We start from the raw sequence: 72089 nt of genomic DNA, 5'->3' as shown, positions 1-72089 counted from the left end.
AGGATAACAATGGAAATTATCAGCTAATATCTGAGTAATTTATGTTCAAGCACTGTAAATTTTTCTCTGGAGAAAATACTGAAATTAATCATCTATTTAGATGGTAAATTTACTTAAGACACGTACGGGATTGTATTATTTTGCATTCGGCCTAACGACTGCTAGTCTAAATGTTAACTGTGGCCACATGACAACAAACAGATAAACCTAGCTGCCGAGCCGCGTGTCCGTTGATGTGGAGACTTGAGCAATTCTTCGTCCTCCAGCTGCTGCTTGAAAGGCGTTAACTTTGGAATTGCAGATATGCTAGTCTGGGACAGGCTATTATGCCAATAACGTGGCACCGCTCAACTGATCGTGGGAGCAAAATAAGTAGGTCAAAACGTAGCTCTGCTACACGCTGTCAATGGTGTCCGAGTCGTGCTCTCTCGTTCTCTCGTCTCTAGTGACGCTCTCCCGTCTTCCTCCTCTTCCTTATTGTGCATGCGTGGCTCTCGATAGACATCTCGAGCATAAATGGATATGTATATATTGCAATTGACTAAGCAAGGAAGAGGTAATGACGAATATTAATATCACATTAAATTCTTCTGTGATAAAATAGAATTTCTCGTAACATAAATTGACTTATTAAAGTTGTGCAGCCAATCGAGAAAATTAGAGTAAAATCATTTACATCAAAGTAATTTCCTCTAAAATGTTTAATATCAACTAAATAAGGGAGTTCCAGTAAGTAGTAGTATACTACGAAATTAAACTGATTAGTAAGTAACTATTTCTAGTAAATGAAATGATAAACTGGACTCTTGTTATATAAATCCAACTAAATGTGGAGAGAATTCATGTTACTGCCTGTCGTTCCTCACTTCGTCACTCTGACTAGGAAGAATCTGGCAGTATGTCTAAATAAATCATGATAATGATCAAATCTACAAGTTAGTGATTATAGTAACTACTTGTGGTTAATACAAAGGTTGCATAAAATACAAAGATGTATAAAACTGTTGGTTATTTCCAACAACATGCTAGTATGATTCGCTGCTCTGCTACCGGAGGGCGCTGACGTTCGGCCCGGGCTGTCAGTGTTGACCTGTACCTGCTGCGTGGTGGTCGTCTTGTTGACGGTGTGGTGCGGCCATTGGCCGGGGCCTGGCGGGTGTCATGGCGTCGACTAGTGGTGGCCGTGTTCGCCGGGTCGACACCGCCCATCTTGATTTCTCGGCCCCCATTGACTGGCCCTTGGTGGAGGTTGCCCTTATGGACGTCATGCGTGTGGAGTACCAAGATCTCTACGGTGTTGAGAAACTTTCCCCTACCCGGGTGGCGGTGACGTTCTCCTCGGCGCAGGTGTATCAGCTGTTTGTGCGTCGATGGGGTACACGGACGCATGTACTTCCAGGTTCTGCTGTGACGGTGGAGGTCACAGCAGGTGAATCCGTGGGGCCCCCTGACGTATGTGAGCGTTCATGGTGCGCCGGTGCAGTTTCCTGAGGATGAGCTGTCCGCCGCGTTCCGTCGGTATGGTGAGGTGGTGGGGCAGCGTCATGCCTGTCTGCTTAGTGGGCGCCTGAAGGGGCTCCGTATGGGTGCCCGTACTTTGCGCATGCGGCTCTCTGGGGCTATTCCCTCTCGGGTGGCTGTGTGTGGGTTTTATGTGCGTGTGTTCTACCAGGGGCAGACTCGCTCCTGTTTCCGGTGTGGTGAGGTAGGCCATTTCGCTGCAGCTTGCCGTGCCCCTCGCCCGGAGGACCCATCGGTTTTCCATGCGGATGATTTTCCACTTCTGCCGGAGGCTGGGGCGCCCCCAGTGGGCCCGGGCTCTGTGGGTGTGCCTCTGGAGGCGTCGTCCCCAGCTGTCCCTACCTCTCCGTCTGCTGCTGAGTCCTCTGCTCTGTCTGTTGACTCTGATGCTCTCGCGGCTCCTGCTTCGGGTGCGCCTATGCTGGTGGCGGCGGAGGTGCATCGCGACCCGAGTGTCTCTTTGGAATCCGACGTGTGTGGTGTGGTGCCGGAGGGCGACCCGTGTGCAGTGGCCAGTGTGCTTCCCGAGGCCAGGGGCGGTGTTGATACTGTGTCTCCTGACGGCCAGCCTAGCGGTGTTCCTGATGCTGGTGCCGTGGCGCAGCCGCCTGCTGTCGCTTGTGCTGTGCCTCCTGTGGTTGCATTGGGCTCTTCTGTTCCTCGACGAAAGCGCGCTCCGAGGGATCGGTCGCACAGCAGGGGCCCCCCTGGGAAGAGGATCGAGGCTTCGGGTGGTGTGCCTTTGGCTGGTGCTCCTCCCTCCGCTTCTCCAGTGGTTCCTCCTCCCCCTTCGGAAGCGGGATCTGGGGATGAGCGGGGCATTGAGCGTGGTGTCGGGCTCGGGGCGGCGGAGGCAGTGGAAAAACTGTGGATGGTGTCCTCGACGCCTGGGGCGCCCTCTTCGCATGGTGTGTCTCCTGTGATTTTGAAGGCGGTTCCTGGCCGGTCGTCTTCCAGGGTGCGACAGGGGGTTGAGCCTGGTGGTGTGGATGTGGCTCCCGCTGCGGGTGCGGTTGTGTCCCCTGGGGGACGCGTTGGGTTGGGGGTGTCCTGAGGTTCTCCCGATGGCGCCCTCTGTTGTCTGTGCGTCTTTGAATGTTCGTGGTTTGAATGATCTTGGGGTCCAGTTGGGCCTGTTGGATGTTCTGCAGGAGCAGCGTGTGGATGTGGCTCTGATCCAGGAGCATAATGTTCGTGAGGTGTCTGTGCTGCAGTGTTTAAGTGTGCATTTTCATGTTGTGCTCAACCCGCCGAGGACGTCCTTCGGTGGGACGCTTATGTTGTTTTCTAGGAGGGCTTCCTTCTCCGTGCTTCACACGGAGATGGATGAAGATGGGCGGGTTTTGTTTGTGAGGGTTGAGTTTTTGGGGGTCGTTCTTCCGTTCCTGACGGTGTACGCCCCCTCGGGGGTGGCTCGCCGTCGGGAACGGGAGGAGTTTTTTCGGGTGGGGCTTCTCCCTTTCCTGCGTCATGATACGCGGAGTATGGTTTTTGGTGGTGATTTTAACTGTGTGACGAGTGCGCGGGACTGTAGTAGCGCCCGCCCGCAGAATGTCTCGGGTGCGCTGCTGGAGGTGGTGCGTTCTTGCGGTTTCAAGGATGCTGCTGTGCTCTATGGGGGCGAGTTGTCCTTTACTTTTGCTGCGCATGGGGCGCGTTCGCGGATTGATCGCGTGTATGTTACTGGCGGGGGGTGTTCTGTGTTTGCTTTCCACACTGTCCCGGTTGCTTTCTAGGACCATAGTCTCGTGGTGGTTCGGGTTGGTGTGCCCAGTCAGGTACGGGTCGGCGCGGGGTGGTGGAAGCTGAATTGTGGGTTGTTGCGTTCTCCGAGGGTTTGTGGGCAGTTTCGGGTTTGGTGGGTCGGGGTTCTCGCCCGGCGGTGTGATTTTCCTTCTGTTTTAGATTGGTGGGAGTGGTGTAAGGAGCAATGTCGGTTGTTTTTTCGGGTGGCTGCCAAACGTGAGGCTGCTGGAAGGTTTGGGTTGCTGCGGTTGTTACAGGCGAGGCTTTCGCGGTTGTATGTGCGGTACAATGCTGGGATTGACTGTTTTGGGGAGATTGCGGAGTGTAAGGAGCGTATTTGTGGTTTGCGGAATGAGTGGGCCGAGGGTGTTCGTGTGCGTGCTCGTGTGAGTGAACGTGTTGACGGGGAACGGCTCTCTCCTTATCTTTTAGGGAAGGTGAAGGCTGCGCGGGACGGTGTTCTTTTTACGGCCGGATGGGTCTGTTGTTTCGGACACCGGTGGTGTGTTGCATTATGTGCGGCAAGAGTTGGTTGCGCTCTATGGGGAGGTGGTAGGGGACGACGCGATTGCGGAAGGTTTTTTGGGTGGTTGTGCTCCGGGGTTGTCTGCTGCTGATTGTGTTGGTTTGGAGGAAGATGTTTCGTTGGGGGAGCTTTTCGGTGTGGTGAGGTCGTTTCGTTCCGGGCTCGGATGGTCTTCCTGTCGAGTTTTATGTTGCCTTTTGGGATGTGTTGGGTGATGTTCTTTTGGAGGTGGTCCGGACTTGCCTCCGGGGGTGCGTTCTGCCTGTGTCTCAGTGCGTTGGGATTGTGCGGCTGCTCCCGAAGCCGGGCGATTTGCGGTTCTTCTCGAACTGGAGACCCATTACTTTGTTGGATGTGGACTATAAGATCCTGTCCAAGATTTTAGCTGGTCGGTGTCGCCGTGTGGTTGCGTCTGTGGTTTCCGTGGAACAGTTTTGTGGTGTTCCAGGTCGCTCGTTACTGCAGTGCAATGCATTATTTCGGGATGTGCTTCTGTACATGTCGGGCTCTCGCTTGTCAGCAGCGATGCTTTTCCTGGATTGGTCTAAGGCTTTTGACCGTGTTTCGTTAGCTTTTGTTTTTCGTGTGTTAGAGAGGGGCTTGGTTTTCCGCCTTTGTTTGTTCGTTGGGTGCGTATGTTGTACGCTCAGTGTTGCAGTCGGGTTTGCATCAATGGGTTCTTGAGTGCTCCTTTCCCTGTCCGCCGTTCGGTGAGGCAGGGTTGTCCGCTTTCCATGCTCCTTTATGTGCTCTTTCAGGAGCCTTTTTTTCGGACGGTCAAGGCTTGTGCGTTGATCCGTCCCCCCCGGCTGCCTTCTGATCTTCGGTTACCCATCTGCGGTTATGAGGATGATACCATCCTGTTCGTGGCCCCTGCTGGTTCTGTTCGGGCTGTCCAGGTCGTGGTTGAGAGGTTTGAGTTGGCCACTGGGGCCCAGGTCAATCGTGCCAAATCTGGTCTTATGGGTATCGGTGGGTGGTCCTCTCGCCTTGTGTGGGAGGGGTCTTGGTTTCCGGTGGTCTCCTCTGCGTGTTCTGGGGATCACCTGGTTCGCTTCTTACGAGAGATCTTTGGAATTTAATTGGGGTGCGGTTTCTCGTAGTGTTGGTGTTGTGGTTGGGTTGTTGGCTGCGCGCCCGTTAACAATTTATCAGCGGGCGTTGCTTGTTACTTGTAAAGTTCTGTCACGTGTCTGGTTCGTGGCTCGGTGTTTCCCCCTAGATCGCCGGCTGGCTCTGGGGTTGGAACGTCAGGTTTATAGGTACGTGTGGTGTGGTCGTTACCACCCGGTTCGTCGCTCGACGTTGGTGTTAGCGGTGCGGGAAGGTGGGGTTGGTATTCCTGATGTGTTTACCAGGGCTCGGGCGCTGTTCTGGGTCTCGTTGCGTCAGGGTTTAGCGTTGGGTGGGGGCTCAATGCTTTGTGTATTTTTTATTGTTCGGTCCGGTTTAGTTTTTTGGTGGATTGCGGTGTTTGTCGGGAGGTGGCCTTTTGTACCCCTCCTGTCTACTCCTGGGCGGTAGACATTCTTCGGGCTGTCTGTCGTTGTCCGGGTTATATGTCTCTCTCAGTGAAGGCGATTTATGGGGTTCTATTTTGTCGTGTTCAGCCGCGGGTGGAGTCTTTATTCCCGTGTTGGGATTGGGGGGAGGTGTGGGCGGCGTTAGGGGCGCGGTTTTTGGCACCGCAGCAGCGGGAGTTGTTGTTTCACATGTTGCATTTGTCGTTGGCGACAAATGACCGGTTGTGCATGCTGGGTTTGCGTGCCTCTGACGCATGTGTCCACTGTGGTTTGCCTGAAACTCAGTTACATGTTTTCTATTTTTGTGAGAGGCTGAGTGGTTTGCTTGATTAGTTTCGTGCTGTGTTGGCCGTGGTTTGTGGGCCGGGATGTCGGGGTGGTTTTTTGCCGTTTTTTGTTTTTGTCTTTTCCGCGGGGCTCTCGACGGGTGCGTAATACGCTCTGTCTTCTTGTCGCTGACTATGTGTATTGTGTGTGGGTTGGCCGGAGGGAGGGTTATGGGGTTGATAGGGTTTTGGGGTTTTTGAGAGGGCGCTTACGGTTCACCTGGTGGTGGCTGCAGCGTGCTTTTCCGGATGATTTTTGTGGTTGGTTTACTGGTGCGTATGTTCGTGGGGCTGCTTTTGAGTGATTGGTCGTGGGTTGGGCTCGTGGATGTTGGCTGTGGGTTGGTTGGGTGGGTCTTGTTCCGGTTTGTTTTCGGTCCCCGGTCCTCCGATGGGCCTCCTCGGCGGGGGTTGGGCGGGGTGTGTGTGTGTGTGTGTGTGTGTGTGTGTGGTTGTTTTGTTTCTGTTGTGGTTGCTCCTGTGGGTGTGTGTTTCGTTTGGGTGTGCTTGTGTGTGGGTGTGGTTTTTATGTTTTCCCTGGCTCCTGCGTGGGCCTTTTTGTTTGCCTTGTATGGGTTTTATGTTTTGTGCATTTTTGTTCTTTATGGTATGTGTGCTTGTATGCTCCTATGTCTTTGGAGCGTGCCTCTTCTGTATTTTGTGATTTTCTGTGTGGGGGGTTGGGGTGCCCGGGTTGTGTTTTGTCCTCCCCCCCCCCCTTTCATGTACTACTGTTCCTGTGTTATGAGTGTTTTTTTGCCATTACTGATTGTTATTTCTCTTTTTATGTGCCTTGTACTTTGCCTTGTGCTATTTATGTATTATTTATCTGTTCTTTCTTGATTTGTGTTTTGTGTTCTGCCTTTGTATTATGTCTTTTTAATTATGCATGAGGAAACGGAGTAAGACAAACGAAATGTACTCAGTTATTTCTGTTTGACTTTCAATGTATGTATTTCCATGTTTTTTGTTTAATATAGTTTTGTAATTTTGCCTCTTAGGGGTTTCGGAGGCCTGTTGTTCTGTACTTTTATGCACCTGTGTTTGGGTTGTTGGGCTGGGCTTGTATGTGCGTTCTCCTTTTGTATTTCTGTACTTAAGGTTGTGTGGATGTGCCTATGTTTTATGTTATTTCTATTGTGTGCTATTTATGTCATGTTCTGTTTTTTGTGGTAAATACTGTGCCCGTTTCTGGGTTCTCTTTTTTTTGTGCCTTGTGTCATGTGTTTTCTTTCTTGGTTTTTGTTGAGTATGTTTAGTGTATCCGTGTTTACTTCCTTTGTTATATTGTCCTGTGTATGTTCATGACTTGTTCTTTCGGCGGGTGTCTGTTTTGTACATTGTGTATTCTTTTATAAAAAAAAAAAAAAAAAAAAAAAAACATGCTAGTACGTGCTGGGACCAACACCTAACATGGCAGTACGTGCTAGGACCAACACCTAACATGGCAGTACGTGCTAGGACCAACACCTAACATGGCAGTACGTGCTGGGACCAACACCTAACATGGCAGTACGTGCTGGGACCAACACCTAACATGTCAGTACGTGCTGGGACCAACACCTAACATGGCAGTACGTGCTGGGACCAACACCTAACATGGCAGTACGTGCTAGGACCAACACCTAACATGGCAGTACGTGCTGGGACCAACACCTAACATGGCAGTACGTGCTGGGACCAACACCTAACATGGCAGTACGTGCTAGGACCAACACCTAACATGGCAGTACGTGCTGGGACCAACACCTAACATGGCAGTACGTGCTGGGACCAACACCTAACATGGCAGTACGTGCTAGGACCAACACCTAACATGGCAGTACGTGCTGGGACCAACACCTAACATGGCAGTACGTGCTGGGACCAACACCTAACATGGCAGTACGTGCTGGGACCAACACCTAACATGTCAGTACGTGCTGGGACCAACACCTAACATGGCAGTACGTGCTGGGACCAACACCTGACATGGCAGTACGTGCTGGGACCAACACCTAACATGGCAGTACGTGCTGGGACCAACACCTAACATGGCAGTACGTGCTGGGACCAACACCTAACATGGCAGTACGTGCTGGGACCAACACCTGACATGCTAGTACGTGCTGGGACCAACACCTAACATGCTAGTACGTGCTGGGACCAACACCTAACATGCTAGTACGTGCTGGGACCAACACCTAACATGCTAGTACGTGCTGGGACCAACACCTAACATGCTAGTACGTGCTGGGACCAACACCTAACATGCTAGTACGTGCTGGGACCAACACCTAACATGCTAGTACGTGCTGGGACCAACACCTAACATGCTAGTACGTGCTGGGACCAACACCTAACATGCTAGTACGTGCTGGGACCAACACCTAACAAGGGAATAAGGTAATGTGTTTGTCTCTGATGCAATAATCCGTGTCTAAATTCCTTACCCAATTGCCAGTGTAGGATAGGGACTTCGTAAATTTCCGTGAATAAGCACTTAGAATCATTGGTGAATTGCATAATTTTGACTTTTAAACTCTTATTAAATTTATATTCATATGTGTCTATTTGTTTGCCCCTCTGTCATCTCCCATGTGTGTCATCAAGGTCACTGAACCTCCCAATCTCTCCAGAACCAGATTGTTGTAACATCACTGTTAGTCCGGGGTTACATCAAAAGGAGGTACTTCTCATTTTAGCATTGGTTCCTGTTACAGTGTTGCTGTATATGTTTTACGACCGGATTAAGACAGGATGGTCGCGGCATTAGCATAAGTTCTCTATCTATCCCTATATTCTTCAACTCCTCATCCTTTCTCCTTCCCTGATCCCCTTCCCGCCCGATAGATAACCTTCCCGGTTATCTATCCACTTCCCTCACTCGCCCCTCTTTCGTCCTTGCTTTTACTCCTCCTTCATTGACTTCTCACCACGAAGGAGTAGACAATCAAATCTTGTTTTCCTTTAAATTAAGAGTAAGCCGTTCCGGGAAGAGGTACCATTGGTTCTGTGTCGCTTACAATAATTAAGTCAAAATTACCATTAATACATATTTTAAGGTGATAATACAATAAGGTGGTGTTACAATGGCTTGTTTAACCTAGTGCAATACCTGGTCCGGCTTCAGTGGAAGCCTCGTGAACTCTAGAGGATTCAGCTGAATCCCAAGTTAAAATTCTATTGACCATGTTGTGGTGCAGTTATCTAAGACGTTTGTTTGGGAGTACGCAGAGCAGAGGTTCGAATCCTCCTCACGATTAATAATAGAACCTGCTAGTATCCAAAACTAACATGTAATCGCTGGGACCCAAAACTAACATGTAATCTCTGGGACCCAAAACTAACATGTAATCTCTGGGACCCAAAACTAACATGTAATCTGTGGGACCCAAAACTAACATGTAATCTGTGGGACCCAAAACTAACATGTAATCTGTGGGACCCAAAACTAACATGTAATCTCTGGGACCCAAAACTAACATGTAATCTGTGGGACCCAAAACTAACATGTACTCGCTGGGACCCAAAACTAACATGTAATCTCTGGGAACCAAAACTAACATGTACTCGCTGGGAACCAAAACTAACATGTACTCGCTGGGAACCAAAACTAACATGTAATCTCTGGGACCCAAAACTAACATGTAATCTCCGGTACCCAAAACGTAATTGTGTAATTGTGAGTATGGTGTCAAGTGTTGTGTGGGAGTAAGTATTGTGTCAAGAGTCTGGTGTTGTGTGGTAGGGAGTATTGTGTCAAGAGTCTGGTGTTGTGTGGTAGGGAGTATTGTGTCAAGTGTCTGGTATCGTGTGGGAGTGAGTATGGTGTCAAGTGTTGATTGGGAGTGAGTATGGTGTCAAGTGTCTGGTATCGTGTGGAAGTGAGTATGGTGTCAAGTGTCTGGTATCGTGTGGAAGTGAGTATGGTGTCAAGTGTCAAGTGTTGTGTGGGAGTGAGTATGGTGTCAACTGGCTCGTGTTGTGTGGGAGTGAGTATGGTGTCAAGTGTCTCGTGGTGTGCAGGAGTGAGTATGGTGTCAAGTGTTGTGTGGGGGTGAGTATGGTGTCAAATGTCTGGTGTTGTGTGGTAGTGAGTATGGTGTCAAGTGTCAATTGTTGTGTGGGAGTGAGTATAGTGTCAAGTGTCTCATGGTGTGCAGGAGTGAGTATGGTGTCAAGTGTCTCGTGGTGTGCAGGAGTGAGTATGGTGGCAAGTGTCTCGTGGTGTGCAGGAGTGAGTATGGTGTCAAGTGTCTCGTGGTGTGCAGGAGTGAGTATGGTGTCAAGTGTCTCGTGGTGTGCAGGAGTGAGTATGGTGTCAAGTGTCTCGTGGTGTGCAGGAGTGAGTATGGTGGCAAGTGTCTCGTGGTGTGCAGGAGTGAGTATGGTGGCAAGTGTCTCGTGGTGTGCAGGAGTGAGTATGGTGTCAGCATACTAGATCTTGTGCTAACATCAGAAGAGTGTGTGAGTGATCCAATTCAGGAATGGGAAAAGCTCACCCCGTAATTTGTTCACCATATTTTAAGATGGACAACAAATACGGAAACCCACATAAAGGTTCATGGTGATGAATTTCTAGATTGCCAAAGAGGTGACTATCAAGGAATGAGAGAGGAACCGCAAAATATCTCCTGGAGGGAGCTATGAGGCGATCATGACGTGGAAGCATCATGGCAAATCTTTAAGAAGGTCATCACGGAACTCGTTCAAAAATATGTGCCGAAAAGGAGGAATAAAAGAAAAGAAACAAGATGGATGACTCAGGCAGTAAAACAACCATTGATAATTAAGCGGAACTTCTGGAGAACGTATAAATCCACGACGGACATCACTGATTATGAGATATATAAGAGGGCACTAAATTCAGCCAACCAGAAAATCGGATCAGCCAAAAGAAACTAGGACAAAAAACTTGCCCAAAACATAAAGATCCAAAATCGTTTTATGCCTATATAAGAAGTAAAACCAAAACAAAAGACTCGGTAGGCCTCTAAAAGATGAAACTAACCAAGTTATAATGGACGATAAACATGCACCAAACACTCTCAATGAATATTTTACATCAGTGTTCACATTAAAAATGTTACATGACATCCCATCACCCACACGAATATTTGAAAGAGGTGAAAAGAATAAATTTTAGAATATACCCATAACATGCGATATAATCAGGAAGAGCATCGACAAACTAAAAGACGCAAAAGCCCCATATGTAAGTGGAAACTAATCCAAAGTTATAAAGGTACTGGCAGAAGAACTATGCCTACCACTGAGATTACTTTTCACCAAATCTCTGGACTAAGGGATAGCCTCCTAGATTGCAAATATGCAAATGTTACCCCTTTTCTCAAAAAAAGGCAGAAAGAGGTCAGCGGAGAACAACCGTCTGATTAGCTTGACATCACACATCTGTGAGCTCATGGAGAGAGTCCCAAGGGATTTATTTATTGAATCATTTATCATTTTTCAGTGAACAATATTGTAAAATCGGCACATATAATTCTTTAAAAAATTGATCCTGCCTTACAAACCGGCTCACATTTTTGGAAACGGTAATCAACTACTCAGACAAAGGCCTTCCCGTTGATCTAGTATACATGGATTTTGCTAAAGTCTTTGATAAGGTACTACATGAAAGACTGGCAAGGAAATTACAGGGACATGGAATAAATGGAAGAATACTAGACTAGTTATAACGAAGAAAACAAAGAGTGGTGCTAAACAGGAATGAATCTGACTGGAGAAATGTGGTAAGTGGGGTACCACAGGGGTCCAATTTGGGGCCAACCCTTTTAGTCATATACATCAATGACATAGATGAGAATGTTTCAACCTACAACATAAAATTTGCAGATGACACAAAGATTTACGATAAAGTTGGAAATGATAATGATATTGAAGCCTTAGAAAGAGATCTACATGAAATCCACAAATGGTCAGAAGACTGACAAATGCTTTTTAATATCGACAAATGCAAGATCTTGTATGTGGGGCATAGCAACCCGCGCCACAACTACCAAATTAATAACATTACATTGCAGCAGCTTGATGAAGAAAAGTACCTTGGAGTCAAAATCCATCACTCACTCAGTTGCCCAGCAGATAGGAGCAGCAGTCAAAGATACTAACCAAACACTTGGAATAATCAAGCGTACATTTGACTTCAAGGAAAAGAAGGTATTGAATCAATTGCATAAATCACTGTGCGCCCCCATCTACCTGTGGGGAAATTGATTATTAATTCAAGAAATTGTTTTAAATTGTGTTTATAACTTATGAGCGGACTGTATTTTATAATTTATTATCACCAGTAAACTTCCCTTCACGCAATTTGGGGGTTTCATATTTTTATCTATCACACCAATTAGGAAAGTTTGATATATTATATCTACTGAAGTCAAATAGTTAGTAGTACTACTACAATGGATTAATTATGAATTGATTGGCTTCGGCTTTGGTGTAGTGTTGGTTGGTCATCCAACATCAGATTTCCCAGACCCGTGTGCGACGTACTGGACAGGTATTAATGGCCTTCGTGTGGTCTTGGGAGGTACCAGCTCAACTGATTCCTGGTGTGCTCAAAATATACTTGAGGAAACGTTATAAAGTAGCATCTAGCAAGAACAGATATACCTCAATTGTAGCTCAATAATGTAAATTAATTAGAGACTTGCCCATGTGAGTGGTGTTATCATGCCTTGTAACAATTAATCCTAGACACAAAAAATATTTACCCAATAAATCTATGCTAATAGAAAAATCGAACTCTGATCTTCCCTTACTCTGCAAGCTGTGGCAACAAATAGTGACTATGTTCAGTCACGTTGCATTCTGGGACTTGCTGGTAGAGTTTTTGTGTTGTGGGAGTCCCGTTCTGGTCGGACTCAAGGTTACTCAACAATTACAACAACAATAACAACAACACATCCTTTGCCCTTGATTAACATCACGGCTGCCTCCTCCCCTCCTCCTCCCCTCTCCCTCCGCTCCTCACTCTCAAGTGCTAAATTTATCGACATGAGTCAGGAGGGTTTTATGTAATCTCATAATGCTATTGAATGTATAATTAAATGAGATTAGACTAGATGATGTTTAGTGTAACATTAGTTAGATGAATTTTGTGATGAAAGCTGATCGTAACAAATTCAATTCTCGATAAATTTTTTGTGACTAATGTATTTATTAGTTACTTGACGTAATATAAATTATGAGCATTTCATAGCTGTTACATTAGACTTGTTATATTTGATGTGGGAATTTCCCACATCGGGATTACTGAATGGAGACCACATGTTTAGAAGGACATAGCAACTCTGGAGGAAGTGCAACACCGTGCAACAAAAACCATTCCAGAGATTTGTCAAAACAAGTATGAGGAACGGTTGAGGGCCACAGGGCTAACAACACTGCAAACCAGGCATGACAGGCACGATCTCATTGAAACTTTTAAAATAATGAACAATTTGGAGGATGCTGATCTGGACAATTTCTTCAGAAGGTCAGACGTAACTCGAACGAGGAAAAACGGTGTCAAACTCAACAAGCTACAATGTAGGACTGAGAACAGGAGATGCTTTTTCACCCACAGGGTGAACCCATGGAAATGCCTACCCGCCAAAGACCTAAATGCCAAAACTCTGTTAAATTTTGAAGACCAACTGGAAAAGATTATCAAGGCAAATGGGGGGACCTTCGACAAGCCGCCGGTTTCCTGTCTTCGTCGAGGATACTAGTGTTAGTGGCTCTCAGGTAAAGTCAGGTAAGTATCTCCTGTTGTGTAGGAGTGAGTATTGTCATGTGTCTTCTTGTGTGTCGGTGGGTGGCTATGGTGTCAAGTGTCTCCTGGTGTGTGGGAGTCATTATGGTCAAGTGTCTTCTGTTATGCGGGCGAGAATATGGTGTCATGTGTCTCCTGGTATAGTGGACACTATTGGTATCAGTTCTCCTGGTGTGTTGGAGTGAGTATGGTGTCAAGTGTCTCCTGGTGTGTGGGAGTGGGTATGGTGTCAAGTGTCTCCTGGTGTGTGGGAGTGGGTATGGTGTCAAGTGTCTCCTGGTGTGTGGGAGTGGGTATGGTGTGAAGTGCCGATGGTAGAGACATAGCATACCGCAGGGGATGAGCCAGCGTGTGACTGGTCACGGGGGGCGTGTATCGCGGCACTAGACAGGAGTCCGCTATGTAATCATCTGGAACAAGAGACGGTGTTGCCCGGTGACGGAAAAATTCAGACATCGTGTGATGCCACATGGGGGACACTGTCTCCCCTCGGTGATGACACAAACGACTGGGAAGTCGAGGCTTGCGATGTAAATCACCAACATCGACTCCCCATATGGCGTATGCTTCAGCCTGAGCTCTGGCCTCTATGTCCACGGAGGTGTAGATGCTGCCTCGAATATAAGGGAGTAGGTATAGGGGGTTAATGCACCCAGCATGCAGGGCTATCCTGGCAGCAAGTAGCCCCAGATCAAGCAGGTATAATGTTGGAGATGTTTCAACATTTGCATAGCTGGATGTATCTCGGTCATCAGAGTGGCTGACAGCAGAGTGGTTCTCACTGAAGTCGTCCAGCACAGCATAACCCATGTCTTCCATTACACTGATCTCCGCTCTCAAGGTGACAATGTTGTATTCTGCATCACGATGCTGTAGGAGGAAAACATAATGAACACACTGCCCAAAAAAATAAAACTATATATAAAAATATATATATATATTAGTTTTTAGATGAGTTGATAGGACAAAAATCAATTGGTCAAGACAATTTTACATAATCTGTTAATTTTTTGGGGTGAAGTGATAAAACATGAGTCAATGGGTACATTGCGTGTTTTATCTTCTTGCTTCTGTGTTGGTTCGTGGTCTTGAGGTGGCGGGGTCTTCGGGGTCAGCAGTCACTCCAAGACCACGAACCAACCCAGAAGCAAGAAGATAAAACACGCAATGTACCCATTGAATCGTGTTGCTTTGCAAGGCCCGATTTGCCTAATAAGCCAAGTTTTCAAGTTTTCCTGAATTTATATATTTTTCGATGATTTTTTCATATGAAATGATAAAGGCATCTATTTCATTATGTACGAGTTAAGTTCATTGAATTTGAGTTAAAACTAACGTATATATATGACCAAACCAAACTAACCCTACCAAACCTAACCTAACCTAAACTAATGTAACTAAGTCAATAATTTATGTTCTTAACATAATATAATACTTATATTTCATATAAACGAATTAGAAACATTATTTTGAAAATAAAAAAATCACTCGGCCTATTAGGCAAATCGATCCTTGCCAACTATTCCGAGAAGTGCGTTCTGGCTACTAGGTACGACATATGTATGGAGAGAGAGAGAGAGAGAGAGAGAGAGAGAGAGAGAGAGAGAGAGAGAGAGAGAGAGAGAGAGAGAGAGAGAGAGAGAGAGAGAGAGAGAGAGAGAGAGAGAGAGAGAGAGAGAGAGAGAGAGAGAGAGAGAGAGAGAGAGAGAGAGAGAGAGAGAGAGAGAGAGAGAGAGAGAGAGAGAGAGAGAGAGAGAGAGAGAGAGAGAGAGAGAGAGAGAGAGTGAGAGAGAGAGAGAGAGAGAGAGAGAGAGAGAGAGAGAGAGAGAGAGAGAGAGAGAGAGAGAGAGAGAGAGAGAGAGAGAGAGAGAGAGAGAGAGAGAGAGAGTGAGTGAGTGAGTGAGTGAGTGAGTGAGTGAGTGAGTGAGTGAGAGAGAGAGAGAGAGAGAGAGAGAGTGAGTGAGTGAGTGAGTGAGTGAGTGAGAGTGTGTGTGTGAGTGAGTGAGAGTGTGTGTGTGTGTGTGTGTGTGTGTGTGTGTGTGTGTGTGTGTGTGTGTGTGTGTGTGTGTGTGTGTGTGTGTGTGTGTGTGTGTGTGTGTGTGTGAGTGAGTTAATGCTCACTTGTGTGTTGGAGAGCCACTGTCAGCATTGTCACAAGTGTGCTGGAGAGCTACTGTCAGCATTGTCGCTTGTGTGTTGAAAAGGTACAGTCAGCATTGTCACTGGTGTGTTGGAGAGGTATTGTTAGCATTGTCACTGGTGTGTTTGACAGCTACTGTGTGGTGTGTTAAAGCTTTGCCACTGGTGTGTTAGAGACCCAATGTCACCATTGTCACTGGTTTGTCGGAGAGATGATGTCAGCATTGTCACTGGTGTGTTGGAAAGAAAATGTTAGCATTGTCAATGATGTTTTGGAGAGCCAATGTCAGCATTGTCACTAATATTTTGGAGAACCAATGTCAGCATTAACACTGATGTGTTGCAGAGCCAATGTCAGCATTGTCACTGATGTTTTGGAGAGCCACTGTCAGCATTGTCGCTTGTGTGCTATAGAAAAACTGTCAGCATTGTCACTTGTGTGTTTGAGAGGTACTGTAAGCATTGTCACTGATGTTTTGGAGAACCAGGGTCAGCATTGACACTGATGTGTTGCAGAGCAAACATCAGCATTATCACTGAAGTTTTGGAGAACCAATGTCAGCATTGACACTGATGTGTTGCAGAGCCAATGTCAGCATTGTCACTGATGTTTTGGGGAGTCACTGTCAGCATTGTCACTGGTGTGAAAGAAAGCCAATGTCATCATTGTCACCGGTGTGTTAGAGAGCTAACTGTCAGCATTGTCACTGGTGTGTTAGAGAGCTACTCACAGCATTGTCACTGGTGTCTTAGAGAGCTACTGTCAGCATAGTGACTGGTGTGTTGGAGAGCTACTGTCAGCATTGTCACAGGTGTGTTTGAGAGCTACTGTCAACATTGTCACTGGTGTGTTGGAGAGCCAATGTCAGCATTGTCACAGGTGTGTTGGAGAGCTACTGTCAGCATTGTCACAGGTGTGTTTGAGAACTACTGTCAACATTGTCACTGGTGTGTTAGAGAGCAAATGTCAGCATTGTCACTGGTGTGTGGGAGAGCTGATATCAGCATTGTCACTGGTGTGTTGGCGATCCCATGTCAGCATTGTCACAGATGTTTTGGAGAACCAATGTCAGCGTTGTCACTCATGTGTTGCAGAGTCAATGTCAGCATTGTCACTGATGTTTTGGAGAGCCACTGTCAGCATTGTCGCTTGTGTGTTATAGAGTTACTGTCAGCATTGTCACTGGTGTCTTTGAGAGCTACTGTCATCATTGCCACAGGTTTGTTGGATAGCTACTGTCAGCATTGTAACTGGTGTGTTAGAGATCAACCGTGAGCATTGTCACTGGTGTGTTGGAGAGCTATTGTCAGCATTGTTACTGGTGCGTTAGAGAGCTACTGTCAGCATTGTCACTGGTGTTTTGGAGTGCTACTGTCAGCATTGTCGCTGGTGTGTTGGAGAGGAACAGTCAGCATTGTCACTGGTGTGTTAGAGAGCTTTTGTCAGCATAGTCACTGTTGTTTTGGAGAACTATTGTCAGCATTTTCACTGGTGTGTTGGAGAGCTACTGTCAGCATTGTCACTGGTGTGCTGGAGAGCCACTTTCAGCATTCTCACTTGTGTGTTGAAGAAGTACTGTCATCATTGTCACTGGTGTGTTGGGGAGGTACTGTTAGCATTGTCACTGGTGTGTTTGAACGCTACTGTCAGCACTGTCACTGGAGTGTTTGACAGCTACTGTCAGTATTGTCACTGGTGTGTTAGAGAGCAACTGTCAACATTGTCGCGTGTGATTGGAGAGGTACTGTCAGCATTGTCACTGATGTGTTTGAGAGCTACTGTCATCATTGTGACTGGCTTGCTGGAGAGCCACTGTCAACATTGTCGCTTGAGTGTTGAAGAGGTACTGTAAGCATTGTCACTGGTGTGTTGGAGAGGTACGGTTAGCATTGTCACTGGTGTGTTGGAGAGGTACTGTCAGCATTGTCACTGATGTGTTTGAGAGCTACTGTCATCATTGTGACTGGCTTGCTGGAGAGCCACTGTCAACATTGTCGCTTGAGTGTTGAAGAGGTACTGTAAGCATTGTCACTGGTGTGTTGGAGAGGTACTGTCAGTATTGTCACTGGTGTGTTAGAGAGCTACTATCAGCACTGTGACTTGTGTGTTGGAGAGCCACTGTCAGCATTGTCGCTTGTGTGTTGAAGAGGTACTGCCAGCATTGTCACTGCCAGCAGAGGTACTGCCAGCATTGTCACTGCCAGCAGAGGTACTGCCAGCATTGCCACTGCCAGCAGAGGTACTGCCAGCATTGTCACTGCCAGCAGAGGTACTGCCAGCATTGCCACTGCCAGCAGAGGTACTGCCAGCATTGTCACTGCCAGCAGAGGTACTGCCAGCATTGTCACTGCCAGCAGAGGTACTGCCAGCATTGTCACTGCCAGCAGAGGTACTGCCAGCATTGCCACTGCCAGCAGAGGTACTGCCAGCATTGTCACTGCCAGCAGAGGTACTGCCAGCATTGTCATTGTCACTGGTGGATGTTGTTTTGGGTGTGAGAGGGGAAGGGCCACACGGTGCGAGCTCCGCGGAAAACAATATATATCTAGGGACATTTCAGTGATACAGGAACTAAACACAGTCAGATAACTTTTAAAGTGTGTCTCAACATATTAACCAATATATCATAGTGATTACCATCCGACCGTTTGTGTTCAAGGAAAAATAAGTGAAATTCGTGTGTAGTCAAGGCCTGCCCTCTGGTGCCAGGAGGCCTTAGGCGATAGTTGCCAAGTCGTCAATAAATCACATCTCTCGCTATTGAAACATCAAGTAATCAGTGCCCATAGGGCTAAGCTCTCTATGCAAAACCTGTGTCTATTATAACAAAAATTAAGATAACATAAGGGAGCTGCTGCTGACATATTAAGATAATTAAGGGAGCCGGTCGGCCGAGCGGACAGCACACTGGACTTGTGATCCTGTGGTCCTGGGTTCGATCCCAGGCGCCGGCGAGAAACACTGGGCAGAGTTTCTTTCACCCTATGCCCCTGTTACCTAGCAGTAAAATAGGTACCTGGGTGTTAGTCAGCTGTAACGGGCTGCTTCCTGGGGGGTGGAGGCCTGGTCGAGGACCGGGCAGCGGGGACACTAAAAATCCCCGAAATCATCTCAAGATAACCTCAAGATAACATATTCTAATATCAAGTGAACAATTTATACACAAAATAAGTCCGTCGTGTGTATGTAAACAAGGGCCACTTGGAGGTAGGCCCACCCCAGTACCCTCTTGTGTGTGTATTTTTTCAAATAGTGTAACGTACTCAGGTAACTAGTGCCCAGACACAGAAACAAGACGCATCCGCTATAAGATAACTAGTGGGAAAATGCAAGTAATGTAATCTAACAAGTGAACAAAACAAATTAAGAGTGCGACACGTGGTAGCAACACTGGCCGTCCATACAGCCTCTTCCAGGCCTATCTCAAGTTGGTAAACACCCACGGTCAACACCCACGGCCAGCTCCCACGGCCAGCACCCGCGGTCAACCCCCCCACCGGTCAACACCCCACCTTGTAAGACCATCACCACTGAACAGAAGTGTTCAAAAAATGGCTTTGATAAAAACGTGCATAGAATGCAACATGAAGGTAGATTACCATCAGAGCTTTCAATGCCAACTCTGTTCAGCAGCCATACACAAAAAATGTGCCAACATGACTAACAATTCAAGGAGAAATGGTCCCAGTGACCACTCTGTGTACTGGCTCTGCAAAAAGGATGATGTAACTTTTTTGAAATTGATGGAAATCCTGGATAAAACTCCCGCCGAAAACAGAGAATTACTAATTAATGCCTGCATAGCAATTTCTAATGTCTTCAAACAAACTGTATATGACACCAAGGTACAACCAGCTGTGGCAGCGGCGCCTGAGCAGGGCGCGGAGTCGGGGATGCCTGAGCAGGGCGCGGAGTCGGGGATGCCTGAGCAGGGCGCGGAGTCGGGGATGCCTGAGCAGGGCGCGGAGTCGGGGATGCCTGAGCAGGGCGCGGAGTCGGGGATGCCTGAGCAGGGCGCGGAGTCGGGGATGCCTGAGCAGGGCACGGAGTCGGGGACCCCTGAGCAGTGCGCGGTGTCACAGGCCAACCCGTTCTCGCAAATTTAATAAGTCAATATTGACTTATTAGTTGCGTGCATAGGTGACATACTAAACATAATAGTTTCCCTTGAAAAGCTTCATAGAAAACACCGACCTTACCTAACCTACTTAGTATGTTAAAATAAGCATCTTATAGCTTCGTTATTACAATTGTTACTTAACCTATTATAGGTATAGGTTAGGTAATAATTGTAATTACGAAGCAATAAGATGCTTATCTTAACATACTAAATAGGTTAGGTAAGGTCGGTGTGTTCTATGAAGCTTTTCAAGGGAAACTATTATGTTAAGTATGTCACCTATGCACATATTTAATTAGTCAATATTGACTTATTAAATTTGCGAGAACGGGTTGCACAGGCACAGGAGCAGAGCACGGTGTCACAGGCACCGGAGCAGAGCGCGGTGTCACAGGCCCCGGAGCAGAGCGCGGTGTCACAGGCCCCGGAGCAGGGCACAGTGTCACAGGCCCCGGAGCAGAGCGCGGTGTCACAGGCCCCGGAGCAGAGCGCGGTGTCACAGGCCCCGGAGCAGAGCGCGGTGTCACAGGCCCCGGAGCAGAGCGCGGTGTCACAGGCCCCGGAGCAGAGGGCGGTGTCACAGGCCCCGGAGCAGAGCGCGGTGTCACAGACCTCGGAGCAGAGCGCGGTGTCACAGGCCCCGGAGCAGGGCACAGTGTCACAGGCACCGGAGCAGGGCACAGTGTCGGGGGCGCCGCAGCAGAGTGCGGTCCCTGGCAGAGGGACACAAACAAAACAAGGCCCCAAAATCTGTTGGTATTACAGATGGGCTACCTGTAAGCATGGGGAATCGGGAAGAATAAATGGAACATGTACACACGATCACCCTAGAAAGTGCAGAAACCTCCTCAATACAGGTAAATGTACCAAAAGCTGTGAATTCTTTCACCCAGAAATTTGCAAGAACTCTTTGGACAGGAAAGAGTGTTTCAATGCTGAATGCCCAGCTTTTCATATAAGAGGTACCAGGCGAATAAAACCGACAGGCCCCCACTATGAAAACAGCCACTACTCCATCAACCGGGATAATTTTTTAGCAAGAGGAGGAGGAGAAGAATGGCTAAAAATGACCAGACTCTACCACCAACTCGGTCAAATGCTAGAGAGGACGCAAACACAGTGGCCTCCTTACCAGAGCCTCAGATATTAACACCAATTAAAGCATCCAGCACTTCCACTAACACGATAACATCATTTATATTTGCCAACATCCAGGGTATAAAAGCACGCAAATCCAACAAAGTTCACTTTATAGATGGTCTCCTTCATGAGGCAAATGCAGTGCTTGCAGCCCTAACGGAAACTCACACAAAGGGCTACCTTGATGGTGAAATATGGATCTCAGAATACAATCTCTTCAGATGTGATAGGAAACACCGGCTTCAGGGTGGGGTCAGCCTCTACATCAAAGACACACTCATCTGTACTGAGCTGCTAAACACCTCAAATGATATGGTGGAAGTGCTGATAGTCAAAATAGAGATCCTAAATGTAGTTGTTGTCCTTGTATATAAGTCACCGGAGGCAAACCCTCAGCAGTTTAAAGACCAACTAATGAAAATAGAGCACTGCTTGGAAAACCTCACAAATCCAGCTCCGAACATCATCCTGCTTGGGGACTTCAACCTACGGCACCTGAAATGGAAGCACCTGGCTAATACAGTAATATCAGAAAGAATACCAGGAAGTAGCCTAAATGAATTGGCACATGCAAATGACCTGCTACGGATGTGCGATAGGTTTGCCTTAAACCAGCAAATAGTAGAACCAACTAGGAAGGAGAACACGCTGGACCTCATTTTCACTAATAATGATGAGTTGATCGGGAACATAATGATTACAAATACCTGTTACTCAGATCACAACTTAATTGAAGTTCTGACAACCATGGGGAATGGACCTTCAAAACCAGTCCAGATTCCCGGTGGAGATTTCAGCAAATTCAACTTCAATAATAAACGGATAAACTGGGAGCAAATAAACCAGGACTTCACAGAAATAAACTGGGAAGAACAGCTAGGAAATGCAAACCTGAACCAGTGCCTGGAAAAAATAAGCTCAGTAGCACTAGAAATATGTTCAAACCGCATACCCCTAAGAAAAAAGAGAAAGAGATGCAGATTGGCACGGGAACGTCGTTCCCTATATAGGCGAAGAAAACGAATCGCGGAACAACTTGAGAGTCGCACCCTATCTCAAGAACGGCGAAGAAGGTTAGGTAGAGAAATAGAAACAATTGAACTCAAGCTACAAGAATCATACAAAACCCAGGAGAGGCAAAGGGAGCAAAAGGCCATCAGTGAAATAGAGAGAAATCCGAAATATTTTTTCTCCTATGCAAAATCAAGATAAAAAAACACATCTAGTATCGGGCCCCTGCGAAAGGGAGATGGAACTTTCACCGATGACAACAAAGAAATGAGCGAGTTACTGAGGAAGCAGTACGACTCTGTTTTCAGCGAGCCATTAAATGCACTAAAGTTTGATAACGCAAATGAATTTTTCATGGATATGATACCAACATCAAATCATATATCAGACGTCGCCCTATCCCCACTAGATTTTGAAGAAGCCATAAACAGTATGCCTATGCACTCTGCACCAGGCCCGGATTCTTGGAACTCTATATTCATCAAGAACTGTAAAAAAACACTATCGCAGGCCCTTCACATTCTGTGGAGACAAAGCCTAGATACTGGCGTTATCCCTGACATACTAAAAACAGCAGAGATAGCACCACTCCATAAAGGAGGAAATAAGGCAGAGGCAAAAAATTACAGACCGATAGCACTAACATTGCACATCATAAAAATTTTTGAGAGAGTGCTAAGAAGTAAGATCACAAAATACATGGAATCACAGCATCTCCATAACCCCGGACAACATGGTTTCAGAACAGGGCGCTCTTGCCTGTCGCAGTTGCTGGACCACTATGATATGGCATTAGATGCTATGGAAGACAAACAAAACGCTGATGTAATTTACACAGATTTCGCAAAAGCTTTTGATAAATGTGACCATGGTGTTATTGCACATAAAATGCGTTCCAAAGGAATTACCGGGAAAATAGGCAGATGGATCTACAATTTCCTGACTAACAGAACCCAATGTGTAATAGTCAACAAAATAAAATCCAGCCCATCAACCGTGAAGAGCTCAGTCCCCCAGGGTACTGTGCTTGCTCCAGTACTTTTTCTCATCCTCATATCGGACATAGACCAGAACACAACCTATAGCACTGTATCATCCTTTGCAGATGACACTAAGATTTTCATGAGAGTTGGCAACATAGAGGACACGGCAAACCTCCAATCAGATGTAGATCAGGTCTTTCTATGGACTACAGAAAATAATATGGTATTTAACGAGGATAAGTTCCAGCTCATGCGCTACGGAAAAATTGAAAATATAAAAACAGAAACCACGTACAAAACTCAGGCAAATCATAACATAGAACGAAAAGGCAATGTAAAGGATCTGGGTGTACTCATGTCGGAAGACCTTACCTTTAAAGAACACAATAAAGTAGCCGTCACAACTGCAAGAAAAATGACAGGTTGGATAACAAGAACTTTTCACACTAGAGATGCTATACCGATGATGATACTTTTCAAAACGCTTGTGCTCTCTAGAGTGGAGTACTGCTGCACAATGACAGCCCCTTTCAAAGCTGGAGAAATTGCTGACCTAGAGAGCGTGCAGAGATCTTTTACTGCTAGAATCCACTCAGTAAAACATCTAAATTACTGGGACCGACTCAAGAGCCTAAATCTGTACTCCCTTGAGCGCAGGCGGGAGAGATACATAATAATTTACACGTGGAAAATAATTGAGGGGCTGGTCCCAAACCTGCACACAGAAATAACACCACATGAGACCAGAAGACATGGCAGGATGTGCAGAATACCCCCGTTGAAAAGCAGAGGTGCAACAGGTACTCTGAGAGAGAACTCTATCAACATCAGAGGCCCGAGACTGTTCAACACGCTTCCACTACACATAAGGGGCATAACTGGCAAACCCCTCACAGTGTTCAAGAGAGAACTGGATAAGCATCTCCAAAGGATACCTGATCAACCAGGCTGTGACTCATACGTCAGGCTGCGAGCAGCCGCGTCTAACAGCCTGGTTGATCAGTCCAGCAACCAGGAGGCCTGGTCGACGACCGGGCCGCGGGGACACTAAGCCCCCGGAAGCACCTCAAGGTAGCCTCAAGGTAGGTATGTTGGAGAGATACTTTTAGCATTGTCACTGGTGTGTTTGACAGCTACTGTCAGCACTCTCACTGGTGTGTTAGAGAGCTACTGTCAGCATAGTCATTGGTGTGTTGGAGTGCTTCTGTCAGCATTGTCTCTGGTGTGTTAGAAAGGTACTGTCAGCATTGTCACTGGTGTGTTGGAGAGCAAATGTTAGCATTGTCACTGACGTTTTGGAGAATTAATGTCAGCATTCTCACTGATGTGTTGCAGAGCCAATGTCAGCATTTTCACTTAAGGTTTAGAGCCACTGACAGCATTGTTGCTGGTGTGTGGGAGAGGTACTGTCAGCATTGTCACTGGTGTATTTAGAGCTACTAGCATCATTGTCACAGGTTTGTTGGAGAGCTACTGTCAGCATTGTGACTGGTATGCTGGAGTGCCACTGTCAGCATTGTAGCTGGTGTGTTTGAGTGGTACTGTCAGCATAATCAATTGTGTTTTGGAGAGCTACTGTCAGCATTTTCGCTTGTGTGTTAGAGAGCTACTGTCAGCATAGTCACTGGTGTGTTAGAAAGCTACTGTCAAAATAGTCACTGGTGTTTTGGCGCTACTGTCAGAATTGTCACTGGTGTGTTAAAGAGCCAACTGTCAGCATTGTCACTGGTGTGTTATAGAGTCAATGTCAATATTGTCATTGATGTTTGAGAGCTAATGTCAGCATTGTCACTTGTGTTTTGCCAAACCAATGGCAGCATTGTAACTGGTGTGTTAGAGAGCCACTGTCAGCATTGTCACTTGTGTGTTAGAGAGCTACGGTCGGCATTGTCGCTTGTGTGTTGAAGAGGTACTGTCAGCATGGTCACTGTTGTGTTGGAGAGGTACTGTTAGCATTGTCACTGGTGTGTTTGACAGCTACTGTCAGCACTGTCACTGGTGTGTTAGAGAGCTACTGTCAGCACTGTCACTGGTGTGTTAGAGAGCTACTGTCGGTATGTTCACTGGAGTGCAGAGAGCAACTGTCAGCATTGTGACTGGTGTGTTGAGGAGCTAGTGTCAGAATTGTCGCTGGTGTGTTGCAGAGGTACAGTTAACATTGTCACTGGTGTGTTTAAGAGCTACTGTCAGCATTGTCACAGGTTTGTTGGAGAGCTTCTCTCAGCATCGTAACTGGTGTGTTAGAGTGCTACTGTCAGCATTGTGACTGGTGTGTTGGAGAGGTTATCTTGAGATGATTTCGGGGCTTAAGTGTCCCCACGGCCCGGTCCTCGACCAGGCCTCCACCCCCAGGAAGCAGCCCGTGACAGCTGACTAACACCCAGGTACCTATTTTACTGCTAGGTAACAGGGGCATAGGGTGAAAGAAACTCTGTCCATTGTTTCTCGCCGGCGCCTTGGATCGAACCCAGGACCACAGGATCACAAGTCCCGCGTGCTGTCCGCTCGGCCGACCGGTTCCCTGTCAGCATTGTCACAAGTGTGTTTGAGACCTACTGTCAGCATTGTCACTAGTGTGTTTGAGAGCCAATGTCAGCATTGTCACTGTTGTGTTGGATAGCTATGGTCAGCATTGCCACTTGTTTGTTATAGAGCCAGTATCAGCATTGGCACTGGTGTGTTAAAAAGGCAATGTCTGCATTTTCACAGATGTTTTGGAGAGCTACTGTCAGCATTATCACGGGTGTGATAGAATGCCAATGTTAGCATTGTCACTGGTGTGTTAGAGAGCCAATATCAGCATTGTCATTGATGATGGAGAGCTAATGTCAGCATTGTCACGGGTGTTCTGGCGAAATAATTTCAGCATTGACACTGGTGTGGTAGAGAGCTACTGTCAGCATTGTCACTGGTGTTGGAGAGCTACTGTCAGCATTGTCACTGGTGTGATAGAAAGCCAATGTCAGCATTGTGGGGCCTCGTAGCCTGGTGGATAGCGCGCAGGACTCGTAATTCTGTGGCGCGGGTTCGATTCCCGCACAAGGCAGAAACAAATGGGCAAAGTTTCTTTCGCCCTGAATGCCCCTGTTACCTAGCAGTAAATAGGTACCTGGGAGTTAGTCAGCTGTCACGGGCTGTTTTCTGGGGGTGGAGGCGTGGTCGAAGACCGGGCCGCGGAGACACTAAAAGCCCCGAAATCATCTCAAGATAACCCCAAGATTGTCACTGGTGTTTTAGAGAGCCAATGTCAGAATTGTCACTGGTGTGTCGGAGAGATGATGTCAGCATTATCACTGGTGTGTTGGAAAGCCAATGCCAGCATTCTCACTGGTGTGTTAGAGAGCCAACTGTCAGCATTGTTACTGGTGTGTTGGAGAGCTACAGTCAGCATTGTCACTGGTGTGATAGAAAGCCAATGTCAGCATTGTCACTGGAGTGTTAGAGAGATACTCTCAGCATTGTCATTTGTGTGTTAGAGAGCTACTGTCAGCATAGTGACTCGTGTGTTGGAGAGCTACTGTCAGCATTGTCACAGGTGTGTTTGACAGCTACTGTCAACATTGTCACTGGTGTGTTGGAGAGCCAATGTCAGCATTGTCACTGGTGTCTTGGAGCGCTATTGTCAGCATTGTCACTGGTGTGATAGAAAACCAATGTCAGCATTGTCACTGGTGTGTTAGAGAGCTACTCTCAGCATAGTCACTGGTGTTTTGGAGTGCTACTGTCAACATTGTCGCTGCCGTGTTGGAGAGCAAATGTTAGCATTGTCACTGGTGTGTCGGAGAGCTGATATCAGCATTGTCACTGGTATTTTGGCGAACCAATGTCAGCATTGTCACTGGTGTGTTGAAGAGCTGCTGTCAGCATTTTCACTGGTGTGTTAGAGAGCTACAGTCAGCATTGTAACTGGTGTGTTAGAGAGCTACTGTCAGCATTGTCACTTATGTATTGAATAGCTACTATCAGCATTGTCACTGATGTGTTAGAGAGCTACTGTCAGCATTGTCACTGGTTTGTTAGAGAGCTACTGTCAGCATTGTCTCTATTGTGTTAGGGAGCTTCTGTCAGCATTGTCACTTGTGTGTTGGAGAACTAATGTCAGCATTGTCACTGATGTGTTGCAGAGCCAATGTCAGCATTGTCACTGATGTGTTGGAGAGCTACTGTCAGCATTGTCACTAATGTGTTGGAGAGCTACTGTCAGCATTGTCACTGATGTGTTGCAGAGCCAATGTCAGCCTTGTCACTGATGTGTTGGAGAGCTACTGTCAGCATTGTCACTGGTGTGATAGAAAGCTAATGTCAGCGTTATCACTGGTGTGTTAGAGAGCCAACTGTCAGCATTGTCACTGGTGTGTTAGAGAGCCAACTGTCAGCATTGTCACTGGTGTGTTAGAGAGCTACTATTAGCATTGTAACTGGTGTGTTAGAGAGCTACTGTCAGCATTGTGGTTGGAAGATTGCAGAGCTACTGTCAGCATTATCGCTTGAGTGTTGGTGAGGTACTGTCAGCATTGTCACTAGTGTGTTTCACAGCTACTGTCAACACTGTCACTAGTGTGTTAGAGAGCTAATGTCAGTATTGTCACTAGTGTGTTAGAGAGCTACTGTCAGCATTGTGACTGGTGTGTTGAAGAGCTACTCTCAGCATTAATGCTGGCGTGTTGGAGAGCTGCTGTCAGCATTGTCTCTTGCTTGTTGGAGAAGTGCTGTCAGCATTGGCACTGGTGTGTTTTAGAGCTACTGTCAGCATTGTCGTTGGTGTTTTGGAGAGCCAATGACAGCATTGTCACTGTTGTGTTGGATTGCTACTCTCAACATTGTCACTGGAGTGTTGGAGAGCCAATGTCAGCATTGTCGCTGGCGTGATAGGGAGCTACTTTCAGCATTGTCACTAGTGTGTTGGAGAGCCAATGTCTGCATTTCACAGATGTTTTTGAGAACTACTGTCAGCATTGTCACTGGTGATGGAAAGCAAATGTCAGCATTGTCACTGGTGTGTTAAAGAGTCAACTTTCAGTATTGTCACTGGTGTGTTAAAGAGTCAACTTTCAGTATTGTCACTGGTGTGACAATACTGGTTTGTTGAAGAGGTACTGTTAGCATTGTCACTAGTGTGTTAGAGAGCTACTGTCAGTATTGTCACTAGTGTGATAGAGATCTACTGTCAGCATTGTCACTGGTGTGATTGAGAGCTACTGTCAGCATTGTCACTGGTGTGATTGAGAGCTACTGTCACCATTGTCAAAGGTTTGATGGAGAGCCACTGTCAGCATTGTCCCTGTTGTGTTTGAGCGGTACTGTCAACACAGTCACTGGTGTGTTGGAGAGCTACTCTCAACACTGTCAGTTGTGTGTAAGAGAGCTACTGTCAGCATGGTTGCAGGTCTTCTATTGTCTGTTTTCCATAATTCCTCCTTGTTATACTATGTTGGGTTTATAACTATGTGAGACAGCCAGAGAGATGTAACGAGAAAGAGAAAGGACAAGATGGATAATGAGAGAGAGAGAGAGAGAGAGAGAGAGAGAGAGAGAGAGAGAGAGAGAGAGAGAGAGAGAGAGAGAGAGAGAGAGAGAGAGAGAGAGAGAGAGAGAGAGAGAGAGAGAGAGAGAGAGAGAGCATTGGGGTTATATGTAAAACTAAGAATACCTTCAATAGAAGCCATTCTTGTGAATATCAAGAATATGTAAGTATACTGATCGCTGGTTCGAGTCACCTCAGTGCTCTTGAAGATTTTTTTCGAAATTAATAATATTACTTTATGTATGCAGGAGTTCAGTACATACATATTTTACATGAACAATGGAGAATGCATAAGGAAAGAGATGTAAAGTACACAGTCACTAATATACAGAGTATTTCACTCTAAGATGCAAAAAAAAAAAAAAATTAAAATTCATTTTTAAATGATTAATATTTAAAATTAAATGAGATTCGATAAAATTTTAAATTTTCGTACCTAGTAGCCAGAACGCACTTCTCAGCCTACTATGCAAGGCCCGATTTGCCTAATAAGCCAAATTTTCATGAATTAATGTTTTTTCGACTACCTAACCTACCTAACCTAACCTAACCTAACTTTTTCGGCTACCTAACCTAACCTAACCTATAAAGATAGGTTAGGTTAGGTAGGGTTGGTTAGGTTCGGTCATATATCTACGTTAATTTTAACTCCAATAAAAAAAAATTGACCTCATACCTAATGAAATGGGTAGCTTTATCATTTCATAAGAAACAAATTAGAGAAAATATATTAATTCAGTAAAACTTGGCTTATTAGGCAAATCGGGCCTTGCATAGTAGGCTGAAAAGTGCGTTCTGGCTACTAGGTACGACATATATATATATATATATATATATATATATATATATATATATGTCGTACCTAGTAGCCAGAACTCACTTCTCAGCCTACTATTCAAGGCCCGATTTGCCTAATAAGCCAAGTTTTCATGAATTAATGTTTTTTCGACTACCTAACCTACCTAACCTAACCTAACCTACCATTTTCGGCTACCTAACCCAACCTAACCAATAAAGATAGGCTAGGTTAGGTTAGGTAGGGTTGGTTAGGTTCGGTCATATATCTACGTTAATTTTAATTACAATAAAACAAAATTGACCTCATACATAATGAAATGGGTAGCTTTATCATTTCATAAGAAAAAAAATTGTGAAAATATATTAATTCAGGAAAACTTGGCTTATTAGGCAAATCGGGCCTTGCATAGTAGGCTGAGAAGTGCGTTCTGGCTACTAGGTACGACATATATATATATATATATATATATATATATATATATATATATATATATATATATATATATATATATATATATGTCGTACCTAATAGCCAGAACTCACTTCTCAGCCTACTATGCAAGGCCCAATTTGCTTAATAAACCAAGTTTTCATGAATTAATTGTTTTTCGACTACCTAACCTACCTAACCTAACTTTTTCCGCTACCTAACCTAACCTAACATATAAAGATAGGTTTGGTTAGGTTAGGTAGGGTTGGTTAGGTTTGGTCATATATCTATGTTAATTTCAACTCCAATAAAAAAAAATTGACCTCATACATAATGAAATGGTTAGATTTATCATTTCATAAGAAAAAAATTAGAGAAAATATATTAATTCAGGAAAACTTGGCTTATTAGGCAAATCGGGCCTTGCATAGTAGGCTGATAAGTGTGTTCTGGCTATTAGGTACATATATATATATATAGGTATATATATATATATATATATATATGTCGTACCTAGTAGCCAGAACTAACTTCTCAGCCTTCTATGCGAGGCCCGATTTGCCTAATAAGCCAAGTTTTACTGAATTAATATATTTTCTCTAATTTTTTTCTTATGAAATGATAAAGCTACCCATTTCATTATGTATGAGGTCAATTTTTTTTTATTGGAGTTAAAATTAACGTAGATATATGACCGAACCTAACCAACCCTACCTAACCTAACCTAACCTATCTTTATAGGTTAGGTTAGGATAGGTAGCCGAAAACGTTAGGTTAGGTTAGGTTAGGTAGGTTAGGTTGTCGAAAAAACATTAATTCATGAAAACTAGGCTTATTAGGCAAATCGGGCCATGCATAGTAGGCTGAGAAGTGAGTTCTGGCTACTAGGTACGACATATATATATATATATATATATATATATATATATATATATATATATATATATATGTCGTACCTAGTAGCCAGAACTCACTTCTCAGCCTACTATTCAAGGCCCGATTTGCCTAATAAGCCAAGTTTTCCTGAATTAATATATTTACTATATTTTTTTTCTTATGAAATGATAAAGCAACCCTTTTCTCTATGTATGAGGTCAATTTTTTTTTATTAGAGTTAAAATTAACGTAGATATATGACCGAACTTAACCAACCCTACCTAACCTAACCTAACCTATATTTATAGGTAAGGTTAGGTTAGGTAGCCAAAAAAAGCTAGGTTAGGTTAGGTTAGGTAGGTTAGGTAGACGAAAAAACATTAATTCATGAAAACTTGGCTTATTAGGCAAATCGGGCCTTGAATAGTAGGCTGAGAAGTGCGTTCTGGCTATTAGGTACGACATATATATATATATATATATATATATATATATACGATATATATATATATATATATATATATATATATATATATGTCGTACCTAGTAGCCAGAACTCACTTCTCAGCCTACTATTCAAGGCCCGATTTGCCTAATAAGCCAAGTTTTCCTGAATTAATATATTTACTATAATTTTTTTCTTATGAAATGATAAAGCAACCCTTTTCTCTATGTATGAGGTCAATTTTTTTTTATTGGAGTTAAAATTAACGTAGATATATGACCAAACCTAACCAACCCTACCTAACCTAACCTAACCTATATTTATAGGTAAGGTTAGGTTAGGTAGCCAAAAAAAGCTAGGTTAGGTTAGGTTAGGTAGGTTAGGTAGACGAAAAAACAATAATTCATGAAAACTTGGCTTATTAGGCAAATCGGGCCTTGAATAGTAGGCTGAGAAGTGCGTTCTGGCTATTAGGTACGACATATATATATATATATATATATATATATATATATATGTCGTACCTAGTAGCCAGAACTCACTTCTCAGCCTACTATTCAAGGCCCGATTTGCCTAATAAGCCAAGTTTTCCTGAATTAATATATTTACTATAATTTTTTTCTTATGAAATGATAAAGCAACCCTTTTCTCTATGTATGAGGTCAATTTTTTTTATTGGAGTTAAAATTAACGTAGATATATGACCGAACCTAACCAACCCTACCTAACCTAACCTAACCTATATTTATAGGTAAGGTTAGGTTAGGTAGCCAAAAAAAGCTAGGTTAGGTTAGGTTAGGTAGGTTAGGTAGACGAAAAAACATTAATTCATGAAAACTTGGCTTATTAGGCAAATCGGGCCTTGAATAGTAGGCTGAGAAGTGCGTTCTAGCTATTAGGTACGACATATATATATATATATATATATATATATATATATATATATATATATATATATATATATATATATATATATATATATATATATATATGTCGTACCTAGTAGCCAGAACGCACTTCTCAGCCTACTATGCAAGGCCCGATTTGCCTAATAAGCCAAGTTTTCCTGAATTAATATATTTTCTCAAATTTTTTTCTCATGAAATGATAAAGCTACCCATTTCATTATGTATGAGATCAATTTTTTTTTTTTTGGAGTTAAAATTAACGTAGATATATGACCGAACCTAACTAACCCTACCAAACCTAACCTAACCTATCTTTATATGTTAGGTTAGGTTAGGTAGCCGAAAAAGTTAGGTTAGGTTAGGTTAGGTAGGTTAGGTAGTCGAAAAACAATTAACTCATGAAAACTTGGCTTATTGGGCAAATTGGGCCTTGCATAGTAGGCTGACAAGTGCGTTATGGCTACTAGGTACGACATATATATATATATATATATATATATATATATATATATATATATATATATATATTAGTATATTTTGGTAGCAGTCTTTCCTGTAGACATATTTTATTAAATATGACCGAAAAAGTAAGATTAATAATTCTAACACGAATTTTCTCAATCTTTCGTACATTATGCTTCACTATTGGAGGTAAATCAAAAATCACTTCTCCAAAATTCATTTTTATTTCTAGTCTGACGCGACACGGGCGCGTTTCGTAAAACTTATTACATTTTCAAAGACTTCACAAATACACAACTGATTAGAACTTGCGTTCCCTGGTTTTATATCTACATTTGAGTGAGGTGGGAAGGGTGATGTGGCATTACATTTGAGTAAGGTGGGAAGGATGATGTGGCATTAGAGGATATTAATAGGGTATTAAAAGTATCAACACAAGACAGAACACGAAACAATGGATATTGAATAGAAGTGTTTGTAGAAAGCCTATTGGTCCATATTTCTTGATGCTTCTATATTGGAGCGGGGTCTTGAGGTGGGTAGAATATAGTTGTGCAATAATTGGCTGTTGATTGCTGGTGTTGACTTCTTGATGTGTAGTGCCTCGCAAACGTCGAGCCGCCTGCTATCGCTGTATCTATCGATGATTTCTGTGTTGTTTACTAGGATTTCTCTGGCGATGGTTTGGTTATGGGAAGAGATTATATGTTCCTTAATGGAGCCCTGTTGTTTATGCATCGTTAAACGCCTAGAAAGAGATGTTGTTGTCTTGCCTATATACTGGGTTTTTTGGAGCTTACAGTCCCCAAGTGGGCATTTGAAGGCATAGACGACGTTAGTCTCTTTTAAAGCGTTCTGTTTCGTGTCTGGAGAGTTTCTCATGAGTAGGCTGGCCGTTTTTCTGGTTTTATAGTAAATCGTCAGTTGTATCCTCTGATTTTTGTCTGTAGGGATAACGTTTCTATTAACAATATCTTTCAGGACCCTTTCCTCTGTTTTATGAGCTGTGGAAAAGAAGTTCCTGTAAAATAGTCTAATAGGGGGTATAGGTGTTGTGTTAGTTGTCTCTTCGGAGGTTGCATGGCTTTTCACTTTCCTTCTTATGATGTCTTCGATGAAACCATCGAAGTAAAAAGTCTTAGTCGACATGAACTTGAAACCGGCCATATACTGCAGGTATGTTGACGACATTTTTACACAGGTACCTGATGTTAGACATCTGCAGGAGCTGAAGGAGGCATTTGAGCAGAGTTCCGTGCTGCGTTTCACTTATGAGACGGAAAAGGATGGGAAGCTGCCTTTTCTAGATGTAACAGTCATGGAAAAGGGCGGAGGTTTCCACACTGCAGTCTACACAAAGGAAACAAACATAGGAATGTGCCTAAATGCCAACAGCGACTGCCCTGACAGGTACAAGAGGAGTGTTGTTAACGCATACGTCGACCGTGCTCTCAGCCACAGCTCAGAATGGAAGCAAGTCGACGAAGAACTCTGTAGGGTAAGGCAGGTTCTAGTCAATAACGGCTTCTCCAATGGTTTCATCGAAGACATCATAAGAAGGAAAGTGAAAAGCCATGCAACCTCCGAAGAGACAACTAACACAACACCTATACCCCCTATTAGACTATTTTACAGGAACTTCTTTTCCACAGCTCATAAAACAGAGGAAAGGGTCCTGAAAGATATTGTTAATAGAAACGTTATCCCTACAGACAAAAATCAGAGGATACAACTGACGATTTACTATAAAACCAGAAAAACGGCCAGCCTACTCATGAGAAACTCTCCAGACACGAAACAGAACGCTTTAAAAGAGACTAACGTCGTCTATGCCTTCAAATGCCCACTTGGGGACTGTAAGCTCCAAAAAACCCAGTATATAGGCAAGACAACAACATCTCTTTCTAGGCGTTTAACGATGCATAAACAACAGGGCTCCATTAAGGAACATATAATCTCTTCCCATAACCAAACCATCGCCAGAGAAATCCTAGTAAACAACACAGAAATCATCGATAGATACAGCGATAGCAGGCGGCTCGACGTTTGCGAGGCACTACACATCAAGAAGTCAACACCAGCAATCAACAGCCAATTATTGCACAACTATATTCTACCCACCTCAAGACCCCGCTCCAATATAGAAGCATCAAGAAATATGGACCAATAGGCTTTCTACAAACACTTCTATTCAATATCCATTGTTTCGTGTTCTGTCTTGTGTTGATACTTTTAATACCCTATTAATATCCTCTAATGCCACATCATCCTTCCCACCTTACTCAAATGTAATGCCACATCACCCTTCCCACCTCACTCAAATGTAGATATAAAACCAGGGAACGCAAGTTCTAATCAGTTGTGTATTTGTGAAGTCTTTGAAAATGTAATAAGTTTTACGAAACGCGCCCGTGTCGCGTCAGACTAGAAATAAAAATGAATTTTGGAGAAGTGATTTTTGATTTACCTCCAATAGTGAAGCATAATGTACGAAAGATTGAGAAAATTCGTGTTAGAATTATTAATCTTACTTTTTCGGTCATATTTAATAAAATATATATATATATATATATATATATATATATATATATATATATATATATATATATATATATATATATATATATATATATATATATATGTCGTACCTAGTAGCCAGAACTCACTTCTCAGCCTATTATTCAAGGCCCGATTTGCCTAATAAGCCAAGTTTTCCAGAATTAATATATTTACTATAATTTTTTTCTTATGAAATGATAAAGCTACCCTTTTCACTATGTATGAGGTCAATTTTTTTTTATTGGAGTTAAAATTAACGTAGATATATGACCGAACCTAACCAACCCTACCTAACCTAACCTATCCTATATATATAGGTAAGGTTAGGTTAGGTAGCCAAAAAAAGCTAGGTTAGGTTAGGTAGGTTAGGTAGACGAAAAAACATTAATTCATGAAAACTTGGCTTATTAGGCAAATCGGGCCTTGCATAGTAGGCTGAGAAGTGAGTTCTGGCTACTAGGTACGACATATATATATATATATATATATATATATATATATATATATATATATATATATATATATATATATATATATATATAGTACACAGTCACGTAGCTGCATATATATATATATATATATATATATATATATATATATATATATATATATATATATATATATATATATATATATATATATGTATATATATATATGTCGTACCTAGTAGCCAGAACTCACTTCTGAGCCTACTATGCAAGGCCCGATTTGCCTAATAAGCCAAGTTTTCATGAATTAATTGCTTTTCGACTACCTAACCTACCTAACCTAACCTAACCTAACTTTTTCGGCTACCTAACCTAACCTAACCTATAAAGATAGGTTAGGTTAGGTTAGGTAGGGTTGGTTAGGTTCGGTCATATATCTACGTTAATTTTAATTCCAATAAAAAAAAATTCACCTCTTACATAATGAAATGGGTTGCTTTATCATTTCATAAGAAAAAAATTAGAGAAAATATATTATTTCATGAAAACTTGGCTTATTAGGCAAATCGGGCCATGCATTGTAGGCTGAAAAGTGAGTTCTGGCTACTAGGTACGACATATATATATATATATATATATATATATATATATATATATATATATATATATATATATATATATATATATATATATGTCGTACCTAGTAGCCAGAACTCACTTCTCAGCCTACTATGCAAGGCCCGATTTGCCTAATAAGCCAAGTTTTCATGAATTAATGTTTTTTCGTCTACCTAACCTACCTAACCTAACCTAGCTTTTTTTGGCTACCTAACCTAACCTTACCTATATATATAGGATAGGTTAGGTTAGGTAGGGTTGGTTAGGTTCGGTCATATATCTACGTTAATTTTAACTCCAATAAAATATATATATATGTATATATATATATATATATATATATATATATATATATATATATATATATATATATATTAGTATATTTTGGTAGCAGTCTTTCCTGTAGACATATATTATTAAATATGACCGAAAAAGTAAGATTAATAATTCTAACACGAATTTTCTCAATCTTTCGTACATTGCGCTTCACTGTTGGAGGTAAATCAAAAATCACTTCTCCAAAATTCATTTATATTTCTAGTCTGACGCGACACGGGCGCGTTTCGTAAAACTTATTACATTTTCAAAGACTTCACAAATACACAACTGATTAGAACTTACGTATTCTCTGATTTTATATCTACATTTGAGTGAGGTGGGAAGGGTGATGTGGCATTAACACAAGACAGAACACGAGGGGATATTAATAGGGTATTAAAAGTATCAACACAAGACAGAACAGAAACAATGGGTATTGAATAGAAGTGTTTGTAGAAAGCCTATTGGTCCATATTTCTTGATGCTTCTATATTGGAGCGGAGTCTTGAGGTGGGTAGAATATAGTTGTGCAATAATTGGCTGTTGATTGCTGGTGTTGACTTCTTGATGTGTAGTGCCTCGCAAACGTCAAGCCGCCTGCTATCGCTGTATCTATCGATGATTTCTGTGTTGTTTACTAGGATTTCTCTGGCGATGGTTTGGTTATGGGAAGAGATTATATGTTCCTTAATGGAGCCCTGTTGCTTATGCATCGTTAAACGCCTGGAAAGAGATGTTGTTGTCTTGCCTATATACTGGGTTTTTTGGAGCTTACAGTCCCCAAGTGGGCATTTGAAGGCATAGACGACGTTAGTCTCTTTTAAAGCGTTCTGTTTTGTGTCTGGAGAGTTTCTCATGAGTAGGCTGGCCGTTTTTCTGGTTTTATAGTAAATCGTCAGTTGTATCCTCTGATTTTTGTCTGTTGGACGACATATTCGACCTCGAGACACAAAAGAAGGTCACTACCAAAGATACCTTACAAGCAGAACTTATTGCAGAAGGAGGAAAGAATCGAGGCAACTACAGAAGCACCATACTGTCCCCCGAGCTTAAAGCAGCAGCTAAAAGCCTTCGTGAGAACAAGGAGATAGTTGTCAGGAGAGGTGACAAGTCGCCAATATATGTCATTCTTAAAAAAGACGAATATCTGGCGAAAATGAACATCATACTCTCTGACCAAACTAAGTTCCAAAGGGTAACGAAGGACACTACAGCCGAATTAAAAGCAAAGGTCAACAAACTGATCGAAACTGTGAACGCCAAGAAATCCGGACTCCACCTGCCAAAGATCATTGGGGAATATAAACCTGGATATGCGTATGGAAATGTCAAGACGCACAAGCCTGGAAACCCACTTCGGCCAATCATTAGCCAGATACCCACACCCACGTACAGACTGGCGAAGCGACTCAACGGCCTGCTGACTCCTTATGTTCCTTGCGCCTTCAGCCTGAAGTCTCCAAAGGAATTTGTGGACTTACTGCGGGGCACACGGGCCACAGGGATAAGAGCCTCGTTGGACGTAGAATCGCTGTTTACCAACGTACCTGTGGACGAGACAATCGGAATGATAGCCGACAGAGTGTATCGTGATCCAGCCTGTACTCCTCTTGACATGCCAGAAAGTATTCTAAGGAAACTACTCCAAGCTTGTACTAAAGAGGCACCCTTCTTGAGCCCGGATGAGCACATGTATAAGCAAGTAGATGGGGTCGCCATGGGTTCTTCCCTAGGTGTCCTGTTTGCAAACTTCTACATGGGTACCATCGAGCAAAAAGTCTTAGTCGACATGAACTTGAAACCGGCCATATACTGCAGGTATGTTGACGACATTTTTACACAGGTACCTGATGTCAGACATCTGCAGGAGCTGAAGGAGGCATTTGAGCAGAGTTCCGTGCTGCGTTTCACTTACGAGACGGAAAAGGATGGGAAGCTGCCTTTTCTAGATGTAACAGTCATGGAAAAGGGCGGAGGTTTCCACACTGCAGTCTACACTAAGGAAACAAACATAGGAATGTGCCTAAATGCCAACAGCGACTGCCCTGACAGGTACAAGAGGAGTGTTGTTAACGCATACGTCGACCGTGCTCTCAGCCACAGCTCAGAATGGAAGCAAGTCGACGAAGAACTCTGTAGGGTAAGGCAGGTCCTAGTCAATAACGGCTTCTCCAATGGTTTCATCGAAGACATCATAAGAAGGAAAGTGAAAAGCCATGCAACCTCTGAAGAGACAACTAACACAACACCTATACCCCCTATTAGACTATTTTACAGGAACTTCTTTTCCACAGCTCATAAAACGGAGGAAAGGGTCCTGAAAGATATTGTTAATAGAAACGTTATCCCTACAGACAAAAATCAGAGGATACAACTGACGATTTACTATAAAACCAGAAAAACGGCCAGCCTACTCATGAGAAACTCTCCAGACACAAAACAGAACGCTTTAAAAGAGACTAACGTCGTCTATGCCTTCAAATGCCCACTTGGGGACTGTAAGCTCCAAAAAACCCAGTATATAGGCAAGACAACAACATCTCTTTCCAGGCGTTTAACGATGCATAAGCAACAGGGCTCCATTAAGGAACATATAATCTCTTCCCATAACCAAACCATCGCCAGAGAAATCCTAGTAAACAACACAGAAATCATCGATAGATACAGCGATAGCAGGCGGCTTGACGTTTGCGAGGCACTACACATCAAGAAGTCAACACCAGCAATCAACAGCCAATTATTGCACAACTATATTCTACCCACCTCAAGACTCCGCTCCAATATAGAAGCATCAAGAAATATGGACCAATAGGCTTTCTACAAACACTTCTATTCAATACCCATTGTTTCTGTTCTGTCTTGTGTTGATACTTTTAATACCCTATTAATATCCCCTCGTGTTCTGTCTTGTGTTAATGCCACATCACCCTTCCCACCTCACTCAAATGTAGATATAAAATCAGAGAATACGTAAGTTCTAATCAGTTGTGTATTTGTGAAGTCTTTGAAAATGTAATAAGTTTTACGAAACGCGCCCGTGTCGCGTCAGACTAGAAATAAAAATGAATTTTGGAGAAGTGATTTTTGATTTACCTCCAACAGTGAAGCGCAATGTACGAAAGATTGAGAAAATTCGTGTTAGAATTATTAATCTTACTTTTTCGGTCATATTTAATAATATATATATATATATATATATATATATATATATATATGCAGGCGATGAGTCACAATAACGTGGCTGAAGTATGTTGACCAGACCACACACTAGAAATTGAAGAGACGACGACGTTTCGGTCCGTCCTGGACCATTCTCAAGTCGATTGTGATGAGGACAGGTAGGGACAGGCATTAAATAGACAAGAGAGAGCTGAGGAGGAAAGTCAGGTGTAGGGGATAGCAGTAATGAGAACCGCAGCAGGCCTATTGGCCCATACGAGGCAGCTCCTATTATAACCACCGAAGGAGATAGTAATAGGAATAAGAAGAGGATAGCAAGGGAGCGTAGAAGACAAGGAACAGAAAAAGGGAGAAGAGAGAATGAAAGGGAAAGAGAAAGAAAGAAATGGAAGGGGGAAAGCTTATGTTAAGTCACGTTTGTTAGAAAGATTAGAGCATTTGAGTATATACTGTGAAAGGGAAGAGTCCACAGCAACAAAGCCAGGACTCAAGTTCATGTTGGGTACATTGTTAATAAGAGCTGATTCTACAAGACGGCGTCTGTGTAGAGTAGAGGCAGGAAAGATTATTTTGGAGGAAGACCAATCAATGGGATGATTAGAATCCCTCACATGGCAGAAGAGAGCATTGTTAGTGTCAGCAGACTTAACACTTCTCTTGTGTTCTTTAAGTCTGTCATTCAGTGTATGGCCAGTTTCGCCAAAGTATTGGAGAGGACAAGATGAACAGGAAATAGAGTAGACACCAGCAGCATTAGAAGCAGGAGGAGCAGTGTGAACTAGATTGCTACGAAGTGTGTTAGTTTGTCGAAAGGCGAGTTTAATGTCAAGAGGACGAAAGGTATTGGGAAAATTTTGAGTTCAGATATGAAGGGAAGGCATAGTACAGTGCTACTAGTGTTGGAAGCAGGTTTAGGATGAAAGAAATTTCGTTTAGCTTGAGAGTGGGCACAGTTGATGAAATGCAAAGGATAACCAAGGCGAGAGAATGATCACTCTCAGGACTTCAAAGAAAGACTGCGCCTGCAACCCTCTTGTAAAATGCTTAGTCTTGATGTCGATAAATTTATATATATATATTTATACATATATATAATATATATATATTTATATATATATATAATTTATATATATATAAATATATACAATATATATATATATATATATATATATATATATATATATATATATATATATATATATATATATATATATTAGTATATTTTGGTAGCAGTCTTTCCTGTAGACATATATTATTAAATATGACCGAAAAAGTAAGATTAATAATTCTAACACGAATTTTCTCAATCTTTCGTACATTACGCTTCACTGTTGGAGGTAAATCAAAAATCACTTCTCCAAAATTCATTTTTATTTCTAGTCTGACGCGACACGGGCGCGTTTCGTAAAACTTATTACATTTTCAAAGACTTCACAAATACACAACTGATTAGAACTTACGTCTCTCTGATATTATATCTACATTTGAGTGAGGTGGGAAGGGTGATGTGGCATTAACACAAGACAGAACAGGAGGGGATATTAATAGGGTATTAAAAGTATCAACACAAGACAGAACAGAAACAATGGATATTGAATAGAAGTGTTTGTATAAAGCCTATTGGTCCATATTTCTTGATGCTTCTATATTGGAGCGGAGTCTTGAGGTGGGTAGAATATAGTTGTGCAATAATTGGCTGTTGATTGCTGGTGTTGACTTCTTGATGTGTAGTGCCTCGCAAACGTCAAGCCGCCTGCTATCGCTGTATCTATCGATGATTTCTGTGTTGTTTACTAGGATTTCTCTGGCGATGGTTTGGTTATGGGAAGAGATTATATGTTCCTTAATGGAGCCCTGTTGCTTATGCATCGTTAAACGCCTAGAAAGAGATGTTGTTGTCTTGCCTATATACTGGGTTTTTTGGAGCTTACAGTCCCCAAGTGGGCATTTGAAGGCATAGACGACGTTAGTCTCTTTTAAAGCGTTCTGTTTTGTGTCTGGAGAGTTTCTCATGAGTAGGCTGGCCGTTTTTCTGGTTTTATAGTAAATCGTCAGTTGTATCCTCTGATTTTTGTCTGTAGGGATAACGTTTCTATTAACAATATCTTTCAGGACCCTTTCCTCCGTTTTATGAGCTGTGGAAAAGAAGTTCCTGTAAAATAGTCTAATAGGGGGTATAGGTGTTGTGTTAGTTGTCTCTTCAGAGGTTGCATGGCTTTTTCCCTTTCCTTCTTATGATGTCTTCGATGAAACCATTGGAGAAGCCGTTATTGACTTGGACCTGCCTTATGAATTTTGGAGAAGTGATTTTTGATTTACCTCCAACAGTGAAGCGTAATGTACGAAAGATTGAGAAAATTCATGTTAGAATTATTAATCTTACTTTTTCGGTCATATTTAATAATAATATATATATATATATATATATATATATATATATATATATATATATATATATATATATATATATATATATATATATATATATATATATATGTCGTACCTAGTAGCCAGAACGCAATTCTCAGCCTACTATGCAAGGCCCGATTTGCCTAATAAGCCAAGTTTTCATGAATTAATATATTTTCTCTAAAATTTTTCTTATGAAATGATAAAGCTACCCATTTTATTCTGTATGAGGTCAATTTTTATTTTTGGAGTTAAAATTAACGTAGATATATGACCGAACCTAACCAACCCTACCTAACCTAACCTAACCTATCTTTATAGGTTAGGTTAGGTTAGGTTGCCGAAAAAGTTAGGTTAGGTTAGGTTAGGTAGGTTAGGTAGTCGAAAAACAATTAATTCATGAAAACTTGGCTTATTAGGCAAATTGGGCCTTGCATAGTAGGCTTAGAAGTGCGTTCTGGCTACTAGGTACGACATATATATATATATATATATATATATATATATATATATATATATATATATATATATATATATATATATATATATATATATATATATATATATATATATCTATATATATATATATGCGAACAAGCCTGAATGGTCCCCAGGACAATATGCAACTGAAAACTCACACCCCAGAAGTGACTCGAACCCATACTCCCAGAAGCAACGCAACTGGTATGTACAAGACGCCTTAATCCACTTGACCATCACGACCGGACATAATGAGGTGATAGCCGAGGCTATTTGAACCACCCCACCGCCGGCACTCGGATCCGAGTGCCGGATAGTGCTTACTATCCGAGTGCCGGCGGTGGGGTGGTTCAAATAGCCTCGGCTATCACCTCATTATGTCCGGTCGTGATGGTCAAGTGGATTAAGGCGTCTTGTACATACCAGTTGCGTTGCTTCTGGGAGTATGGGTTCGAGTCACTTCTGGGGTGTGAGTTTTCAGTTATATATATATATATATATATATATATATATATATATATATATATATATATATATATATATATATATATATATATGTATATATTGTATATATTTCTATATTTCTCCCACGCCAGCTGTAAGAGTCACATCTACTTTACCCGAACGTTCTCTGCCTTCCAGAGACCAATTTGACATATGTGGGAGCATGAGGTGTTCTCGCATAGGAAAGAAATTAACTAAAGAAGAGTGTTTTAGCCAGTGGCTTAGGTCCTTTTGGACGCCAAGATGGCGCCGACTCCTACATTTTCGCGCCAAAATGTTATGACGTCAGCGGCACCAGATTGGCCAAGAACGGTGATTATCACTACTAATGCTACAGGGAGCCAATGAGAAACGCCCCTGGCAAGTGTGACGTCACGAGTGGAGGTAGGTCCGGGCCGTACGCCCCAGTGGCGCCACACGTCGTCAAGGGCGGACGTGCGATAGGGGGGTCCTGTCAGTTTGACAGTATTCGCCCCTCTCCGGTGAATATACACATCACCAGTGATCTGCTAGCATCCTGTGAGGTCTTCCTGAACTCCGTGAGGCGGATAGAAGAAGGAATTGACGGGAAACGAACAAACTAGCTGGGAATACGAACGACTGCAGCCGGGAGTAAGGACGGCAGACGTAGTTGTGAGGAGGAGGCGACAGCCAGGAGACCGACTCCAACCCTTCAAGAGGTTGCGGAGGAGCACGGAGCCTGCAGAGAGAAACAGTACGGAGAAGACGCACTTTTTGGCTGTTGGTTGAGGTCCTGGGAAGAGCATCAGTGTGTGTGGGGGTGCTCCCTACAGCAAGTCGTGAGCCGGGACTAGGAGCTTTAATTCAACCCTCAACAGAGGACGAGTCCACATCATTTATGGTGGAAGCAGGTAATTCATTTTTCCCTCCCATTCCCCTTTAGTTAGCGATTAGCCAGAGTATCTTCTATGTCGTGAGCTGGGCTCACCAATGTCTATGTTTCTAGTAAGACACAGTTGTGAAGGGAGATGCTATAGAGCTCTCACGAGATATATATATGGTGTGTGATTGCACCTGTGGTTTGATGAAGAGATTACTGTGAAAAGGACATTTATATTTACATGTCATTTATATTACAAGTTCATGCCAGAGGTTATATATAAAAAATATACAAATTAATAGTGTAAGGCTGTGTGCCTAGAGTTACCTCGTTATTATAAATATTGATAAAGTGAACTATATATACTGGAGTTATTAAATAATATATTCATATGTCAAGTGGTTAACTGAGATTATGCCAGTGTTGTGATATACTGTGTATACGAGGGAATAATAGGCACCTCACGCCAATAGTGTGAGTATAGTGAGGAAGTGAGCAGTGTGAGGAACAGTGAGGAGAGTGAGTGGGTGTGGCATGCATCTCACGAGTTGCCAAACGTTCGATAACACTGCATGTGGAGCGTGGGAACGCACGTCAACTGGGAGTGTTGCCATTCCCGGAGTGTTCCAGAATTGTGAAGAGGCGGAGAGAAGGCTGCTCATTTATTCCTTTGCCATGTTCTTGATAAAGAGTTATGATTCTTTGATCTTTAAAGTAAACTACAAAACCACCGCCGTGTTTGCGTCAACCCTTCATTACCTTGTTGCTATTGAGACTATCTAAGAGTGAGTGATTTAAACATATATTTACCTGTTATCAAATTGATTAGTATTCCCTGGGGCCACTATTATATTACTACTAGTCCACTGAGGTGTTACTGGACACGGTAAACACCTGTTGGCGACCTATAGTGAGCGGTAGAGCCCTCTGTCAGGGCGGGCACATGATCAAGTGACGTGATCGTGTTCTCATTCGTCTTTAGGCTACGAGGCCACCCGGAGACAGACTGAGAGACTCTCCTGGTGAACAGTGGCACCGTGAGGATCGAGTGCAGACCCGTGGGGGCTACAGTAAGTAACGTTTATCACTACTAATACTTGGTGGTGACTGGCTAGAGAGAGACACCCCGAAAATATATAAATATATATATATATATATATATATATATATATATATATATATATATATATCCAGGTTTTTAACAAGGGCAGCTGACTGAAAACTCACACCCCAGAAGTTTTCAGTCGCATATAGTTCTGGGGACCATTCAGGCTTGTTCGCATATATATATATATATATATATATATATATATATATATATATATATATATATATATATATATATATATATATATTATATATATATATATATATATATATATATATATATATATATATATATATATATATATATATTATATATATATATATATATATATATATATCACATAACATCTTAAATTATATTTAGACTTGACATTAATCATTAATAGTACAAAATTAGTACTGAATGTTAACATTATAAGCAAAACACAGGTTGACATGAAGGATATCAAATAGTAAGTGAAATAGGTAGCAACATGTCCTCAAGGAGGAACCCTGGAGGTAATCACCTCAGCACCACTATATAATGAGTGCTATTATCTACTTCTTCTCTGTGATTGGTTAGATTATGGTTAGGTTCAGTTAAGGTTAGATTAGGTTAGGTTTAGATTACATTACATTCGGTTTGGTTACATAATACAGAGTATTATTCACAAAGATGTAAAACATGGCATTTTATAACTATTTGGGTATCCCCTAGAACTTCCTTTACAGAAAACGAAATTCATCAGACAGTGTTACGAACCCGGATCCAGCGTCCGAGCAAGGAGCAGCAACGACTACGCCATCTGTGGGTCAGCTCCCGAAACCCCCGCCAAACGAACGACGACACCGGGTGAGGACAGCGTGTACTGGCCTCGAGGACCAGTTTCCAGTCTGGTTCCGCGCTCAACACCGCCGCTCCTGACCTCTGGTGAGGTGGTGCTCCGACGACAGCGCCATCTATGGACTGGATACGTCAGGTGTTTGTGCCCGAGCCCGTAAGTATTAGTGTCCCGGTTATTGATGACGTGTCTGCTTACAGAGCCGACCTGGGACCACTGTGATGGAAGTGGAGTCAGTCTACCCGAGGCAGCCAGTCTCCATACTGTGAAGTTTGCTGCAGCTGTTGTGACGTCGTCCCCCCGGAAGAACACTGTGGTGTGTTAGCCTGCCATTGGAGTGGCAGTGAAAGGATTTACCCGGGACCGACTGTTGGAGACGATCATCCACTGGGGTATTGAGGACAGGAGGGTGATTTGTGATATCACACGAGACTCCTGTCTAGGGCGTACCCCTTATATCGTTCGTGGAGTGGCCGTACCAGCCTTGGTGGCTCAGTACCTGCCAGCAGACCAGCTGGACGTGTGGTTGACGGCCTCCACGACGGTGCCCCCAGTGGACCTGCGTTTTGGCTGACCTGTGGCCCGGGTAGGCTCGGCATTCTCAGAGGACACGTCGTGAGGCCACGAAGAAAGCACCAAGGACTCGGCACCAAGTGGTGTGGCACCAGCGTCTTCAGCAGAAGACCACGATGAAGGATTAATCCCCATGTATAGTGTTAATACCCTCCCCCTGTGCACGTTTGATTTTTATATATTTAATAGGTGATGGTAATAATTATAATATTAAGTTCTTAGCTTTCTTTCCCTACTCCCTTTAAGTTAATTGCGTCACGGATCTCATCCCTTGATAGCCAATACTGGCTTGGGAACGGATACATATATCTTCCTCTAACAACATCAGAGTAAGGACCCCGTTGCGTCCCGAGAGGGTCGTAACAGACAGTTTCAAAGAAAACTAGTTAAGGATTTACTTTTTACATTTTAAACCAACGATTTATAATAAAATAAAGATATAACTTGGGAACATTATCTATTTTGGTTCCATTGCTAATTTACTAGTAGACTATTAATACAATTGCAATATTATTTCATTTCTCCATAAATATTAAAATAAATATCCAGGTTTTTAACAAGGGCAGCTGGCTGTCATTAGAATCACATTACCCTGAGAATGGCCTGAACATAGAGATAATTAGGGAGATTTTAGTTTATTTTTTAAACTGGTTGAGAGAAGTACAGTATTTTATTTAATTAGGGATGTCATTCCACAGTTTGGGACCCTTGATTTGCTGAACATTTCTGCTTTGGTTAAGTCATGCTCTTGGAATTATGACAAGATATTTGTTTCACGTGTGGGCCCACTGGCTGAGTTATCATTCTCTAGGAACTTCTTAATGTCAGGATTAGCGTTGCCATTCAGAGTTTTATACTCTGAATGTATACTGAATTTTATACTCTTTATTATAGAGATTATACTTGAGATGAGGTGCATTGTCTTGGTAGTTAACATACTCATTGATTTTAGTACAGGGGCTGAGTGCTCTCAGGGTCTAGAGTGTTATTGTTCTAATTGCTGATTTATATTGAGTAATTAGAGGTCGAAGGTAGTTTTGGGTTGTAGATCCCTAGGCACAGATACCGTAGGTGAGATATGGAGAGATGAGCAAATAATGAAGTGCTTCCAGGGAAGAGCGAAGTACTTAATATCTGATTTTAGAGACTGTCTACTGTTTTTTAGAAACTATGTTTATGGTATTTAGTTTATGACATTGGAAATGAAGCTTATCTGTGAATACCAAGCAATTTCTCAACAACTCATTTCTTAATTTGGATAATATAATTCTTATGATAATATAATCGGTGGATCAAACCCTATGCAAAACGTTTTATCAATGTTAAGGAACGTTTGTTAGCTGTCAGTCACAGAGGAATTTTGTTTTAGTTCAGCATTCACTTTGTCATTTGGAATAAGTAGTTATCATTGGAGAAAATGCTGGAAGATTTTGAAGGTTGAATCGTCAGCAAATAGAATTGCTTCTAAGTGTTGGGTGGAATTTGGAAGGTCATTAATGTAAATGAGTAACAGAAGTGGAACAAGTATACTGGCCTGTGGAATACTCATGTTAATTAACAGAGAGAGTGGAAGAAGTAATATCATTCACGGAAACAGTCTGTAGCCTATCAATGAGGTAAGATTTTTTTAAGTATTGCAAGGAGTGACCGCTGACTCCGGTGTTGTAGTTTGGAAAGAAAGTTATTGTGGTTAACTGTGTCAAATCCTTATGCAGGTCAAACTAGAGAGTCTTAGTGGTGCTGTGATGCTCCTATGCATGCTACCATTTCAATCACGTCTTGCGTTGATAAATTTTCTTTGCTCATATCCCTTTGCCTTTTATTTGTACTTTGAATTTTGTACTTTTCTCCTGTCTAATTTTTGTTTCTCAGTTATTTGTACTTTTCTCTATCAAAGACTTCGGATTATCTGTAGTTCCAGTTTTCGGGACCTGCCTTGCTATTTTTTGACGACAGGCGTTATTGTTAGCGCCTTTGTAACAGTTACCCATAACATGTCACCCATTGTCAGGCTTTTCATGACAGAAAACTCATATAAATGTATTGTGGGTAACCCCTGAAGCTCCGGAGATTCTTCACCTTGGAAACGATGTGTATCCCAGCGATTAAAAATATAAACAAATATCGATTTCAACACTGAAATAGATGACGCTATATGTGTACTTTTAAATATTTACCTGTTTACGTATGTGCCATTTGATGTAAATTAATGCAGCCACCATATAAGGCACCAAGAATATCTTCATCAGTCCTTTTGGGTAAATATAGGTGTTCCCTGAAATAATACAAAATTGATTGATTACTCTGCACTTATTAAGCTATGTATATAACTGAAAGTTTCCCTGAAACTAGACAATAGTGGTTGATCCTATATGTCTTCATCAAACCTTTTTACCGGAAGGGTTCCCTGTAATTATACAAATGTTTTTGATCAGATTACCATTTTATCGGTTAATTGGGGAGGGGGGGGGGAAGGGGTCTTCCCTGTATAATTTAAATAATAACAACGTATAATATTTTCGCCAAGCCTTCTCTGTTACTGTGGGTATTCATTCTCAAGCTGTTACGATTATAGTTTACTTCATGACTTACTCCTGTGACAGTCATTTAAAGGCCCGTGGTAAAAGTAGCTAGTGCAAATGACTTATTTTAATACACAGAAATCGTAATAATGTGATATATCTATGAGAAAAACTTTGGAACAGGATGGGCATCGAACCAGCGTCCTAGGTACTTCCAGACGCTCGACATAACCCATGTACCATGAGATGCAATGGTTAATGGGTTAAATGAACCATTGTGGATGCCAAGATATAAAATGCAATTGATTTTAAATCCTGGTATCCGCAGGGATCTACCAGGAGTCTGGAGGTACTGAGCTAGTAGCCATCCCAAGTTTCACATATAACCCGCAAACCCCTCTGGTGCAGATAAAGGAAAACTCCGACAAATGCTCGCTTCAAATAATCACTGCAATCACAAAAAGTCACAGGTCTGTGAGAAAATCTTTTGTTTAAGGCGCACGTCTGGGTTACCCAGGACGCTGGTTCCATCTCCGTTCTGCTTCAAAGATTTTCCCTAAATAAACTACATTGTTGTGATTCCTTTGCATTTTTTACACTCAAATTTACACCCCAAATTTATCCCATTCTCATTTATCAATTCATTTTCAGCAGAGGCAACCTGACTAGTCTTTTTTGTCTTCCTTAGCTTTAAGAATGGGAATTTTATGTGATAATAAATTTTATGTGATAAATTTGGACTAATACCCTCCCACTGGTCGCTGGCTGTTAAGCCCAACAAGTGCTCTGAAAGTGATGAACCTCCTTGGAGAGATCTTATCACCTGCTGCTTGAGTGCTGAGAGGCATCTTTCAGCTTGGATCCTTCACCACGGCTCACACATTCTAATGTGAACTGGTTGGAAAACTTCCACTTGGAATATTCACTACGTGAGACAGAGACTTATTTATGCAATAAATAGTTTAATTCAGCCGCAACAATTCTCCACGAGTTAGAGACTTACTAGTACACTGTATGGAACGGATCAGCTTGAAACGTTTTCCACAGTGACAGAGTTGCATCTCTGGGTGGCACCGTTCATCTCCACAGCGACAGAGTTGCGTCTCTGGGTGGCACCGTTCATCTCCACAGTGACAGAGTTGCGTCTCTGGGTGGTACCGTTCATCTCCACAGTGACAAAGTTGCGTCTCAGGGTGGCACCGTTCATCTCCACAGTGACAAAGTTGCGTCTCAGGGTGGCACAGTTCATCTCCACAGTGACAAAGTTGCGTCTCTGGGTGGCACCGTTCATCTCCACAGTGACAGAGTTGCGTCTCTGGGTGGTACCGTTCATCTCCACAGTGACAAAGTTGCGTCTCTGGGTGGCACCGATCATCTCCACAGTGACAAAGTTGCGTCTCAGGGCGACACCGTTCATCTCCACAGTGACAAAGTTGCGTCTCGGGGTGGTACCGTTCATCTCCACAGTGACAAAGTTGCGTCTCTGGGTGACACCGTTCATCTCCACAGTGACAAAGTTGCGTCTCAGGGTGACACCGTTCATCTCCACAGTGACAAAGTTGCGTCTCGGGGTGGTACCGTTCATCTCCACAGTGACAAAGTTGCGTCTCTGGGTGGCACCGTTCATCTCCACAGTGACAGAGTTGCGTCTCTGGGTGGTACCGTTCATCTCCACAGTGACAAAGTTGCGTCTCAGGGTGGTACCGTTCATCTCCACAGTGACAAAGTTGCGTCTCTGGGTGGTACCGTTCATCTCCACAGTGACAAAGTTGCGTCTCTGGGTGGTACCGTTCATCTCCACAGTGACAAAGTTGCGTCTCTGGGTGGTACCGTTCATCTCCACAGTGACAAAGTTGCGTCTCTGGGTGGTACCGTTCATCTCCACAGTGACAAAGTTGCGTCTCTGGGTGGTACCGTTCATCTCCACAGTGACAGAGTTGCGTCTCTGGGTGGTACCGTTCATCTCCACAGTGACAAAGTTGCGTCTCAGGGTGGTACCGTTCATCTCCACAGTGACAAAGTTGCGTCTCTGGGTGGTACCGTTCATCTCCACAGTGACAAAGTTGCGTCTCTGGGTGGTACCGTTCATCTCCACAGTGACAGAGTTGCGTCTCTGGGTGGTACCGTTCATCTCCACAGTGACAAAGTTGCGTCTCAGGGTGGTACCGTTCATCTCCACAGTGACAAAGTTGCGTCTCAGGGTGGTACCGTTCATCTCCACAGTGACAAAGTTGCGTCTCTGGGTGGTACCGTTCATCTCCACAGTGACAGAGTTGCGTCTCTGGGTGGTACCGTTCATCTCCACAGTGACAGAGTTGCGTCTCTGGGTGGTACCGTTCATCTCCACAGTGACAAAGTTGCGTCTCAGGGTGGTACCGTTCATCTCCACAGTGACAAAGTTGCGTCTCTGGGTGGTACCGTTCATCTCCACAGTGACAAAGTTGCGTCTCTGGGTGGTACCGTTCATCTCCACAGTGACAAAGTTGCGTCTCTGGGTGGTACCGTTCATCTCCACAGTGACAAAGTTGCGTCTCTGGGTGGTACCGTTCATCTCCAGTGACAAAGTTGCGTCTCTGGGTGGTACCGTTCATCTCCACAGTGACAGAGTTGCGTCTCTGGGTGGTACCGTTCATCTCCACAGTGACAAAGTTGCGTCTCAGGGTGGTACCGTTCATCTCCACAGTGACAAAGTTGCGTCTCTGAGTGGTACCGTTCATCTCCACAGTGACAAAGTTGCGTCTCTGGGTGGTACCGTTCATCTCCACAGTGACAAAGTTGCGTCTCAGGGTGACACCGTTCATCTCCACAGTGACAAAGTTGCGTCTCAGGGTGGTACCGTTCATCTCCACAGTGACAAAGTTGCGTCTCAGGGCGGCACCGTTCACCTCCACAGTAAGAGAGTTGCGTCTCAGGGTGGCACCGTTCACCTCCACAGTAAGAGAGTTGCGTCTCAGGGCGGCACCGTTCACCTCCACAGTAAGAGAGTTGCGTCTCAGGGCGGCACCGTTCATCTCCACAGTAAGAGAGTTGCGTCTCAGGGCGGCACCGTTCACCTCCACAGTAAGAGAGTTGCGTCTCAGGGTGGCACCGTTCACCTCCACAGTAAGAGAGTTGCGTCTCAGGGCGGCACCGTTCATCTCCACAGTAAGAGAGTTGCGTCTCAGGGCGGCACCGTTCACCTCCACAGTAAGAGAGTTGCGTCTCAGGGTGGCACCGTTCACCTCCACAGTAAGAGAGTTGCGTCTCAGGGCGGCACCGTTCACCTCCACAGTAAGAGAGTTGCGTCTCAGGGCGGCACCGTTCATCTCCACAGTAAGAGAGTTGCGTCTCAGTGTGGCACCGTTCATCTCCACAGTAAGAGAGTTGGGTCTCAGGGCGGCACTTTTCATCTCCACAGTGAGACTTGTATACTGGGTGGTATATTTCAGCTGAACTCTTCTCCATAGTGTCAGATTTATTTGCATGGTTGTTTAATTAAGCTTTCTCCTTTCTCAGTGGTTGAGGGAGACTTACTAGTGTATGGGTGATATTGGTGAGCCTGGACGCTTCACTACAGGAGACAGACTTGTAAGCTTAGACTGAAAGATACTTGTGTACTGTGTTGTATTGTTCTCTCTTGACTCTTCTCCATGGGTGACAAGGCCATACTCTTGAACTGGGAGTTATAGTTCAGGATGAACCCTTCTCCACGGCACCCAAGACACTTGTACATTGTGGGTGGTACTGTTTTCTTCAGCATGTACCCCTATGTGTGACAGTGTATTTATAGTGTCCTGAGTGGAATAAATCAGCTTCGACCTTCCTCGACGGCTGACAGAGTCTTATTTGCTTGCTGGTATTGTTCACCTTAGGCACTTCTCCGCGGATGATAGTGACCTACTTGTTGATATAGTTCAGCTGGAACCATACTTCGTGGGTGATACAGACTTTCCTGTGTTCAGAGTGGTATAGTTCAGATTGGAGCCTTCTCCATAAGTAAAAGAGTCTTACTGTGTATTGTGTGGAGTAGTTCTTTTTCTTGTTGACAGTAGGTGCAATTTGCATGAAGGGTTTATCCGGATTAGTTCAGGTTCAATCCATCTATATAGGTGGCAGCGATTTATTTGGGTATCCGGTGGAATAGTTCCACCTCAACATTTTACTTCTGACAAAGGCATTATAAACTAGGGGGTATAGTTCAGCTTGGACACCTTCACCATAGTAGACAGAAACTAAATATTGTGACGAGTGGTATTCTTCAGCATGAATCTTTCTCTACGAGTGACGGAAACTTACTAGTGTACTGGGTGGCATAGTTCGCTTTGGACCCTTCACACCGGGCGATAAAGATTATTTGCTTACTTGATGGTGTGTCTCAGGTTGGACCCTTCTCCACTGTTAACAGAAAACTACCTAAACTGGGTGGAATAGTTAAGCTTGGACTCGTCTACACTAGTGGATGAGACTTATTTGTACACTGTGTGGTATAATTCAGCTGTGACTCCTCTCCACGAATGGCAAAGACTCACTAGTGCACTGCGTAGAATAGTTCAGTCTGAACCCTTCACTGCTAGGGACAGAGACTTACTTTTGTACCGGGTGGTAGTATTGAGAGTCGACCCTTCTCCAATGTGACAAAGACTTGTGTACTGAGTGGTATAGTTCACCTTGGACCCTGTGAGGAAATCTTCTGGTGATTAATTGATGTTTATTTAGAATGGACTGTATTTAATTGTATTTGTTACTAATTTATTACTGCTGAGTGGACTGTATTTTTATGATTTATTGTCACCAGTAAACTTCCCTTCACTCATTTTGGTTTATAAATTCAGGTTATCACACCGAAATGATACGGTTGATATAATTCTATCTACTTGATTGCAATTGAATAGTTAGTATTAATTCTACAGATGAGTTAGTTATAATTTTAAACAGGCTCAGCTGTTTTGTAGTGTTGGCTGGTTATCCAACATCAGACTTCCTCGGGCAAGTGTACCCCGTACTGGACAGGTATCAATGGCGTCCGAGTGGTTCCGAGATGTATCAACTCAATTGTAGTTTCATACAGTCACAATTTACCAAACGTAAAACCTGACGACTACATGTAAAGTACAGGTGCTACATAAAACCTAGATTATTATACTAAATGATTCGTACCTCCTTTCGGGTGGTGTTTCCTACAGCTTAACCAACTAATCTATCTGAAAGTAATATGGCCATAATAACTAACAAATAAATGGGGTTAGTCGGATATTTAGCATTCCCCTCTGTTTCGCTTAGTCTTGGGAGCAAATAGCAATTATTTTGAGTCACATTGCATTCTTGAAATCGCTGGAAGTAATTTTTCTAGTAGTTCTGGGACTCCCACTTACGGCTCAATTCCACCAACAATAATAATGGCTGCCTCCCTCCCCCTCATTCGCCTGGGGCGTCATACCCATCAGCATTTCATAGATATTCGGAAGAAGGATTTGGTTTGATGTCTAATTTCTATTGAATATATATTTGATTTAGGAGATTCGTTATATTTTATTTTCAGTCCTAAGGCTGATGATTTTAATGTAACATGGGCTAAATCGATTTTGTGGCGAGATCTAAACGTCGCGGCAAATATATTCTCGTTTTCTGGAGAAAAATCGGCCACGAATGCTATCTCAATTATGATTAACAATTATGTTTTTATTTATAATTAAATTAACACAACACACGGCATTTTATTTCTGTTCGTTGCATTCATAATTTATGGGTGATGTGGGTTTTTTTCCCACAGAAAATGGGCGACAGAGACTAAATTTTGTACTAGATGGTGTAGATCAGCCTGGACTCTTGACGATGGGAGTTAGAGAGTTACATGTGTACTGGATGGAATAGTCATCATTGGTCCTTTTCCACTGGTGACAGAGAATTACTGTATTTTTAGGAACATAATAACATAAGAATAAAGGTGACTGCAGAAGGCCTATTGGCCCATACGAGGCAGCTCCTATTTATAACCACCCAATCCCACTCATATACATGTCCAACACATACTTGAAACAATCGAGGGACCCCACCCCCACCACGTTACGCGGTAATTGGTTCCACAAATCACCAACCCTGTTACCGATCTAGTATTTACGAACAAATACTGTTTTTTACTCAGGGGGAAAGGTTCAACTTGGACCTTTCTTCACAGGTGACATAGACATACTTGTATATTGGGTGGTATAGGTCAGCTTGGGCCCTTCACCATGATCGACTGAAACTTATTCATGTACTGGGTCGCATATTTCAGCCCACATCCCTCACCGTGAGTGACAGGGAATTATGTTTTGAGCTCTATAGTTCAGCTTGAACCCTTTACAATCTTTTACATAGAAAATTGTGTACTGGGTGCTATAGTTCAGCTAGGATACCTCTCCACGGCAAGTAGATACGTGTGTACTGGGTGACATTGTTCAGCCCATAACCTTCAATACGAGGGATGGAGACATACTTGTGTAGTGGGAGGTGTAGTTCATCACGGACCCGCTTCCATGGTTGCATTTACAAGTCGTCAAGAAGCCATTGAAGGTGTGTATCCCATGCTGGGTGGAACAATTGTGCTCTGTGAAAACAAACATACACTTTTACAATTCTGTGTTATTATAAACAACGTTTTTTCACTTTTCTACATGGTTTTATGTTTATTATCACTATATTTATTTTATAACTTTTGTCATTATTATTTACATAATGTTTTATTGAATGTTAATACTATTTATTTATTTATATTAATATATTACACATTCATTATTAATGTTGTTTAGGATAAAAACCCACAGTTGTGTATTTGTGAAATTTATGTAAATAATTTACAAATTTCACAAGTACACACTCCTATGTTATGTCTGTGTAAGAAGACATTATCATTACTTATTATTATTATCGTTATTATTATTACGATTAATATTATTATTTATAATATTTATATATATTTTTATGTGTTTTAATGTATTTGAAATCATTTTTATCACTATTAATTTTTACTCCAATTTGCAAATGTTAACACAATTTTATGTCACACTGAAGATAAAAATGTTAAAATAATGTTTTAGCGGAATTAAATCAGAATTTTTCTCTCTCTTACATTTTTTTGGTGTTATGGTATCGCCACCTTCATTGGAGTATGGAGTGGTAATTCCAGCGCCATCTATGAGTCTGCACTCTAACTCCCCTGATATTGGAAGCTACGTGCACAACGTAAGCAAGTCGTCAAAAAGTCTCATTTTATCTCATTTTTCGATAGTTTTTAATGTCTAAATAACTCTTTATTCAAAATTACCAAATATTGCACTGAAAACCTAACAAGTAATATGTTTGATTTCAGCAATAAAAAACGTATTATAATCACAAATTAATAAGTAGATAGGTATACTTTATTCATAAATGTTCGATCTGTATATTTACAAATAAGTTAGTTTACAAAAATTACGGAAAATTATTACTTAAGAGAAAGTCACAGTAATACCATAACATGTGATATCTGTCATTTTACATTCTATACTCATGAACTGGAAAATTGTAAAACGATTAGTTGTCAAATTCAGAATTTGAATTAAGAAAAAATTTACGTAAGAAATATATATATATATATATATATATATATATATATATATATATATATATATATATATATATATATATATATATATACATATATATATATATATATATATATATACATATATATATATATATATATATATATATATACATATATACATATATACATATATACATTGTTGGGGGTTTCACCTCTCTATTATTCTCTACCCTTACTCTGGGGTGAGCAATAGTTATGCTCAAGGTAACTCACCGTAGCCCTGCGGGTCTTCCCTCGATCCTCACGGCGCCACTGCACGCCAGGAGAGTCTCCCAGTCAATCTTAACGGCCTCTAATTAAGAAAGAGTGAGAACACGACTCGATCACATCGACTGTCGTGTGCCCTCCCCAACAATAGGGCTCTACGGTTAATCACAAGGTCGCCAATTGGTGTTTAAGGTGGCCAATAACACCATCAGTGGACTGGTGTATTCAGTGGTAGCCTTGGCAAGGTCACACTCAAAGATCAGGAATCAGGCAGGTACTTATTGTTATCACTCTATGTTTACCAGTATAATATAGCCACAAGATCAATGGAGGGAATGATAAAAACACTAAGATGGTTTTGTACTTTACTTAAAATGTATGAAAGATGTCACAAGGCCACACAATAATCGATAAATCAACTGATCCTGACTCGGCCGGTAATTCCCACGGATATTATGCGACCGCTAGAGGGCAATACTCTCCCCTCCTCATCAAGTGTCAAGAACAGCTGATCGCAATGGTCTCTCCGCGCGAACTTTGCTTGTTTTCTAGATTCGCTGTTTCGTTAAATTCTCCAATATTACTAGAAACTCGCACACTCGATATTGGCTAAATAACCGTATTACTCAGTTACACTGTACTCAGGCTCAAACAGTCTTTTCTACAATCAATTCTACAATGATTCACTGTAATGGTCTTACACTGTTATTTATCCAACAATATATTATGAAATATTAACACGGGAGTTTTCAGTACTTTCTCTCGTGGGCGATAACGCAATAATTCACTGTACTCACAAATGATTATTCACTGAATGAACATAGACATATATATGGTATATAAATCAATCATCAATACATGGAAAATAAATAGTTTCTGGGCACATAGCCTAACCTCCAAATACTGGCATAATCTTATATATATTTTACCACTATATGTTCATATCAAAATCTATAGAAAAATATACACAACACAGTAAATTTATCACTGGTTCCTGGTGCCTGTACACACCAATAATCAACATGAATAATACAAGTACTCTTGATAGTACTGTCTAGCACACTGGTGCTTTACCGTGACATAGGTGAGACTTGCTCACGACATATAAAATCTTCAGGCTAGATAATATAGCCAAATAATATAGCTAACTAAAGGGGAATGGGGAGGGAACTAGAACCACCTACTTCACCCTATCCTCCGATGAGAGTCGAGATGTAGCTCCTGGTCCTCGTGTCGGGAACGCCCCCACACTACACGTCGTCGTGCCCTACCAGAGCCTCTCGTCGTCCCACCGTTTAGCGCGTCGTCTCCGTGCCTCCTCACTGCAGGTCCGTCCTCCTCCTTGACTTCTTGAAGGTTGGAGTCGGTCTCCTGGCCGTCGTCTTCTCCCAGCAACGGCTGTCGCCTACGTCTCAGCTACAGTCGTCCGGTTTCCCCAAATAGTCCTCTCTTCCTCAGCTACCCAGTGGCTCTGTCAGCCACTACGCTGTCACGAACTGGTGAATTGCCATAGACGCCACATACGTCACTGTACGGCTTCACTGCTACTGGCACAGTACCTGACTGGAGCACTTGTTGCTCAAATAACCGTCAATTCCCTCTTCTGGTTCAACACATGAACTAGGGAAGACTTCTCAGAGTACTGGCGGACTTCAGGTGACGCGTAAATCCACGGTAGTGGGAAACAGCTGTCCGACAGACAGGACCACTCGTCGCACGTCCGACCTCTATGACGTGTCGTGTCTGACTGCTGGCGCCAGCCCGGCGCGCTGGCCGGACCCCCTTCCTTCGTGACGTCACTTTCGCTATGGGAAGTTTTCATTGGCTCCCGGTGCCACATTGCTGTCGGTGACCAATCCGGTGCCACTGACGTCACACGGTTTTGGCGGGAGATCAGAGAGGTAAGCGCCATCTTGGCTCCCTAAAGGGCCTAAACCACAGGCCAAAATATTACTATTTCACAAATTTCTCGGCTCTCCGAGAACACTTCACTCTCTCCCATATATCAAATTGTAGCCTGCAACGTAGAGAACGCTTGGGAAAAGTAGACATGACTCTTACTGCAGGCGTGGGAGAATTATAAGGGGGGGAACTCCGTCACATACCCCTCCCCTTAAAATAAGAGTCATGTCTCGTTAGTGTATGCGGGATAGGACGTCCGCTACTACGTTTTCCTTCCCCTTGATGTGTTTGATCTCCAGCCGGTATTGTTGCAGTAACAACGCCCACCTAGTTAGACGTTGGTTGGAATTCTTCATCTTGTATAAAAATGTGAGAGGGTTGTGATCGGTGAATACTAGGACAGGTCTCGCCCCTCCTCCCACGTATACATCAAAGTGCTTCAGGGCCATAACTAGCGCCAATGCCTCCTTCTCAACGGTGCTGTAGGCCCGCTGGTACTTTACGAACTTCTTCGAGTAGAAGGCTACTGGCCTATGCACTTCACTCCGTTCTTGAGCCAACATGGCCCCTATTCCAACGTCGCTGGCGTCCACGTACAGGATAAAACCGGCTGAAAAATCTGGAGATATCAATACTGGGGCCTCCGTCAACAATTTCTTGGTCTTTTCAAAAGACTCTTGGCAGGCCTCTCCCCATCTCCATCTTACATTCTTGGAGAGTAGCTCGGTTAGGGGATGCGCTACCGTGGAGAAATTCCGGCAGAACCCACGATAGTACCCTATCATTCCGAGGTACCTGAGCAACTCCTTGCGCGTCTTGGGCACGGGGTATTCCTTTATGGCTGCTACTTTGTTATCAACTGGAGTGACTTCACCTTGGCCGATGACAAAACCGAGGTACTCTAAGTGAGCTTTCCCAAACTCACTCTTGGCCAAATTTACAGTCAGGTTAGCCTCCTCTAACCTTCTGAATAATTCCCCAAGTCTCTCCAGATGCGTCCCCCAATCGTCGGCGTACACGACGATGTCATCGATGTAAACCGTGCATCCTACTGCACCCCTTAACAGCTCGTTCATCATTCGCTGGAAGCAGCTGCCGCTGTTTTTCATGCCGAAGGGCAACACCTTGTACTGGTACAGCCCATCAGGAGTCGCGAAAGCTGATATCTTCCTGGCCTCAGGAGTCAGGGAGATCTGGTAGTACCCCTTGAGAAGATCGACCTTGGATACATACCGTGCACTGCCCACCTGGTCAATGCAGTCACTCACTCTTGGCATGGGGTGAGAATCCGCCACAGTGACGGAGTTCACCCTCCTGTAATCTGTACAAAAGCGGTATGTTCCGTCGCTTTTCCTCACCAACAGGCACGGGGAACTCCACTCACTTTTGCTGGGCTCCGCAAGGTCGTTCTCAAGGAGGTACTCCACCTCCTTTCTCATCAGCTCTCGCTTCTCTGGGCTCACCCTGTACGCGCTCTGTTTGACGGGCCTGGCGTCCCTCACCTCCACCTCGAGCGTCACACTCCGGTGTCGTCGGGGCACGTCGGTGAAGAGGGAGGCATTCTTTCTCAGTAGGTCCGTCAGGTCCGCTCTCTGTTGCCCTTCCAGATGTGACAGCTTGTCCTTGATGTTTGCCAGACTCTCAGTGTTGGTGAGACGGGTGCCATCCGCCCTGGACCACTTTCCTTCCTCCTCCGGGAGTTCTTGGTCCACCTGTACGCACAGAACTGTCTTTTGCTGGGGTTCCCGGGTCATCGTTCCTTCCTGCCTGGCGGTTCCTCCTTCCACCGTGAAGAAGGGTTTCAGGCGGTCCACGTGACACACCTGTTTCTTTCGGGATCTGTTCGACTTCCCAATTTCGTACGACACCGGACCCAACCGTCGCAGCACTTGGTATGGTCCCTCGAACCGTGACTCGGTCACCCTACCTTTACCTGGACACAAGACCATTACTTGGGACCCGACCTGGAAATCCCTCTGTGTAGCTCTCTTGTCGTACCATTCCGACATCTTACGCTGCGCCTCCTTCAGGTGCTTCCCAGCCAGTTCCTTAGCCAGAGTGAGACGTTCTTTAAACTTCCGGACATATTCGTTCACCGTTCCCACGGTTGCTGCCGGTGTCCATTGTTCCCTCAGCATGGACAGGGGACTTCTCACCTCGTGTCCATACACTAGCTGGAATGGTGAGAATCCTAGTGACTCTACCACCGCGTTGCGTATGGCAAATAACGCGGGGTATATGGCCTCATCCCACTCAGCCCCCTGTTCTGCGCAGAACACTCTCAGCACAGCTTTCAATGTGGAGTGGAATCTTTCGATCGCCCCCTGCGACTGCGGTCGGTAGGGCGACGATCGAATCTGAGTCACTCCCCATCCTGCCATCGTCTGTCGGAACCACTTCGACTGAAAAATGCTTGCGCAGTCTGTTTGGATCTCTTTGGGCATCCCCACCCACGAGAAAAACCGCTGCAGTTGGCTGGCTACTCCTTGCGATGTTAAACGTCGCATCGGGACGGCTTCCGGAAACCTGGTGGAGGTACACATTATTGTCATTAGGTAGGTGTTCCCTTTCCTCGTCCTTGGCAAAGGACCCACTCCATCACCTAGCAGACGCTCGAAAGCAGGCCCGAACGCTGGAACAGGGATCAATGGGGCCTTCGGTATCGCGGACTGGCTCTTCCCTGCCCTCTGGCAAGGTAAGCACGTCTTACAATAGCGCCTCACCTCGGCGTCCATACCTGGCCAGTAAAAGTAATCCCTGATCCGTCGCAGCGTCTTAGTCACTCCCAGGTGGCCTGCAGAGTCCACGGAGTGCGCTAGGTCCAACACGGCCGCTCTGCACTGGGCCGGCAACACTACCTGGCGCCTCGTGCTTAGAGACTCTTCCCCGGCCTCCACCCTCACAGGTCTCCACTGCCTCATCAGCATTCCGTCTTGAAGGTAAAAATGAGTAGCCTTCTCAGGGCCAACACGTCCTCCTTGTGCCTCACTAATCAAATCGGGGAACTCCTCCTGCTGCAACTGTTCAAGACGAGTGCGATCTACCCCTAGAGAACTGGTAAGGGTCACCTGCAACCCACCATTTGGGCTATCTTCGCCCTCCGCTCGTTCTCCGGGTTCCACGAAGAGGCGATCTATTCTCTGGCTGTCAGTTGTCTCCTCAGCCCCATCAGATCCACAACCTCCTTGTTCTTCGCGTCGTCTTGGCATCACAGCACAAACTGGGAACGCCACCGGTGCGATTCCCTTCTCGTCCCCACAGACGTTCAACTCTCCGCCTGTCTTCCTGTATTGTTCTATGTACTCTTCGCCTTTCACGAGATGTGGGAGGACGTATCCTCCACATGCGTCATTCCCCAAGATGACCTGCGCCTCCATCTTGGGCATTGATGTACAGACTCCCACCACTAGGGTCTGGCAGCCATAGTCGGAATCTAAAGTTACCTGGTGTAGGGGCATCCTCACTGGGCCTCCCACAGTGGTCACACTTGCTACCCCCACACTGGTACTTTCGTAACCCTCGGGGAACAGGGTCTCACTCACCAGGGTAAAATCGGCCCCAGTGTCTCTTAAGATCTTCACAGGGATGGGGTCTGCGTCCCCCATCCTTACGGTTCCTTGACACACGAATGGGTGAACTTGCTTTTCCCCACTCAGCGCGGGTTCATCCCGCACTCTCTCGGCCCTCTGGTCCTCGAACATCACTAAAGCAACGTGTCCCCGCTGCTTAGGGCGTCTGCATTCCCGCGCGACGTGTCCGGGTATTCCGCAGTTGTAGCAGCGGTCCCTCGGCGGAGACCATCCGCCACCGCTCGCCTTAGCACTGCCTCCAGAGGCCGTCGCACCCTGTGTCTTTCCCGAACCGCTTGTTGACTCCTTGGTCGCAACAACAGCTCCCGAGCTCTCCGCATGGTTCTTCTTGATCGGTTCTACAGCACCTTTTGATCCTCGGGTGTTCCAACTTGAGAGGTGGGATTTGGGAGAACTCGCTCCTGTCCTCCATCCATCCGTCCTTCTATAACTCCTATCGTTTCCGACGTATGCGGGTGGTCGGTTCTGTCCCTCTCGGCGTGGGCGTAGGGCTTCTTCTAGCATGTCGGCCCGGTCGGCTGCGGCCCTCAGGTCCTTTATGTCCGCCTCCTTTACCCTCATCCTGATCTCAGGAGGGAGCACGGACATAAACTTTTCCATGACCATTAATTCCTTGATTTCTTCGGCCGACCCCGCTTCTTCAGAGTCCATCCACTTAAGGAACTTTCTTTCCATGTCCCTCGCCGTCTCCGCATACGATTTTCCTGGTGACCGGGTACATTCTCTAAACCTCTTCCGGTAACACTCTGGCGTGAGTTTAAAGGAACGGAGCACAGCTCGTTTTACCGCATCGTAGTTAGTGCATTCTTGGAAGTCGAGCATAGTGAAGGCTTCACGAGCTTCACCTGTGAGCCTCCCTTGGACCAACTCCGCCCACTCCGCCCTCGGCCACCTCTTCATAGCAGCAACTCTCTCAAAGTGATCAAAGAAACTTTCGGCTTCACTAGGCACAAAGACCGGCAGGTCTCGTTCCCTCACTCGTCGGTCTTCCTGTGGCGGGGCAGGGGCACCTAGTCCCAGTTCAGCTCGCTTCAGCTCTACCTCCTGGTTGGCTTCTATTTCCATTTGTCTCAGCCTAACTTCTTGCTCTCGTTCTTCCCGGCGCAGCTGTGCTTCTCGTTCCTCACGCTGCATCTGTGCTTCTCGCTCCTCACGCTTCATCTGTGCTTCTCGCTCCTCACGCTTCATCTGTGCTTCTCGCTCCTCACGCTTCATCTGTGCTTCTCGCTCTTGTTCTTCTCGGCGCAGTTGTGCTTCTCGCTCCTCACGCTTCATTTGTGCTTCTCGCTCTTGCTCTTCTTTGCGCTGTTGTGCCTCTTCTCTCCTCAGCTGCGCTTCTGCTTCTCGCTCTTCTTTGCGCTGCTGTGCTTCTCGCTCTTCTTTGCGCTGCTGTGCCTCTAGCTGCAGCTTCATTATTTCCAGCTTAATGCTGTGCCTGCTGCCGCTGGATCCCCTGCTGCTTCCACCAATACTCAGGTGTTCACCCTCACTGGCAGGTGTTTGGGGCCGTTCCTCCCCCAAAGCTTCGTCTCGAGCCTTGAGCTGAGCCATTATCTCTAGTCTTCTTTCACCAACTCTGGCAGATTTCAGCTTTATTCCAAAATGATCCGCTATAGCCTGTAACTGTGCCTTGGTGCACTCTTCCAGCACCTGTTCGTCTCTAGAGTCAATAAACTTGGTTACTTTATCATCCTCCATCTTGTGCTATGAGTGTTAACCTGCACCTGATCTCTAACACCACTGCCAAGTACCACTGCAACCTTTACTTCGATCTATATCCTGGCAAGGTCGCCAATGTTGGGGGTTTCACCTCTCTATTATTCTCTACCCTTACTCTGGGGTGAGCAATAGTTATGCTCAAGGTAACTCACCGTAGCCCTGCGGGTCTTCCCTCGATCCTCACGGCGCCACTGCACGCCAGGAGAGTCTCCCAGTCAATCTTAACGGCCTCTAATTAAGAAAGAGTGAGAACACGACTCGATCACATCGACTGTCGTGTGCCCTCCCCAACAATAGGGCTCTACGGTTAATCACAAGGTCGCCAATTGGTGTTTAAGGTGGCCAATAACACCATCAGTGGACTGGTGTATTCAGTGGTAGCCTTGGCAAGGTCACACTCAAAGATCAGGAATCAGGCAGGTACTTATTGTTATCACTCTATGTTTACCAGTATAATATAGCCACAAGATCAATGGAGGGAATGATAAAAACACTAAGATGGTTTTGTACTTTACTTAAAATGTATGAAAGATGTCACAAGGCCACACAATAATCGATAAATCAACTGATCCTGACTCGGCCGGTAATTCCCACGGATATTATGCGACCGCTAGAGGGCAATACTCTCCCCTCCTCATCAAGTGTCAAGAACAGCTGATCGCAATGGTCTCTCCGCGCGAACTTTGCTTGTTTTCTAGATTCGCTGTTTCGTTAAATTCTCCAATATTACTAGAAACTCGCACACTCGATATTGGCTAAATAACCGTATTACTCAGTTACACTGTACTCAGGCTCAAACAGTCTTTTCTACAATCAATTCTACAATGATTCACTGTAATGGTCTTACACTGTTATTTATCCAACAATATATTATGAAATATTAACACGGGAGTTTTCAGTACTTTCTCTCGTGGGCGATAACGCAATAATTCACTGTACTCACAAATGATTATTCACTGAATGAACATAGACATATATATGGTATATAAATCAATCATCAATACATGGAAAATAAATAGTTTCTGGGCACATAGCCTAACCTCCAAATACTGGCATAATCTTATATATATTTTACCACTATATGTTCATATCAAAATCTATAGAAAAATATACACAACACAGTAAATTTATCACTGGTTCCTGGTGCCTGTACACACCAATAATCAACATGAATAATACAAGTACTCTTGATAGTACTGTCTAGCACACTGGTGCTTTACCGTGACATAGGTGAGACTTGCTCACGACATATAAAATCTTCAGGCTAGATAATATAGCCAAATAATATAGCTAACTAAAGGGGAATGGGGAGGGAACTAGAACCACCTACTTCACCCTATCCTCCGATGAGAGTCGAGATGTAGCTCCTGGTCCTCGTGTCGGGAACGCCCCCACACTACACGTCGTCGTGCCCTACCAGAGCCTCTCGTCGTCCCACCGTTTAGCGCGTCGTCTCCGTGCCTCCTCACTGCAGGTCCGTCCTCCTCCTTGACTTCTTGAAGGTTGGAGTCGGTCTCCTGGCCGTCGTCTTCTCCCAGCAACGGCTGTCGCCTACGTCTCAGCTACAGTCGTCCGGTTTCCCCAAATAGTCCTCTCTTCCTCAGCTACCCAGTGGCTCTGTCAGCCACTACGCTGTCACGAACTGGTGAATTGCCATAGACGCCACATACGTCACTGTACGGCTTCACTGCTACTGGCACAGTACCTGACTGGAGCACTTGTTGCTCAAATAACCGTCAATTCCCTCTTCTGGTTCAACACATGAACTAGGGAAGACTTCTCAGAGTACTGGCGGACTTCAGGTGACGCGTAAATCCACGGTAGTGGGAAACAGCTGTCCGACAGACAGGACCACTCGTCGCACGTCCGACCTCTATGACGTGTCGTGTCTGACTGCTGGCGCCAGCCCGGCGCGCTGGCCGGACCCCCTTCCTTCGTGACGTCACTTTCGCTATGGGAAGTTTTCATTGGCTCCCGGTGCCACATTGCTGTCGTTGACCAATCCGGTGCCACTGACGTCACACGGTTTTGGCGGGAGATCAGAGAGGTAAGCGCCATCTTGGCTCCCTAAAGGGCCTAAACCACAGGCCAAAATATTACTATTTCACAAATTTCTCGGCTCTCCGAGAACACTTCACTCTCTCCCATATATCAAATTGTAGCCTGCAACGTAGAGAACGCTTGGGAAAAGTAGACATGACTCTTACTGCAGGCGTGGGAGAATTATAAGGGGGGGAACTCCGTCACAACATATATATATATATTTATATATATATATATATATATATATATATATATATATATATATATATGTGTGTGTATATATATATATATATATTATTAAATATGACCGAAAAAGTAAGATTAATAATTCTAACACGAATTTTCTCAATCTTTCGTACATTTCTTTTCACTGTTGAAGGTAATTCAAAAATCAATTCTCCAAAATTCATTTTTATTTCTAGTCTGACGCGACACTTGAGCGCGTTTCGTAAAACTTATTACATTTTCAATGACTTTACACATACACAACTGAATAGAACTTACATATCTCCGATTTGTTTATATCTACTTTTGAGTGAGGTGGATGGAGTGAGGTGGTATTTAATAGGATATTAATTTCATCAACACAAGACAGAACACGAAACAATGGGTATTGAAATGGAAGTGATTGTAGAAAGCCTATTGGTCCATATTTCTTGATGCTTCTATATTGGAGCGGAGTCTTGAGGTGGGTAGAATATAGTTGTGCATTAATTGGCTGTTGATTGCTGGTGTTGACTTCTTAAAGTGCAGTGCCTCGCAAACGTCAAGCCGTCTGCTATCGCTGTATCTATCGATGATTTCTGTGTTGTTTACTAGGATTTCTCTGGCGATGGTTTGGTTGTGGGAAGAGATTATATGTTCCTTAATGGAGCCCTGTTGCTTATGCATCGTTAAACGCCTAGAAAGAGATGTTGTTGTCTTGCCTATATACTGGGTTTTTTGGAGCTTACAGTCCCCAAGTGGGCATTTAAAGGCATAGACGACGTTGGTCTCTTTTAAAGCGTTCTGCTTTGTGTCTGGAGAGTTTCTCATGAGTAGGCTGGCCGTTTTTCTGGTTTTATAGTAAATCGTCAGTTGTATCCTCTGATTTTTGTCTGTAGGGATAACGTTTCTATTAACAATATCTTTCAGGACCCTTTCCTCCGTTTTATGAGCTGTGGAAAAGAAGTTCCTGTAAAATAGTTTAATAGGGGGTATAGGTGTTGTGTTAGTTGTCTCTTCAGAGGTTGCATGGCGTTTCACTTTCCTTCTTATGATGTCTTCGACGAAACCATTGGAGAAGCCGTTGTTGACTAGGACCTGCCTTACCCTACAGAGTTCTTCGTCGACTTGCTTCCATTCTGAGCTGTGGCTGGGAGCACGGTCGACATATGCGTTAACAACACTCCTCTTGTACCTGTCTGGGCAGTCGCTGTTGGCATTTAGGCACATTCCTATGTTCGTTTCCTTAGTGTAGACTGCAGTGTGGAAACCTCCGCTTCTTTCCATGACTGTTACATCTAGAAAGGGCAGCTTCCCATCCTTTTCCATCTCGTAAGTGAAACGCAGCATGGAACTCTGCTCAAATGCCTCCTTCAGCTCCTGCAGATGTCTGACATCAGGTACCTGTGTAAAAATGTCGTCAACATACCTGCAGTATATGGCCGGTTTCAAGTTCATGTCGATTAAGACTTTTTGCTCGATGGTACCCATGTAGAAGTTTGCAAACAGGACACCTAGGGGAGAACCCATGGCGACCCCATCTACTTGCTTATACATGTGCCCATCCGGGCTCAAGAAGGGTGCCTCTTTAGTACAAGCTTGGAGTAGTTTCCTCAGAATATTTTCTGGTATGTCAAGAGGAGTACAGGCTGGATCACGATACACTCTGTCGGCTATCATCCCGATTGTCTCGTCCACAGGTACGTTGGTAAACAGCGATTCTACGTCCAACGAGGCTCTTATCCCTGTGGCCCGTGTGCCCCGCAGTAAGTCAACAAATTCCTTTGGAGACTTCAGGCTGAAGGCGCAAGGAACATAAGGAGTCAGCAGGCCGTTGAGTCGCTTCGCCAGTCTGTACATGGGTGTGGGTATCTGGCTAATGATTGGCCGAAGTGGGTTTCCAGGCTTGTGTGTCTTGACATTTCCATACGCATATCCAGGTTTATATTCCCCAATGATCTTTGGCAGGTGGAGTCCGGATTTCTTGGCGTTCACAGTTTCGATCAGTTTGTTGACCTTTGCTTTCAATTCGGCTGTAGTGTCCTTCGTTACCCTTTGGAACTTAGTTTGGTGAGAGAGTATGAGGTTCATTTTCGCCAGATATTCGTCTTTTTTAAGAATGACATATATTGGCGACTTGTCACCTCTCCTGACAACTATCTCCTTGTTCTCACGAAGGCTTTTAGCTGCCGCTTTGAGCTCGGGGACAGTATGGTGCTTCTGTAATTGCCTCGATTCTTTCCTCCTTCTGCAATAAGTTCTGCTTGTAAGGTATCTTTGGTAGTGACCTTCTTTTGTGTCTCGAGGTCGAATATGTCGTCCAACAGAATTTCCAACTCTACTTCCATAAGAAGGAAAGTGAAACGCCATGCAACCTCTGAAGAGACAACTAACACAACACCTATACCCCCTATTAGACTATTTTACGGGAACTTCTTTTCCACAGCTCATAAAACGGAGGAAAGGGTCCTGAAAGATATTGTTAATAGAAACGTTATCCCTACAGACAAAAATCAGAGGATACAACTGACGATTTACTATACTTCCCTAAACTTTCCCTATCCCATCTAAATTTAAAAAATACATTTTCAATACCCAATATACAGCCAACGCATATTATACAACATCCCCAAGACCATTTCATAAGAGTTGGTGCTGCATCCCTCCAGGTAATTTCATCAAATTAAAGACAATTTTACCTAAAATTTGTTGTGTATGGCACAACCAAAAAGCCCAATTTCCCAAAGCTTAAATAAAAAAAACAGCCCAAGCTAAATTTATTTAAATTTACTCCAGTTTAAAGACAAGTTCACCAAAAGTTATCTCCAATTATAAAAAAAAAAAGTAAAACTGAATTTAAATGTAACTAATCATATAAGAACCAAAAGCTAAATTTCACTGTCCCTCCCCCTCCCCCACCCACTCAACCCCCACCCCACCCCAGGAATAGGCCTGATTTGTTCAAGCCAAAGCCCAATTCATCCGAGTTTTCTCTATCTCATCTAAAAATAATGTTCATTTCCAATGCCCAGTATCCAGCCACCACATATTCCCCATTCCCAAGACCATTTCATAGTGTTAGTGCTGTGGCCATCTACCTAATTTCATCCCAATTAATGACATTTCCCCATTAAATATTGGGAAAAATATGCCAAATCATATCACAGCCAAAGCCCATTTCACCCAAGTTTCACCTATCCCAATTAAATTTAATGTGCATCTTCAATATCAGGTCGCCCCCAATGTCACAGCCTATTCCCAAAGACCATTTCATAGTAATAGTGCAGTGTTCATCCAGCCATTTCCATGTTCCAGATGTGTTTATATATCATCAAACCTACCAAAAGCAGACCTAACCCAATACGGCTAAGGCCAAATTTTCCCCAATTTAAGATAATTTCCACCTAATTTGCCACAATTTTATCCAATTTCCACCAAATTTTACCATAGTTCACCTTATCATAGCACAGCCAAAGCCCCAGTTTGTCCAAGTTTCACCTATTCCATATAACTGATTAAATAATCAAATTTTTCCTTAACCTAGCCTATAATCCCCCCCCCCCCTCGAAATTCTGGCAAATTATGGATATTAAAGAATTAAAGTAGGAATATATTTTCACATTAGCTTAATATAACCCAAATTTGTCCCAATTGGAGGGGGGGGGGGATTATAAGCTAGGTTAAGGAAAAATTTGATTATTTAATGATAGAGATATGGCGAATCTTATCATGTTTCCTAAGAACATGTGTACAAATGGAGTTCAAATCCATTTATATGAGGTTGGGTTGTGTTTGAACTGATGTAGAGAAAAATGGCCATTAAACCCATAGTTAATAGAGGTTAGGTTGGGATGGATTGGCTGTATCCCAAGAATAAGATACCATATATGGAACCAAGATCTTGGTATCAGAGGTATGGGCAATGGCAGTTGGGTTGATGCAAAAACATCACGTTCCCCCCCAAAAAAAAGAAGGTGCAACAATTAACGTCAGGTCAAGGCAGGTTAGCTTCAGGGTTATTGAGTCCATAAACAACATTGACAGGAATATTCGGCAAAGATCCACGCAGGTTAGGGTACGGGGTAGTTGGTTTAATATCCAAACAAATACTTTTCTAAGAATATAAAATACAATATTTAACAAAGATCCATAACTAACAAATAAAAAAAAAACAGTCAAGAATATTGGACTGCATATTGAAAATGCGCCTTAAATTTGCAGTGTATGGAATAGGCGAAACTTGGGGGGAAAATTGGGCATTGGCCTCGCTATAATACGTAAAATCGGGTAAATTTGGTAGAAAATGTCTTAAATTTGGATAAATTGGGGCACATTAAGTAGAAGTTGTCTTAAATTGTGATACATGTGGTTAAATTTGGTCTTAGCCATGTTAGGGTTGGGTCTGGTTTTTAGGTAGGATTGATGTATATAAACGCATCTGTATATTGGAAATGGCTCGTTGGACCCTACACTATCGCTATGAAATGGTCTCTGGGAATGAAGTATGACATCGACCACTGGATATTGGATACTGGAAATACATATAAAAGTTATATGGAATGGGTGAAACTTGGACAAACTGGGGCTTTGGCTGTGCTATGATAAGGTGAACTATGGTAAAATTTGGTGGAAATTGGATAAAATTGTGGCAAATTAGGTGGAAATTATCTTAAATTGGGGAAAATTTGGTTAAAATTTGGCCTTAGCCGTATTGGGTTAGGTCTGCTTTTGGTAGGTTTGATGATATATAAACATATCTGGAACATGGAAATGGCTGGATGAACACTGCACTATTACTATGAAATGGTCTTTGGGAATAGGCTGTGACATTGGGGGCGACCTGATATTGAAGATGCACATTAAATTTAATTGGGATAGGTGAAACTTGGGTGAAATGGGCTTTGGCTGTGATATGATTTGGCATATTTTTCCCAATATTTAATGGGGAATTGTCATTAATTGGGATGAAATTAGGTAGATGGCCACAGCACTAACACTATGAAATGGTCTTGGGAATGGGGAATATGTGGTGGCTGGATACTGGGCATTGGAAATGAACATTATTTTTAGATGAGATAGAGAAAACTCGGGTGAATTGTTCCTGGGGGGGGGGGTTGAGTGGGTGGGGGAGGGGGAGGGACAGTGAAATTTAGCTTTTGGTTCTTATATGATTAGTTACATTTAAATTCAGTTTTACTTTTTTTTTATAATTGGAGATAACTTTTGGTGAACTTGTCTTTAAACTGGAGTAAATTTAAATAAATTTAGCTTGGGCTGTTTTTTTTATTTAAGCTTTGGGAAATTGGGCTTTTTGGTTGTGCCATACACAACAAATTTTAGGTAAAATTGTCTTTAATTTGATGAAATTACCTGGAGGGGTGCAGCACCAACTCTTATGAAATGGTCTTGGGGATGTTGTATAATATGCGTTGGCTGTATATTGGGTATTGAAAATGTATTTTTTAAATTTAGATGGGATAGAGAAAGTTTAGGGAAGTATATTGGGCTTTGGTTGTGCTATGACACGGCGAACCTCCTGAATATAATGCATATTTTAGCTGAAAAATAAAAGGGATCTCCCGCATGTAGCGGGGGAAAAGGGTTCGAGAGCCGCATAATTGGTTTGGAAACTGAACCCTACATATTGTTTAGCTATGCAAGTGACAATCTCTTGAAAGCTCGTTACGCGATTGTCACTGCTACATACACACACACACACACACATATATGCACCCTAAGTGATTCAACAAGAGGCTTGCAACGGTCTCTATGCAAGGCATTTTTACGACTATGGGAAGTTTGCAGTTGCAGGTCTCACTCCACAACCGCCTAACCGGAGAGTCATGTGCATCCTTCACCTACAAACATGTAAGCAAATATTTTGGTTACTTTGCTAAGATTCCTGGCAGCGCATCATTATGAATGAAGTACATGCGTATTTCTTGGACTCCATTGATGGTGTTATCTCTGAATTCTGCGAATTTCTTTTTCGTATTCCATTATATAATGACGCAAAGTATGCGAATAGTTAAACTTGCCCAATGAATTTGTATTAGCTTGCTAATGTAATTGTATGGGGTTTGCATAAGTTTGTTGAGAATATAATTGAATGCTAGTTTAGTTCATTTATTATGAATCCCATACCCATCTTGTTGGGCGGGTAGTGGGAAGGGTTACCACGGCGGGAAATGGACTCTGGTAATGAACCCAACAATTCATT

The 72089-nt window shown here is 43.5% G+C and overlaps 2 protein-coding genes across 2 annotated transcripts; both read right to left on the bottom strand.

Annotated features, from left to right (window-relative positions):
• Window positions 1-17665: 17665 nt before the first annotated feature.
• LOC138366689 (ATP-dependent RNA helicase glh-2-like) lies at window positions 17666-49449 on the bottom strand. Its single transcript, XM_069327957.1, has 2 exons — window positions 49349-49449; window positions 17666-18089 (listed from the first exon to the last, which is right to left on the bottom strand). The coding sequence occupies exons 1-2, from the start codon at window positions 49447-49449 to the stop codon at window positions 17666-17668; spliced, it is 525 nt and encodes a 174-aa protein (XP_069184058.1).
• A 176-nt stretch (window positions 49450-49625) lies between these two features.
• On the bottom strand, window positions 49626-52065 carry LOC138366688 (tRNA nuclease CdiA-like). Its single transcript, XM_069327956.1, has 2 exons — window positions 51146-52065; window positions 49626-51090 (listed from the first exon to the last, which is right to left on the bottom strand). The coding sequence occupies exons 1-2, from the start codon at window positions 52063-52065 to the stop codon at window positions 49626-49628; spliced, it is 2385 nt and encodes a 794-aa protein (XP_069184057.1).
• Between the last annotated feature and the right edge of the window lie 20024 nt (window positions 52066-72089).

Source organism: Procambarus clarkii, chromosome 20 (assembly GCF_040958095.1).
Source record: "Procambarus clarkii isolate CNS0578487 chromosome 20, FALCON_Pclarkii_2.0, whole genome shotgun sequence".
NCBI lineage: Eukaryota > Metazoa > Arthropoda > Malacostraca > Decapoda > Cambaridae > Procambarus > Procambarus clarkii.
Note: the sequence above shows the minus strand (reverse complement) of the source record. Positions and strands in the feature narration are given on the sequence as shown.

Coding starts and splice junctions, on each gene's coding strand:
- LOC138366689 (XM_069327957.1), bottom strand. CDS start 49,449: ATGCCTCTCAGCACTCAAGCAGCAGGTGATAAGATCTCTCCAAGGAGG. Junction 18,090..49,348: donor AGCCAGCGACCAGTGGGAGG/GTATTAGTCCAA, acceptor AAATGTCCCTAG/ATATATATTGTTTTCCGCGG.
- LOC138366688 (XM_069327956.1), bottom strand. CDS start 52,065: ATGCAAATAAATCTGACACTATGGAGAAGAGTTCAGCTGAAATATACC. Junction 51,091..51,145: donor TTTGTCACTGGAGATGAACG/GTACCACCCAGA, acceptor TACCACCCAGAG/ACGCAACTTTGTCACTGTGG.